The sequence below is a fragment of the Cydia amplana genome, chromosome Z (assembly GCF_948474715.1).
Source record: "Cydia amplana chromosome Z, ilCydAmpl1.1, whole genome shotgun sequence".
In the NCBI taxonomy this organism is placed as follows: domain Eukaryota; kingdom Metazoa; phylum Arthropoda; class Insecta; order Lepidoptera; family Tortricidae; genus Cydia; species Cydia amplana.
The window spans coordinates 9,504,734-9,560,576 of record NC_086096.1 but is presented as its reverse complement, the minus strand read 5'-3'; the positions used below and the strand labels follow the sequence as shown (position 1 = coordinate 9,560,576).

General features: G+C 38.4%; 2 protein-coding genes across 2 annotated transcripts; one reads left to right on the top strand and one right to left on the bottom strand.

Moving 5' to 3' along the window:
* Positions 1 to 20,882: 20,882 nt before the first annotated feature.
* On the top strand, positions 20,883 to 23,665 carry LOC134661892 (uncharacterized). Its single transcript, XM_063518119.1, has 3 exons — positions 20,883 to 21,046; positions 21,887 to 21,945; positions 22,362 to 23,665. The coding sequence occupies exons 1-3, from the start codon at positions 21,029 to 21,031 to the stop codon at positions 23,518 to 23,520; spliced, it is 1,236 nt and encodes a 411-aa protein (XP_063374189.1). The 5' UTR covers positions 20,883 to 21,028; the 3' UTR covers positions 23,521 to 23,665.
* Positions 23,666 to 41,049: 17,384 nt separating this feature from the next.
* On the bottom strand, positions 41,050 to 49,587 carry LOC134661030 (uncharacterized). Its single transcript, XM_063516930.1, has 3 exons — positions 49,322 to 49,587; positions 44,628 to 44,683; positions 41,050 to 43,498 (listed from the first exon to the last, which is right to left on the bottom strand). The coding sequence occupies exons 1-3, from the start codon at positions 49,337 to 49,339 to the stop codon at positions 41,281 to 41,283; spliced, it is 2,292 nt and encodes a 763-aa protein (XP_063373000.1). The 5' UTR covers positions 49,340 to 49,587; the 3' UTR covers positions 41,050 to 41,280.
* Positions 49,588 to 55,843: the final 6,256 nt, after the last annotated feature.

Here is a 55,843-nt window from a genome sequence, read left to right as displayed (position 1 = left end):
GAAATATATTCATATTCATATAAATATAAACAAGAAAGCTCGTTTAAAGGTATAAGATATACAACAATTGCTCGTTTAAAGGTATAAAGGTGGGTCCACACGTCACAGACTTTAGTCTGCGCAGCGTGTCTGTACAGACTTAAGTCGGTGCAAATGGGACGTGTGGACGTGAAGTCTCAAGTCTGTAACGACATCTGTGCATTTTTGTATTTGGCATCAAAAAGTCGGCGCAGACATGCGTGTTTGCGCCGACTACTGCACTGTGTGGACGCATGTTCAGACTTGTTTGGGTCAACTTACGACAACTTTGATTAATTAATTCACAGTTTGCTTTGTTTTTATTATAACTAGTAGTTCGCCCCGAACTGAGAACTCGCGTTTCGTCAAAAAGATCAATTGATAGCAGTGCTACTTAGTCCAAGATGGGCATTTCGTAATTGAATCCTGATTCCACGATTACTTGAAATTACTTTTTAATCTGATTACCGATTCCCAGATTAGGTACTTTGTAATGTAACAATACCGAATTACTAAGTACAATTCCATTTGAGGAATCAGGAATCAATTTCTCGAATATTGCAATTACTAGTAATTGGAATCAATGTCGATTCCTCATTACAGGAATGCATTACTTGATTCCTTTCAGATTACATTTCGTACTACTAATACTATCAAAAGTTCATTTCGATAGTAGATATAGATGTTGTTGACTTACTAGGATGCATCTATATCAGGGATGTTGCGAACATCCGCATCCGCATCCGCATCCGCAACCGCGGAACTTCCGCATTATTTTCAACATCCGCATCCGCATCCGCATAAAATCGATGCGGAGCTTATGCGGATGTCGAACAAGTCGGTACAGGAACGTCTTAGCGGCGGCGTAAGTGCTAGGTAATTTCATAATTACCTATAACGAAATCGTCTAGATCCAGAAAAGTCAGCCAAGTTACTGTTTATTAAATATAACGCACCTATATTCTTGTTCAAATACTAAACGTTTCGTTTTTTTTTAAATAAAAAAATACTAAAAATGTAATATTTGACGTTTTCTTGACATCCGCATCCGCGGATGTGAGCCTTTAAAAATCCGCATCCGCATCCGCATCCGCGGATGTCAAAAAATCGGCATCCGCAACATCCCTGATCTATATCTTATTTGAAACAGGTGCGCAGATTTCGAATATGATGACCATGACCTATAAAACGACATCCATGACGACTTTTATGACATAGTGCATGGCCGCCATCTTGGATTCCAAAATAGTCATCATTTTCGAAAACTGCGCCCCCTAAAACCTATAAAACGACATCCATCACGACTTTTATGACATAGTGCATGGCCGCCATCTTTGATTCCAAAATAGTCATCATTTTCGAAATCTGAGCCCCCTATAACATATAAAACGACATCCATGACGACTGTTATGACATACTGCATGGCAGCCATCTTGGAATTCAAAATGGTCATCATTTTCGAAATCTGCGCCCCCTAAAACCTATAAAACGACATCTATGACGACTTTTATGACATAGTGCATGGCCGTCATTTTGGATTGCAAAATGGTCATTATTTTCGAAATCGGGGCCCCCTAAAACCTATAAAACGACATCCATGACGACTTTTATTTCATAGTGCAAGTCCGCCATTTTGGAATCCAAAATGGTCATCATTTTCGAAATCTGCGCCCCCTATAATCTATAAAACGACATCCATGACGACTTTTATGAAATACTGCATGGCCGCCATCTTGGAATCCAAAATGGTCATGATTTTCGAAATCTGCGCCCCCTAAAACCTATAAAACGACATCCATGACGACTTTTATGACATAGTGCATGGCCGCCATTTTGGATTCCTAAATGGTCATCATTTTCGAAACTTGCGCCCCCTATAACCTATAAAACGACATCCATGACGACTGTTATGACATACTGCATGGCAGCCATCTTGGAATTCAAAATGGTCATCATTTTCGAAATCTGCGCCCCCTAAAACCTATAAAACGCCATCCATGACGACTTTTATGACATAGTGCATGGCCAATATTTTGGAATCCAAAATGGTCATAATTTTCGAAATCTGCGCCCCCCAAAATCTATAAAACGACATCCATGACGACTTTTATGACACAGTGCAAGGCCGCCATCTTGGATTCCAAAATAGTCATGATTTTCGAAATCTGCGCCCCCTATAATCTATAAAACGACATCCATGACGACTTTTATAAAATACTGGATGGCCGCCATCTTGGAATCCAAAATGGTCATCATTTTCGAAATCTGCACCCTCTAAAACCTATAAAACGACATCCATGACGACTTTTATGACGTACTGCATGGCCGTCATTTTGGATTCCAAAATGGTCATCATTTTCGAAATCGGGGCCCCCTAAAACCTATAAAACGACATCCATGACGACTTTTATGTCATAGTGCAAGTCCGCCATTTTGGAATCCAAAATGGTCGTCATTTTCGAAATCTGCGCCCCCTATAATCTATAAAACGACATCCATGACGACTTTTATGAAATACTGCATGGCCGCCATCTTGGAATCCAAAATGGTCATCATTTTCGAAATCTGCGCCCCCTAAAACCAATAAAACGACATCCATGACGACTTTTATGACATACTGCATGGCCGTCATTTTGGATTCCAAAATGGTCATCATTTTCGAAATCGGGGCCCCCTAAAACCTATAAAACGACATCCATGACGACTTTTATGGCATACTGCATGGCCGCCATTTTGGATTCCAAAATGGTCATCATTTTCGAAACCTGCGCCCCCTAAAACCTATAAAACGACATCCATGACGACTTTTATGACATACTGCATAGCCGCCATCTTGGATTCCAAAATAGTCATCATTTTCGAAATCTGAGCCCACTATAACCTATAAAACGACATCCATGACGACTTTTATGACATACTGCATGGCCGCCATTTTGGAATCCAAAATGATCATCATTTTCGAAATCTGCGCCCCCTAATACCTATAAAACGACATCCATGACGACTTTTATGACATACTGGATGGCCGCCATCTTGGAATCCAAAATGGTCATCATTTTCGAAATCTGCGCCTCCTAAAACCTATAAAACGATATCCATGACGACTTTTATGACATACTGCATGGAGTGCATGGCCGCCATTTTGGAATCCAAAATGATCATCATTTTCGAAATCTGCGCCCCCTAAAACCTATAAAATGATATCCATTACGATTTAATGACAGTGCATGGCCGCCATCTTGGATTCCAAAATTGTCATAATTTAAAAAAAAATCTTTAAAAAAACAATTTTATAAATGTGTAAACCGAGCACTTTCATTTGATACCAAACTCGACCATACTTTCTTGCAATTAACATGACCAGAATAGCAAGACCCCTCACAAATGGCTTTTTAGCATTTTAAGCTCTTCTAGCTCAATAACCTCTTGTTCAAGCCAGCTCAAAATTTAATGACTAAAATATAATGCCCTCGACTATACGTTCACCCAATTTCATTTAAATTAGAATAAATTTACTTAAGTTATTGAGTATCAAACTATCCTCTAAAAGTTCAGCTTAAAAACATTGAAATGCCGGGACGTGCCCCTAGCCAGCCGTGTGTTCAAAGTCGAATGTAAGAACTTCGCTTCGCTTCGCTTCGCTCGCTCGTTCGAAAATGAACGATTTTTAAGAAAATATTCAAGATAATTCTTAGTTGAATTTATAGATCTATATGTCGGGGCGTGACTCCAGAGGGACGTATTGCGGCGTTACAGTTCATAGTTTTAGACGCCTGTATACAATCGATTAGCAATGTTTGGCTACGTATCACTGAAGTTGTAACGAAATTCATAACGTAGATAGTAACGCCGTCTATTGGCATATTGTTGAACTATGATGACAGGTAGAAGGCTTTGGAACGTCAAGTTGTTTAACTTGGGTGAAGTTTGGTACAAGGTGGCAGTTTTGTCGTTATGTTGGTAGACCGGTCGAGCAGGTTTGCCAGCTTGACTTTGAGGCGGGAGCGATGAGGCTCCGCCGGCAGACTTGATCGGACCGCGCTAGAGATCGGACGTTAGCCATACCTAGTGCCTAACTCGCCACGTTCCTGAAGGCTTATACCTGAAGGATTATTCTGAAAGCTTATAGAATCCAACGTTCTTTATCCATTTTGCTAAGTGTTTTATTCCAAGTGTTATTTTGATTTCTTATGTGTCATTAGAAGCTTACTTTTGTGAAATAAAGAAAGAATGTGTTGTTTTGAAAAGATGTGTCCCGCTGAGTTTGTTGCCGGTCCCATATTGGGCTAAATCTTCTCAGGTCAGAGGTGTAGGGTTGGAGCCGGCCTAGCTTAACTTGAATAAAGATTTGAACGTTTCATGTGATCTGTTATTTCACAACAAATCAGTTTGCATTCGAATAGCAATTAGTTCTTTTTATCATTTAGTACTGAACTATAGTAGGCGCTAGTATGGTTAACAAGTCCGAATGCTTATTTCATGCACTAGTAGCATACTAATTTAGCTGTGAAGTAATACATTGAGGTACTACGCCCATCGCCGTCGCCCGTGCCTCCGTCATATATAAGTCCCTTCCAGCTGTATGGAAAATTAAGTCAAAAGAGTACATTAATAGGGATATGAAGACGTCCGCACACCACGAGGTTTAAGGAACAACTAACATGTCTGTATCGTGTGGACGATGTGAGTCGCACATACTTTTGTCCGTGCAAAAATCTGCGCAGCGCAAGTCTGCACCGTCTGGACCCAGCTTAAGATATAACTCAATCTACGAGCTACGGGGTGTTTTGCAACTCTTTATTATATACTAGGTTACTTACTATGTGACCAATCGCGAAATCACAAAAAAATTGTCTCTCTCATAGAAAACATCGACATCTGGTCATCCAGAATATGTCAAACAGCCAATAAAGTATAACATGTACTGTACCGACTGTACGACACTGCTCATATTACACATCGTATAGAATTGTTATCTAATTACATAGATAATTTCTTCTCTAGTTACGTAGGTTTTCACTAAGAAAGACAGGGCAAGCCGTAGTGCCGTCATCCAAGTTAATGTTCTACAATGTTTTACGACACTAGCCTGTTCCTTGAATTACGTCAGCACGTAGGTACAGTCAGCAGCAGAAGTTGCCAAGCGGGCGAGGTGTACAAAATTACCTTGACACGCTCTTATTCTCTTAACAATAAAGTCGCGTCAAGATCATTTTAAACACTTCGCCCGTGTAGGAACTTCTGCTACTGACTGTACTGATGCGATCTGTACCTCATGTCTATGCGAAAGTGTTTCGTGGACTTCTACGTATCGGACGCTGACCCTGGTGGGCACAAAACTAATATAAATCTACATAAAACTAACTGTTAGCTTTATTTTATAAGAAAAAGATCGACTAATAAGTTCTTACCAGGTTTGGACATTAAGAAACTGTTATTATTTTGTGAGTATAGGTAGTAGACCTATACGCTTGAAATATACTACTTAAATTTTGGACATTTAATCAATGCACCGGTCTGTTTATTAATAATGTTAAATCTCCATCAAATGACTCTAAGGAAAACGAATCAAAATACGTAGGTATCTGATAATTTTGGGATACCTACTATTACCCTAATAAATAAGTATTAATTTAAGTAAGTAAGTACACTATAACAAGTGTACTTTTCTTAATTGTTATAGCCATTTCAAGTTTTCTTAATTGTTTGAAAGCTTCCACTTGCGCGGTTAGCACAGACCCTTTCCTCGTCTGACTTCCATGGGTCACGAGGTCAATAGATATGAGTACCTCCAAAGTTACACTCTGTATGCGTCGGTCACATTACACTGAGGTGTTTTGGGATTATTACGATTGATGATTGGAATAAAAAACAAGTTATGATTTATTCGCCGTTATAGTTTTGAGTAAAAAGAAGTGGATTTAGGTAAGATAATAAGTAGGTAGATAAGTAGTACTTGTGACAAAAATATCACTGCGTTTTTTTTTTCGAAAACGGGATGGTTCTGAGAAACAGTAAAAATTATTTTTATACCTGGTCTAACGAGATTGTTTGAAAATTACGAATTATCCCGTTTACGAAATTACCCCATTAGACATTGCATTAAATCCAGCGATTGCAATGCTTGACCGACTTTTCAGTCTTAATAGGTACATTGTATGTAGGTAAGTACACTTACCAAAACTTATGGCGGTTACGTGAACTATTGTGCGACCGCTGCCGATAAAATTGTACTCGGATCTTCTTGATTTTTTATATAATTATTTGAATATGATGTTTGAAATTTAATGAATTAAGTAGGTTTTTATGGGATTTTTAACGAGCTTGTATATTAAATACTTATACACGTTTGACTGACTTTACTGGGTTCCTTAAGAAGCTAACTTAGTAATCAAACTAAATTGAACATTTTTACGCACGCGAGCATTAATTCCCTATGACATGATGACAGTTGACAGTTGTTTCGTCTCTTTTGGTTGCGAGCGGATTCTAGGTCTGTGGTTGGGCTTAATTATTGGGCATATTAATAATATAATTTGGCTGTGCATTAGTATTTTAGCGCCAATAAATTTATATTAGCCTCAAATATATACATATTATTAAAAAAAACTGGCAGCAAAATCAAGCCAAAAAAAATCACGAACTAAAAAAATTATAGGGAACTTGAAGTGATAGTCTCTAAAATAATAAATTGGCAACTAATATTGTAAAGCGATCATACAATTTGGTTGTCATCTAGTTGTTCACACCTAAGTAGGTAATCATAATTGAGCATATCGTTTCACCTAGATAGTATTTTAATACGAAAGCAGTTAAATCGGTTCAGGCGGAGTATGTCACTTTCTTAGGACGTCACATTCTGAGTTCGTCACTTTCTGACTTTGTCACTTTCTGAGATCGTCACATTCTGAGTTCGTCACTTTCTGATTTTGTCACTTTCTGAGATCGTCACATTCTGAGTACGACACTTTCTGAGGACGTCACTTTCTGAGTACGTCACATTCTGAGAACGCCACTTTCTGAGGACGTCACTTTCTGAGTTCGTCACTTTCTGAGTTCGTCACTTTTTTAGCATAGGTACGATTTAACAGTATAATATACCTGCACGAAAGATGTATACTGCCAGCAACCAGATTAATAGCTGTTTGACATACGGTCGCTTTTATATCCTACATACCAATACCAATCTCTGTTTGCCTTACGCCTGACTCGTAGAGAATTCCATTTGGCCATAAAGTAAGTATAGTATAGAGTAATCGGCCCATACAAGCCTCGCTTAGTTCCACAAAAATCCAAGAGATGTCACTCAGAGCACCATTGGGCCTAAATATATATTTGTGTTATTTCAAATCTTGCCAATTTTTAAATTAACATGTATAGTTCTAATTTATTTAGCATATTACAACAAAAACCTTTTAAAACATCCATTTACACATAGTAAATCGACGCAGAAAAAAATAAATAAATAATGGCATGAACTATTCTAAGCGCCATCTATCGCATTACTAGACAGTTAGTTTCTTGCCGTTGTAACACACTAAATAGCTCGATTGTTTGAGAAAGACTATCAATAGATGTCACTGTAGTAAATCCTCATACTTTATGATCATATCACAGACAACATATCAACATTATTAAGTAATAAATAATATAATTTTTCTCAAAAATGGACGGCAAAGTCGACGTTGCCGGTTAAAAAATAGGTCGCGAAGTGTGTAGTTTATGGTCATTCTAAAAATTAAAAAGTTAAAAACATTGCTGTATCGATTTCGGGACTGCAATGTTGCATACAAATTCCATTATTAAACGAGTTCCAAACTTTTTAAAACTTTAAATGGCCATATCAAATGAAGGCATAGGTCCATTAAACAGCCGAACAGATGATCAGCACTTATTATTAATATAATGTTGGTACCGCGACTATTTAGGTGTCTCAAATACGTTGGCGTATTTTCAGCAGAAAAATACACTTCTATTTTTTTTAAAGGCGGCAAGCAAATCTTTTTAATGGTTTTACTTTTCTCTGTGAAAATTAGAACGTTGCTTCTGTAAAATATCTCTTGCACCATTTTTGAGAAAAGCACTATATATGACTCGGCTGGAAGGCTACTTGCTGGCTTCGGATTCAATTAAACGGACTCCCAAGGTCGTCCGTTTAAAACGAATCCTCAGCTTGCAAGTAGCTACTTCCGAACCTCGACAATAATGTACTATTTTTCTTAGAAACGTGATAATAATTAAAATATATTAAACCTACATGGTATCATCAGCCACACTGTTAAGTGTTAACTGTACCGATGTACAGTTAGGAGTGTTGCTGTTTGTATATTAATTTACTTAACCTTACGCATTACAAAATTGTCCTCATATAGCTATACATATATTTTAGGACAGTCTTACACTAATCGACCTACTTGGTAACAAAACATTGTAAATTCTTGAGTAGTTTGAATAGCAGGGCAGGTGACAAAAACTTGCTCAAAAGCATAGAAGGTAGCATCCTATAGAAGTGGTGTACGCGTGCCTCCGTGAGGGACAAAACATGTAAATTCGACCAATCATAGCGTCGCATTGCGCCGCTATGATTGGTCGAATTTATTTGTTATGGTGGGCAACAAATGAATTCGACCAATCACGGTGGTCAATTTACGGTGGGGAATAAAACAAGATGTGAGACTGTGACAAGGACAAACAATAATAGCGCTTTCGCTGCTACTCCTACTGAAAGATACATAAGACTATCCCGTTCTGTCAGTTATCCCCTGCTTCTATTCATGCTCAAAAGAGAAGAGACATCCGACATTTAAAAAAATATCCCTATATGTATGAGAGCAATAATACAATGTGTAAATGTAAATACATACATATCTTATATTTTATGATCATATCAAAGCTGGAAGTCCTAGGTTCGGATCCCCCTAAAAGTGTATTAATATGGTGTCCCATGGTGGTGGCCCATTTGTCCCCGCCGCCATACAAGAGGTGTGGACAGATGGGAATAGATATAGACCATTAATATATACACACACAATTAAAAAACAAATAAATGTCCTATGAGGATTTGAACCCAGGACCTCCTACTTCATAGCACATAGCAGAGCAGGGTCACTATCACTACTGACTAGCTAGGAGGCCGTAGAAATAATATACAATTTATATATATTTAAATTAAGTACAGTCAGCGTCGTATAGTAGGTCGCATCCAAAGTATTCAAATAGTTCAGTACGCCATACAAATAATATGGCGTACCGAACTATTTGAATACTTTGGATGCTACCTACTATATGACGCTGACTGTACTTATATAACAATTAACAAATCAGACTGGCAGCCACAGTTTAATGGCTAATCTAGGATTAAAACTTTTTAGTGGCTTGCCATTATGTTCAAAACATTTAGCTTCATACCACATCAAATATTTAAGTTTACCGCCATTGCCCGCCAGCATTGAACAAATTGGTTGTTAGTGGGTAGACAAAATAAAGTCACTATCATGTTAAACATTGAATTTATTAATTGTATTTTATTATTTTTAAGAGAATCTTCATAGCATGTGTCTGTCCGTTGAAACAGGAATCAATCTCAACCATCTTCCACTCAAAATATTTTACTTGTGGTACAGTCGCCATCAGATATATCGGAGCGGCCAAGGCGCTCACAAATATCTGAACACGCCTCTATTGTCAGGGCGTTAGAGTGCGTGTTCAGATATTGTGAACACCTTGGCCGTTCCGATATATCTGATGGCGACTGTACAGAGATGCATTGACTATTTCATCTTCACTCTCTTGTTGCATACATTGTAACTTCTAGTGGCTAGAGGCTGGGTCCTGAAATCAGAAACATATTTTTTATATATAAAATGTAATAATATCACAATAAAGTTTAATACACATTGCCTTCACATTGGAGTCTGTTTGCAAACACTAACCATTGTATAGATTTAGACCAAGAAAAGTATGCAGCGATATTGATCGCCTGCGCAGTACATGTGTTATTTTAAATGTCAAACATCTTTGAAATTATGACGTACCTTTCTTCTTTCTTGCTCTAACTCTAAATACTTTGGAATCTTTTGCTTGCTCGGGTATCAATATTAGCATGGGGGGTTAAAATAAAACTTGACAATAGTTATTAGTGGGCAAGGGGGCAAAGCAGTTGTTTAACCGCTCATGCTAATGTTGATTCCAGGGCAAGCAGAAGATTTGAACTATGAGCGTAGCGAGTGGTTCGAGAAGTGGAATCTTGAGCGTTGTGAGAATTCAAGGCACGAGGGTTAAACAAACATTGCCACCTAATGAAACACAGAATTTATCACCATGCCAATGCAGGGAAAATACCAACTATAAAATACCAAAAAAATCAAATCCACATGAACATTATAAAGAATTTATAATTCAAAATCATCATTTAAAAGTAAATTCTACCAGCTAACATAAGGAAACTCAAAATTTAGATCTGATTACTTTGCCCCACATGTGGGATAAATGCAATTTTCTCATTAGTATTTGAACAATCAAGGGGGCCTTTACCAGTTGGTGTGGTGATAAATTATTTAATTAACCTTTGTATTCAAAACAAACTTACCTGAAGTGTTAATTTTTTATCAATTTTATCATTTATTGGCAAACAGTAGACACTGTCAGATTAATATGTAGGTTTTACCATTAGTAGTGTTCCGTTACTACATCGGCAATTCACGTCATCATCACAGGTCTTTTCGTCTATTGCAGACGATTTATGCATTGCTGTTTAGACAACGGGTTTGGTGATTGTGGAGGCCGATGCGTGAGCGGCACGACCTCCCACATTTTGGGCACATGTCACGCTTAGCACAGTCTTTAAAGCGCCACATCGGTCTTCCAACTTTCCTTTTAGCATACCTACGCAACTGCACCAAGCAAGACACGTCTAGGTATTCTATTCACGTACTTGTACTATAGTTCAAATGAAGCTATAATATGAAATTAATAAGTTTGTATAAACAGAAACAAAGCAAAGGCAACCAACAAACGCGGTGCCGCTTTGTGGCGACTTGACTATTTGACAGTTTATTTTTAGTGTTGCCGTTGAAAGTTCTTTCTTGTCCCTAAATAGAGCTTTTATGATTTATTATTATACAATATTATTAGTTCAAATAAAATATGATATTCCAAAAGACTACAAATAATATTATATAGTACTTAAATTCCAAAATAATGATAATTATGCCTCAGTGTCCATTTCTGAGGGCCTACCGCGAACCACGTTCGACGTGTTGCCTCTCTGTCGCACTTGTAAATTCGTACGTAAGTGTGACAGGGAGGCAACACGTCGAACGTGGTTCGCGGTAGGCCCTCAGCTTTTTTAAGGAACAGGCGTATAACATTACCCTGAAGTAGGGGACTAATTTTAAAATAGCAATAATCATTACTTGATGCCGTTTTTGACGTTTCTGTGCACGCTGTTGTCTGTCTATACTTATAGGTCACATAATTAGTGATACAAACACCTGCCTGGTCAATATACGCAAAATTAGATATATTTATTCTAATTATAACAGAAAAAGTTTATTAAAACAAACATTAAATGCTTTTGTATAATAATTTCAGGTTTGATAGGTACGGGTTTTGCCATGGGAGAAGTTGAAAAGGAACGTTATGAAAACATATCTTTGTATGTATAGGTACTAAGATGGTACAAATCATGTACAAATCTGTTGCTTAAAAATAAAAGCACGACGCGACGTTGCCAAACTGCTATGAGTTACTGCGAAGCGAGTCCAGTTTAACTCGACAACGTCGCATCGTATTGTTACAATAGGGTATTTTCGTACTAGTCAAATCAGTTACTTTTTTATAGTTATTGCAATGCAACTTGTATCGTAAATTTTTAGAAGGCACGATAAGAGTGAATTGAGCATGAATTGAGGTATTTTATCTCATTAGGATCGAAAGAGCTCGTGAATTTGAGTACAAATAACACAAAAGTGGCAAAAAAGATCACAATATAAAAAATGGCAAAAAATAGTAGTTTTCGATATAAGTGCGAGAAGTATGTCATTTTGCACGAGTACCGAGCTTTCGATTTTTCCGGAAATATACTGAGGGGCTACCGCCAAAACCGAAATTCGCAAATTGCGGGGATCTTTCTCTTTTACTCCAATGCAGGCGTAATTAGAGTGACAGAGAAAAATGCCCGCAATTTGCAAAATTCGATTTTCGCGGTTATAGCCCTGTCACTTACAACGGATGCCTTTGCTTTGATATCTGGTGGCGTTAAATTAACTCCAAAATCGTCTGAATCACTCATTTTTATTTAATAACTTATGCTTTCTTGGCAATTACTTACAAACATAAATCACTTTAAATGTTGAATAAAAAAGGCGGGAAGGGAATAAAAAAAGTTTTACTTTTAATTGCCATTTTTTTCAATGTGGATTCTGTTGTCACTGTTGTCAGCATTATGCCAATTGAAGAGAAATTGTATTATTAAAATTAATAAAATTAATTTTCAGAACATATAATTATACATGGTCAACCAGATCTTGACAGTAGAAAAAGGCGGCAAATTTGAAAAATGTAGGCGCGAAAGGATATCGTCCCATAGAAAATTTGAATTTCGCGCCTTTATTTTACTGACAAGATTTGGTTGACCAGCTATATGTAAAAAAACATGAATCTTTTGTTATTTCATTATATTGATATATATCTAATTAATTACATTTATATTAAGTGTATAAAGTGTATTGTACGAACGTCAGCTTCATTCTGTCGCGCGTTGTTCAAGTAATACTATTGGGTCTCGAATAATACTCCTTTATGCCCAATCGCGCGTTGTTCAGGTGGGTCATTTATAAGCGGGTCTCGCATAATACTCATTTATTTAAAATGTATCAATCAGATTACTTTTTAGCACTAGTGTAAAAAAATCAAACTTTACGCACGATTTGCAGCTACAAAAACTAAACTTTTTGAGCAATTGGATTAAAAAAATATAAAGAAACGCTCAAGTACCAGTGGCATGGTGGCATATAGACGGACTTACGCCAGTAGTAATGTCTAATCCTTTTGCCATGCACCAATGGTAGCATGCGCAAAATTATTATGACAGGTATTTATTTTCAGCCGGTTTAAATAGTTTCGGCAAGACTTATGTAGCATTCTTATAATATATAAATATTATCATCACCACAGTATCGTTTTCCGAAATTACTTTATGGTTATACCGTTTGGCTACGCTATTTCTCTGTACCCTGCCTCTCCCTTCCCTCCCTGTACTCCTTAAGTGCCCGAACTCTCTTTACTCATACTGAAAGATACATAAGACTATCCTGTTCGGTCATTTCCTTCCACCCCTCATGCTTGATCCAGTTTTAAACTAGATTCATGATTTATTCAATACGCTATAAAGCGACATCTGTTGATTACTTCTAATCGTTGGCAACGACATATGTCTACTAACTTTCAATGAAGACGTATAGATGTCGTTAGGAATTCTATGATTTGGATGTGACACAGCGCCATCTTGTATCCATGATAGGCAACAGTGCTTTTTCAGTGACGCCATCTGGTAATGGTGCGCTTTTAGGCGGTCACATTTGAATGTATGGGATAGCAGCGTCTGTATATATGTAGTCTGTGATTTGGCAAAACGTCCTATGTGTCGTGCAATAAAGTGAAAATAGAGAAATAAATAATAATAAAAAACAATCTAATTATGTTTCAATCAGAGTATTTAATTCAGAATAAGTACTTAGAAACTACAAGCACCAAAACATTTAGCCACAAATTGGAGTTAGGCCGGCAACAGCTTCAATTCAATACACATAAATGTATCGCACAGTAGGAAAGGAACCATGATTTTATCATTCTCCGCTGTGATTAGCTCGTGAAGGTATCACGGCAAGCTCGCTGACACCAGTAGAAGGTCATAATTCCAACATATTTACATTTAAACGGACTGCCGCTCCTTTCGTGACAACATATTCTTCAGCATACCGCGTCTTCTGTCATGTCTCCATAAACTCAAACGTCTTTTTTTTCTGATGATAGTGTAAATTTTGGATACCTATCTGCGTATAAAAATCAGCATTGCAGTTTTAAAAAAGATATTTTTTTGCTGTGGGCTAAAAAAGACGTTTGAGTTTATGGAGACATGACAGAAGATGCTGAAGAATATGTTGTCACGAAAGGAGCGGCAGTCCGTTTAAATGTAAATATGTTGGAATGACCTTCTACTGGTGTCAGCGAGCTTGCCGTGATACCTTCACGAGCTAATCACAGCGGCGAATGATAAAATCATGGTTCCTACTGTGCGAAACATTTATATGTATTGAATCGAAGCTGTTGCCGGCCTAACTCCAATCTGTGGCTAAATGTTTTGGTGCTTGTAGTTTCTAAGTACTTATTCTGAATTAAATACTCTGATTGAAACATAATTAGATTGTTTTATTATTATCACTTATTTCTCTATTTTCACTTTATTGCACGAAACATAGGACGTTTTGCCAAATGGAATTCTCTACGAGTCAGGCGTAAGGCAAACAGAGATTGGTATTGGTATGTAGGATATAAAAGCGACCGTATGTCAAACAGCTATTAATCTGGTTGCTGGCAGTATACATCTTTCGTGCAGGTATATTATACTGTTAAATCGTACCTATGCTAAAAAAGTGACGAACTCAGAAAGTGACGAACTCAGAAAGTGACGTCCTCAGAAAGTGGCGTTCTCAGAATGTGACGTACTCAGAAAGTGACGTCCTCAGAAAGTGTCGTACTCAGAATGTGACGATCTCAGAAAGTGACGTCCTCAGAAAGTGACGAACTCAGAATGTGACAAAGTCCGAAAGTGACGAACTCAGAATGTGACGTCCTAAGAAAGTGACATACTCCGCCTGAACCGTTAAATCTAAAGAATATTGGTCACTTTTTACAAAACACCTCAAATTAATTTACCATTAGGTACGCAATGGTCAGTATACTTATAGACAAATTCCTAATCATGAAACACCTAATGGCCATTATACCATTAGATCTTTCAATCTTTAAAAATTACCTACTCATTACAATAGTTGCCACTGTGTTCTGCCAGAGTCAACATATAGGTGCGACGACGAGCGAAGCGAAGAGGAGCGTGTTAGGTTGACCGTGTAGTGACAAAACAAAATATTTTAAAAGAACTTCATTTTTAGGGTTCCGTACCCAAAGGGTAAAAACGGGACCCTATTACTAAGACTCCGCTGTCCGTCCGTCCGTCTGTCACCAGGCTGTATCTCACGAACCGTGATAGCTAGACAGTTGAAATTTTCACAGATGATGTATTTCTGTTGCCGCTATAACAACAAATACTAAAAACAGAATAAAATAAAGATTTAAGTGGGGCTCCCATAAAACAAACGTGATTTTTGACCGAAGTTAAGCAACGTCGGGCGGGGTCAGTACTTGGATGGGTGACCGTTTTTTTGCTTGTTTTGCTCTATTTTTTTGATGGTGCGGAACCCTCCGTGCGCGAGTCCGACTCGCACTTGGCCGGTTTTTGAATTAATAGATAGCCGTTTTCTTTTTAAAATGTGCTTCATAAATGGTCTCCAATATCATAATTCAGTTGCCAAATAAATACTGCCTAAAAATAATCAAAAGCTGTAACCGCATTAAAATACAACTCATATTGATATATTTTAAGGCTGCGTTTTTGTTGCCAAACTAATAACTTTAGTACCTATACCACATTTCTATTTTTTTAAACTACCCAAATTCGATTAATTAGTTGACCGGTTAAATACGTGCCTTAATTTAACACACATAATTTGTGGTAACGTGTTATGCCAGGGAAGGCGACAAATGTCCCACGACATGTGTCGCCAGCGACGTCGGATGATGTGGCGCGACGTTGTCGCGGACTTCGCTCGACATGTCAGACGACATCTTATGTAATGTAAGGCGCGCAATGGCTTTAAAAGCTGCATATAACGTATTAACTAAGTAAATCAGGAATAGGTCTAAGAAATTAAAGATAAGAACACAGTTCTAAATGGAATCACGAACTCATTTCTCGGGGCGGTGCCCGCGGTAATGGCGGTATTTATTAGCCGTGTCAACCGTCACGAGTTCAGGCACACTAACCCACATTAGACCATTATACTGAAAAACCTACGTACTCGTAAATATATGCATACAAGAGATAATTGGCAGGTAGAGGTGGTATACCTGCAATGTAGAATGAATTTTTACTGACTAACAAAACTGATATTTGATAGCGGAAGGTCAGAAGGTCACCAGGGGAGGTAGCTGAGATGACAGTCATAATTTTTTTTATCGGGATGAAAGATGCGGCGAAATATCGCATAATTTGCATATTTACGATTGGCGTTTTGTATAAACGATCGTCACTTGGCTAATCCCTCAGTTATTCTTACTTTGTGTACCCACAGTTCAAAACTTAGATGTATAGGTTTGGTTGCAACAACTTAAAGTTTACATTCGGATGGCGGCTGCAGCATCGTTCCTACTGCAGCTTTGCAGCAGCGAGAAGTGGGCGATGATAAATTGTGTCGCTGTCTTGATTAGAACGTTCAATCCGTCGCTCCTCAAGGAAATTGACAGTGATATTTTCTATTTTCCGCTGCCGCATCGCTGTACCGGCAACGCTGCAGCAGTAACAGTAACAGTAACGTTTCGACAGTTTCAAGAATATAAGGCGGGAAGAAACACTCAGTTAGTACCTAAGTGATATTTTATACGTGGTTCTAGTAAATTGCAATTGCATGAGGTGTGCTATAACACTCTTAACTGTGACATAACATCCAGATAATACCTCGGACACGCATGTCTCTGCATAGAACTTAGATGTTACAGTAAACATTGAGATAAACTTATTTAAGTAGTTTTCTGCTGTATAACTTGTTTTATTTTTATTCGAGTAGGTACAATTAACTGCAATGAGATATCCTTCTGACTTCGAACACAGAAACACAAAACTTAAATTGAAACAAGTAGAAGCAGTGTTGCCAACTTAGTGGATTTTCCACTAGATCTGGTGGTTTAGGCATGCCTTACAGCGAGATTTTTTTGGTTTTAGTGGCTAGTGGATTTTATAGTGGATTAGATTGTTCCAGTTAGTGGTAATTTACGTAATTTAACCGCTAGTGTGATTCATAAAATGCTCTGTATACGTTATAGTTAAAAATGAGCATTTAGGCCCGGAACTTCAAACATGGTTTAAGTTTAGGATGTAGGCAACATTGCTCAAATCAAATCTGTCGGGTCATAGCAAATCAAAATCTAAGTACTCTATTTTATTATTTTTAATTATTCCTACTCTGTTTTAAATTTAAAATCTAATATTTTCCCGCTTTCCTTTACCACACCGCGAGTTGAACGCCCTACCGCGTTCCAACGGGCGAATTAAAGAACCTAGTGATTTTACTATAGCGAGTTTGCAGCTATATAACACTACGCTTACGCTACGTCTTACGTAGGCGAACAACGCGCGAACGCCGCGCGGCCGCCGCGCCGTTTCGCGTCTAAATCGCTCACGTACGAGTAGGACATACCTATACGTATCAACGGTTTGTTTCATCCTCGCCGCGCCGCGCCGCCGCCTCACCGCGCCGCGCCGCGCCGCGTTCGCGCGTTGGCCGCCTACGTAAGCCGTAGCGTTAAGCACGCGACATTTCACAAGTATCGCAGATGGTTGTCGCTCATGAATAAGTAATATTTTGTGTCGCACTGTAATTTCTAGTGGAATTCTGGTGGTTTGAGAGCCCGACAAAATTTTGTGGTTTTCTGGTGGTTAATACGGCCTTATTTGGTGGGTTGATAAAAATAAAGTTGGCAACACTGAGTAGAAGTAGAAGATTGAATAGAAGGAGGTACTAAATATTACCTCCCAGATACAAATTTTGCCCATTACGGCTTTAGGTTGGTTGTTCGTTTAGCACCACCCAGGAAGGCGGCGATAAATTTTGCGTTAGCCCGCAAAATTGTACCCTCCCTCGGGATTTATAGCTTATTTTCACAGTCCATAACTCCCGCGGGAACAATATGCTTATACTGTCCTTCAATTTACCTGCATGAAATAAGATCTTTTTCGAGCAAGTGTGATGAAAAATAAATCGCTAAATAATCTCCCAATTCGTCCATAACGGCAAAAATACGTGTACATGTTCATTTTATGTCTTTCTCTGGATTGTCAAAGTATTAGATAGTAATTGCTAATTAACAGCTTGAGATGAAGTAAATAGTTTATGACGTATACCGTGGTCAAATTAATTATTATGGTAATAATAATTAAAAAGGTAAAAGTTTTTCATTAAATCCCCACTGATTAAGTTAAGGGTATACAGATGCCTACTTACACTGCCTACCATTTAAAATGCTATTATTAAACTGTTTTTAACATCTCGAGGTTTATGATAATGAGAGTTGGGTTTGCATAATATAAGAAAAGTAAAAGTTGTGAGTAGGTACAAGTAATTAGGCATTGCTTAAGGAATGAGTGATACGAGGTAAACTATTGATTGTAGATTTTTGTATCAACTACTTTCGAGTTTAAATTATTTAGGTGCTAACTAAATACCCTAGTATTAAATGTTTAGAATTTGTGTATTGAATTGTTAGGAAAGACGATTTGCCCTTTAGAATATGCGTCACACTATGCTCTTTTACTTGTACAATCGTTATTTTTTCACAGATTACAGTTTAATCGACACAGTGACCACTGCTTTGAAAAGATCGGTAGAGACTATGCGGAAAGAGAAGAGTCTCGGAATGTAAACCGAATGGGCCCTACGGAAGACCAGCGCTGGCTTTATAGCTAGCATGCTGAGTTGGGTCCATTTCGTGATGCACACTTATTGTTCTCTTCTGTTCTTGCTGTTGTTGTCTGTACATGTTAGTACATGTTTTGTGAACGTCACGAATAAAAATCTTTTATCTTTTTTTTTTAAAGATAAAGGAGCCCATACATTCTACGACTCTTCTCATTCCGCACAGACTCTAGCAACACAAAAAGTTAATGGTAAGTAACTAGGTACTTACGTAAAGTTAGTTCCTTTATGTTCTTAAGCTTTGGGAATTGATTCTTACTGGTAACTTGTATGGAAGCTGCCTCTGAAATGCAGTGGTAAATGCCAGATCAAGGTAAAAGCTGTAGGTAGTGAATCAAAACACTCAAGAAAAATGTTTAGTATGTATGTGTTTAGTCCAACTGCCGCGGCAATTGCTGTCTTTACTGGGTATTTAATAAGCTATTCCGGGTAGGCACATATATGGCTGGAGGGCCGAGAAGTAGGTATATACTTACTTGTTTTAGTTACGTACCTAAGTACTTACGCGTATGTGTATTTTACCTACTTTATTCAATTTGGTCAAGATCGGATAATTCTCACAATCATTTATGACCACTTATATAATTTCGATAAAATGCTTGCCTATATCTGTTAAACCAGCGGTCGGCAACCTTTTAGCAGCCAAGGGCCACATAGTAGTTAACGAAGTTGACGCGGGCCGCACTTTGTTAATATTTAAAATTGAAGCACACGAGACGAGAGCGATAGGCGTTGAATGCGAATTAAATTGCTATGTACCTACAGTCACCTGTCATAATATTTTTACAACGAAGTGCGTAAAATATATGACGCGCTCTACTGATAAGATTGTATAAGAAATTTCCGCTCACATCGTTAAGATATTATTGAAGATGGATGTACTTAAGTTGATGAAGAAAAGTGCAAGTCCAGAGGTTAATTTACCTGTTATTCTTGTTAGACAGTTTTAAAACTAGCATGCAATTTTTTATAAGCAACTTTGTCGGCCACGTTCCTATCTAGCGACGTACCTACATCCTAAGTACATGTCCCCAGAAACGGGATAATTATGAGGTACCCTCATTTTAAGGTATACCTAATACATACTACCATCTATAATCTCTCAACTCATATATATACTTGGGGTTTTCCGTAACACTGACTCATACAATTACGTGCATATCTTATAGTTAAAAAATATCATTTGGTTAATTAATAATATTATCTGATATATTTCCTGAGCATTTTATCGCTCAGGAAATGTGTTATTTGTTGATGCCTGGTCATTTCTGGTTTCTCACAGGTTCTTATACCCAATGCCGGCATAATATCTATTGTATGCATAATGTGTCTATCATGAATCATGACATTAATTACCTACTTAATCAATAACATAAGTGCTTAGTAAACCTGTAAAATATATGATCATTAAATAACTTAAAAAGATATATGAAAAGGTATGCAAGACCAACCGTAATATACCTACCTATACAGGGTGCTTCCTGTAACAGGAGCAATAAATTAAACTAAAGGCTGTACTCCTCAAACTGACCAACATTTGTTCAGCAACATTTAATAATTATGAATTCTTTAGACTTCCTCTTTTTCATACAAAATAAATATTGCCTTCAATGTACGCTGACATCAGTGTGTTTGACGTTGCTTGTCACGCTTTAATCATAACAAAATTTGCAATACATTGCGTCTTAGAATAAACTTTAAAGTGTAATAAAAATCAAAACACGAGTTATTTTCAAAAGTTGCTGAACAAATGTTGGTCAGTTTGAGGAGTACAGCCTACAATTTAATTTATTGCTCCTGTTACAGGAAGTACCCTGTATAATTATCGACTTATATTATATTTAATATCGTAGGTACTACGTGGGTAATAGTACCGAATTATATTAATTGTACATTTTACGTATTCCTAAGAATTCAATTTTTTATGTTTCTAACGGGAATCAATTCCAGTACGGAACTAAAAAGTAATTTTCGTATTATTGAGATTTTATGTATAGTAGTTACTGATAAATATTAACATTATCGATGTATATTTTAGCGGTCGGAGTAGGGTGGTATACATTCACTGTAATATAAAAGGCAGCGCTGCGGAGGCAGAGTTACTAGAGATCTCGTGTTCATCAGACACAGTTAGTGATCACAGACACAGCAGTGTGAGGAGGGGGTGACCTAGCAACCCGATCATTTGTACCCCACGCACCATGGCCGCCCGCCTTGGCGTGAGTAACCATTATTTATACAAGCGGTTCTATCAAAACAATAACAACAATTAATAAATGGCTCTTAATTTATTTATTAATCCATTGATTACTAATTAGATAAACAATCCATTCCACGGCCGGTGAATAATATTCGTAATTGCGATGGACCCAGTCTCATCGAGTGATGTACCGTTCCTACAAATGTAAGGTAAAGGTCCTAGTGTTTGACAGCCTAATTCCAATAGTTGACAGCCCGTTAGTCACCTATGTTGCTTTGAATTAAGATTAAACTATTGGGGCAATGTTCAGCACTGGGACATTTCCTGCTTGGAAATGTTTCTCATGCATAAAGTATCCCGTCTGTCTAAAGTGTCAAAAAGGTCAAAGCTCATGGCTTATGAATAATATCTTCTACCTATCTAGGATACAGAATACATACAGAATATAACGTAATATGCAACCGTTTGGGAAGACAATACAGCAATTTAAGTAAGTGTTACACAACTAACAGAGCTTAGAAGTCTGATTTGGTCGAAGATTACTCGCTGACCCGATTATGTAACTTCACTAATATGTTTTATTCTCAATGGGTTCAAAATGTTAATGCCACTGAGTTGTGAACGTGAAGTAAAGCTCTCATCTTCGCGTAAAGTTCCAATTATCCAATTACGGTAACTCTTACTGAGTATTATATACATGTTATGTCATTCGGGGCAGTCGGGCGAGTAATGTCAGTAAAGTGCAGGCCTAAATACTTTCGATTGCAACCAGCGTGCTTGTACACGTGCATACCTTACGTGTAGACCTTGTGGTCTAGAGATGGAATCTTTATACTTTATATGTTTTGTTATATTTCAGCTAAGCGGCTTCCTACTGGCTAGCTTTGGCGTCTGCTTCGCGACTTTTGGACATGAACAGTTAGTATCTTCATGTTCTTAGAGCTTTTACATCAATTTCTCCATCCATTGTTCACCATAAGTGCTAGTGCCGTAGGTTTTTCGCGCGTTTAAAAGTCGATTAGTGACACTCCAGCCTATTTAGTGGCGGAACCGCAAAAACAACACTGGATGTAGCAATTTGGTTGAGATTTCTATTACCTAGCAATTCTCACGCCTCTTTTCACTGCGGTTAACGGTGAAAATCGACCTATTGTGTGCTAACGATATATTATTTACCCTTTGATGCTATCTATGTATACGCTTTGTTTTTATTGAATTGTCAAGATGCATTGCGATCTTTTACTTCTATTGTTATTAGTTCGCGGCGCCTAATAGATGCAATGCAAACTTTTGTTATCTTACATATGGTATATATAGTTTTATTTTGTCCACAGCGTTCACATTCGTATTCATATACCTGAACCGCACCACGAGTCGAAAGAAGTAATAGTTCATGAGCATCATGACGACCACGGTGGAGACGGCGGTGGCTACGGCGGCGGACACGGTGGCGGACACGGCGGCGGCCACGGCATTGACATCCAGAGTCTGCACGGAGGCTTCATCGAACATCTTAAAGGCCACGGCGGAGGTCATGGCGGAGGGCATGGTGGAGGATACGGCGGTGGCCACGACGGAGGATTTGGAGGTGGTCACGGCGGAGGATTTGACGGTGGACATGGCGGAGGATTTGGAGGTGGCCACGACCACGGTGGCAGCCACGATTTTGGAGGCGGACATGGCGGCGGAAGTTTTGATTTAGGAGGCCACGATAGCGGACACGGTGGTGATCATGGCGGTTTCGGCGGTGGTTTCGGAGGTGGCCATGGAGGCGGCATTGGAGGCGGCCATGACCATGGTGGCGGCCATGATCACGGTGGTGGAAGTGACTTCAGTGGATCTTTCGGCGGCGGTCATGGTAGTGATTTGGGAGGCTACGGAGGCGGAGGTCACGGAGGCAGTGGCGGTCACGATCATGGCGGCGGTGGCTTTGACCTTGGCGGCAGTTTCGGTGGCGGCCACGGTGGGGGACACGGAAGCAGTGGCGGTCATGATTTCGGTGGAAGCATTGGCGGCGGATTTGGAGGCGGCCACGACGACCATCACAGTGGTGGAGGCGGTGGCTTCGGAGGCCACGGCGGAGGAATATCTTTAGTAAGCTCAGACAGTTATAGCGGCAGCAGCCATGGGTCTGGTGGCCACGGATCGGGCGGACTGGGAAGTTTCGGAGGCAGCGGAGGAGGCCACGATAGTTACAGTTCAGGCGGAGGAGGTGGCCATAACAGTTATAATTCGGGTGTTACTAGCTACGATACTTATCACAGCGGTGGGCACGGGGGCGGCGGAGACAGTTATAGCTTAGGTGGAGGCTCAGGAGGCCATGGAGTTGATAGTTTTAGCGGTAGCTTTGGAGGCGGCCACGGAGGTGGCCATGGAGGTGGCCACGGAGGCGGTGGCCATGGAAGCAGCGGAGGTCACAGTAGTTTCGGAGGTGACAGCTACACAAGCGCTATATTCGCCGGACACGGGGGTGGTCCTTATCACAAAAAATAATTTAATCTGATAATATAGGCAATCAACTAAGTCATAGTCCACGGGTCTTCATGGGCCTAACAGTACAAGTATAACTGTCTTTGTAAATAGCTCCTACTTCTAAGTTATTGTTGCTATGTTATAATATAGAAACATAGAAATTGTTTATATTATTGTGTTTTATTTAAAATCGAAATTACAGATATTAATACCTTTTCTCACTAGAGCGTTTGGGCAGTGAATGGTAAATATTAATAGTAAATCTGCCGTCGCTTTACAGTATCTTTAAGATTATAATATTACCCAACCCAAGTGTCGGCATTTGGAAAATATTTTATAAATACGGACGCCGGACACAATATTTATATCAAGACAATTAGGGGATATTAAACAAACCATTAATTTTAGTCGAAATTACTTCTTGAGGCACTTTGCATAATATTACATGAGTACTTTGGCCGTAAAGTTAAGTAAACTGCGGGGAGAGTAGGTACCTACAGTATTTGCATCACTTGCCGAGCGCAAGTCACTTAACAGAGTAGGTACTGTATTGACACCTAGCCAAGCCCGACTAGTATTTAAGTACAAAATGTGAATTTTATAAAACACCCCTAAATATATCAGCCCTAGTAGCATGGTCGCATTTTTATCGTTTATCACCATGCCTGTCACGTTCTAACAAGTATGTAAGTGCGAAAGTGACGGGCATAGTGATAGTCGATAAAAATGGAACCGTGCTGAGCCCGCAGGGCCATATGTTGAGTTAAAACCTATGCCTACTTAGTTAAAGTTGGCGTCTCACAATGATGATTGATGATTCATTCTATAGAAGTATACACAAACAGTCTGTTAGCCTGAAATGCATAAGTAGGTACCTACACCGTAGGTACACTGTCACCGTTCCGTCTGAGATACAAAAATAACCAACTAAATTAAAGTGGAAGGTGATCCCGCGTAGCAGTACATTTATCGCTACAGTGGAATATACTCGTAGGTACCTGCCGGCCTAGCCAAGCTGACAATCGCTATCGCTTCGACAGCGAAACGCTTTGTGTCTCTCTATCACTCTTCCATATTAGTGCGACAGTTGCGTTTCGATCGCTACGGAGCGTTAGCGATTGGCACGTTGGCTACGCGACCTGACTAACATACATAATAAGAACTCATACATAAACAGACTCTTCCTTTTATTTAAGTTGAGTAAGGGCCTCTAAAAGACTCATGGATCGGCAGCTTTTATCTAAAATCGATGTGTTTTGTTGCAAGGATTGTTGAAGGAATTAAAAAGCTACGCTTAATAGCGATGAGAATAACTGACCGCGCGCGGCACTGCGCATGACTATCGGTATCGGAGGATCTCGATAATTACGTAATGTTCGCTCGCGCCCTTCACTTGGAAGCTTCCGCGTAAGCTCGCGTGGTGACTTGCAAGCTCGCTGCCAATACCAACAGGGGATAGGATTGTTATCATAATAAATAAAATTTAAGGTGTCAACCAATGGGCAAGCAAATAATCACTGGAGCATTTCATCAACACTTCATCAATCACTATTTTACTTTGGATACCCGCGCTCATTGCCCATAAAAGCCGGTACGTGACCTTAGGACTATTCCTTTCGCATAATAAAATTAACTTTCACTTATTCTTACTCCGACATAACTCCTAAACTAGATGTTAGGAATAAACAATAAAGTTTAATTATATTGTTAGGTATTTTTCGAAACACAAAAATCTAATTGTCAATAGGTGTAACGAGGTCATAAATCATCATCATCATCCTGGCGTCAATCCCAGCTGTGCCCCCGCGCAGGGCGCGAGGACCCGGGGTCCGCCTTCCGACTCCTTCGTGTCCACTTTGCCCGATCTTCGGCGTCCCTGGTGGCATAGAGAAAAAAATACATAGAGTGCTCACTCCATACATCAGTTTTAGTACCAAAAAGACTATTAGCATCTAGCATCGAGTAGCGGAAGTATCAGTACTGCTACTTGACAATAGATGTAGCCACCGACCGGAAAGTCTTATGCTGTTGAGATAAGACTTTCCGGTCGATGCTACACCTATTGTCAAGTAGCAGTACTGATAGTTCCGCTACTCGATGCTAGATGTAGATACTGAAATTAATAGTCTGAACTGATGTATGGAGTGAGCACTCTATGTATTTTTTTCTCTATGCTGGTGGTGAGTCCGTTGGCACGCATATCCTCCTTAACGACATCAAGCCATCGCTTCCTGGGCCGGCCTTTTCTTCCCGTACCGGGAGGAGGCGGCATGGCCAGGCATTTGTTACCCACGTAACTTGCCGGTCTGCGCGAGACGTGGCCATACCAACGAAGGCGGCACTCTTGCAGTTTGTCAGCGATGTCACGGACGCCAAGACTACCCCGGATGTGGGCGTTTCGGACGCGATCCTTGCGTGAAACTCCGCACATCCACCGCAGCATCTTCATTTCCGTGACACGCAGTTCCTGCTTGTGCCGCTCTAGTAAAGGCCAAGTCTCGCTGCCGTACAGAAGGGCAGGTCTAATAATGGTCTTATAGACCTGACCCTTCAATTTAATCGGCATTTTGGGGTCACAAATAACCCCAGTCATCTCCCGCCATTTGACCCAGGCAGCGGATATTCGGGCTTTGACGTCGCTGTCGATGTCCCCGGTAGTGCTAAGTACAGATCCTAGGTACTTAACTTGATCCGTGCGCTTGACCATGTCCCCGCCTATGCGGACGGGTAGAGGATCTGTACTATTGCAGGCCATGTACTCTGTCTTCGCCACATTTAGTTTAAGACCGCCGTTCTCTAGCGACCCCCTCCATCTGTTCACCCGCTGGACAAGTCGGCCCTTATCAGAGTCTGTCAGCGCGATATCATCAGCGTACATAAATAGCCACGGTGGCTGCTCATGGTAGTCTCGGATGCTGGCTGACAGGGCGTCTAATATCACGCTAAACAGAAACGGGCTGAGCACAGAGCCCTGATGTACTCCAACGGTGACAGAAAAGGGGTTGGTGTCACCAACAGCGGTCCTGACTATTGAATCGGAATCGCGGTACATGTCCCGGGGCCTTATTCGACATGCCAATTTTGACGTCGCATGTTGAAGTTCATTTGAATCTGAACTATCGTGGGTTGTCGAATAGGTAAAGATCATTATCTGTCAGTGAATCTCATGTAAACAAATCATTTCATCGCTAGACTTGATTGTCTATTGGTATGGCCGCCATGTTTGGATTTATGACATTTAAAAGGGGATTCTATGGCATAGAGTAAACTGCATTTCTATTTTCTATAGTTTTTTGATTCCTCTACTCGACGCAAGATGGAGTTAACAGTCAAATTTTGATCTTGGCGTTATAAAAATAAACCGCAAGAAAATGACATGCAGTTGCGTTGGTGTAGATCTATCATGAAAACGAATATATGACAATTGTCCAGAATTAAAAAAAACTTGACAATAAACATACAGCAATACATATACCACTAAATGTCAAAAAGAAAACAGATTTATTATAATTACTAGGTAACAAATTATATATAAAGTTTAAATTTTAAACCAATCGTCGTGGTTCTTAGCAATGAACTTCTTGTAACTTGTGTGAAAAATATCATTTGATATTACACCAATTACTTTATGGTGAAGTAAAATATCATGAGTCATGAGGAAGACGGAGTAGCCAGTAGCCACAATAAGCTATATTTTTGTCCTCTGGGTTAGATGGCAGTGAAATAGGGAGAGATAGTGAAGAATGCGGCAAAATAAGCATTTATTGTGTTGTTAGTAGTTAGTAGACTAGTTTTTTTTTCTAAAAATGAAAATTGACGCAACAGCAAGCTCATAGCCCCCTATGAGCCAGTCTATTAGGTGCAGGCTTAAGGGCTAATCCCGGGGGAAGTGGAGCGTCGGCGACTAGCTGATGCATCTGCTTATTAACCTCTTCTCACTTTTACCTCAGGTCCTTTGATTAATAAATTAAGGTAAAATTCGTAAGAACTAGTGCCTGTGTCATATTCTAAATTGGACGCTATGCCTAATTAGTTGTTATAAATTAAATAAAAGAATTATTTATTTAATTAAATTTATAACAACGCAACGTGGGGTTATTCATGATGAATTTTAATGGCTTATATAAGACAGCGGTCGTATATTGCCTTAGAAATTTGGATTTTGTCAGTTTGAATGAACAGCAAACTGGAGACATTGAGATTAATTTTAAACTTATTATTTTAGGTGTTCGTAAGAAATAAGGTATTGACAGACATTGACGGAAAATCGCGAAAACCCGGCCAGGTGCGTCGGACCACGCAAAACGGAGGAGGATTCCATACTTACTTCTTCTACCATGTATCCATATGCCAAAATAGCAACAAAAAAGCCGAACAAAAATACCGTTTCTTCGCAGCACTAGATTTCAGTCCTTTTTTTAGAAAAGTAATATGTTTAGGTACATAATATATATATGTAAGTAATTTTGTTATGTGAAACTTATATGTTGTGTTACGAGACTTACGAGTAGGTAACTTTAAACTTTAACAGCCTAACAGATCCCAATAAGGCCTAGTTTACCCTCTGGGTTGGAAGGTCAGATGGCAGTTGCTTTCGGAAAAACTAGTGCCTACGTCAATCCTTGGGATTAATTGTCAAGAGAACAATAGGTTCTCATGATCCGTGGCAAAATCGAGATAACGCGAGGAAGAATAACTTTGTCACAAGAATATTTGGCCAAATATAAATCCTTATTTTAATACTCTCGTGTATTTGACCTACCTACTCGTATTGAGTCGTATTTTGCCACCTAGTAGCCTCGAATTGGTTGTTATATGTGGCTTTCCATAAATTAAGGGTCCTTATGCTTCAATAAGGACGTTTTCATGGGGTCCCGTTGTTTCCCATAAAGTTTTAAGTCATAATGTATTGTTTGTCATATTATCATTACTCATAAAACTGAAACCGTTAACATTTCAAGATTTTAGTTAGGTTATCCTATAGATAGGTTAGGTTAGGTTAGATTTGTTTTATGGCAATCCTGAAAAGTGACGCGTTTCTGAACTAAATGAATTATGACTAACGAAAATTCGAGCAAACAATACATTATGGCTTAAAACTATTTGGGAAACAATAGAGACCCCGTTTTCATCTGAAGTTGCAATAGAAATTGAAAAAGCCACATTTTTTCAAGCTTTTACTTAGTTTTATCTGTCCCGTTGGTTGTCTGTCTGTTCCAATGTGGTTCCAATCAAATCATGCAAATTAAATCCCAACAAAAACATAAATGTGAAATGAGAGCCAAGTTCAATATTGAGAATACGTGTCGTTGTTGACTCGCCGACAAAAGAATTGAGATCTATATGGGTGCCAAGTTCTGTGCTGTGTAGAAAATCCTGAAATTATAAAGGATTTGTCTTGGCTAGTTTTTAACAACAAACCAAGTTTTTGAAAAACTAACAGAAAAATATATATTACCTATATGCCTATACGTAAAAACTAGCCAAGACAAATCCTTTATAATTTCAGGATTTTCTACACAGCACAGAACTTGGCTCTCATTTCACATTTATGTTTTTGTTGGGATATCATTACTTTTTGTACAGAAATTACTATAGTATTCATCATGAAAGCAGTTTGCCTAAGCTGAAAAGGAGACCCTCGCTAACGCGCGGTTAATTGTCAAAAAGTGTATACGCCTTATAGTCTACTTTCATTCCAAATATCAAGTTTCTAAGTAATCTAGAAGTGGGTTAGGTTTTTGGTCTATAAGTATGTTTTTTTCCATCGATATATCAATAATTTCCAGTTTTCAGATTTTTCCTTCTATATGCACCTAATATTCTACCTTGATGCAAAATATCAAGTTTCTAAGTCATCTAGAAGTGGGTTAGGTTTTTGGTCTATAAGTATTAATTATTCTTTTTCCATCGAAATATCAATAATTTCCAGTTTTCACATTTTTCCTTCTATATGCACCTAATAGTCTACCTTGCCAAATATCAAGTTTCTAAGTAATCTAGAAGTGGGTTAGGTTTTTGGTCTATAAGTATTAATTATTTTTTTTTCCATCAAAATATCAATCATTTCCAATTTTCACATTTTTCCTTCTATATACACCTAATAGTCTACCTTGATGCCAAATTTCAAGTTTCTAGGTCACCTGGAAGTGGGTTAGGTTTTTGATCTATATGTCAGTCAGTCACAAAAATGCCGGTTTTTAAACGTTAATTTATCAATAACTGTTTGAGCTATGTTTATGAAATAGTGTATTTTGAACAAGCTAAGGGACTTGAATACATGTGCCAAATTTCATGTGTGTAGGTTAAGTAGGTTTCAAGTTGTGAAGGGGTCAAAAGTAGCTCGAAATGGTTCGTGTAATATTACACACGGTTGCTGCGTCGCCAGTTCCTTTTTCTTTGAACTTGGCTGGACACGCTGCCGCGTGTCTAGATTTGACCCACTTCTCGGGTGTTCAATGAAGCTGAAAATTTACATAAGTACATAATATGTAATATGGGTGACAATACAATATTTTTATGGTTACCATCGAGTTGATCTGATGGTGATGATACAGACAGTGGTCTTTTAAGTCTTTTTAACTTTGTGATAAAACAACGCAACTTAATTAAAGTCCGTCAACCAAATCTTGTCAGTAGTAAAAGGCGGCAAATTTGAAAAATCGCGGGTTAGCAACACTGTGTTCAAATAATTCCAAAACGCGTGTCATCTGTGTTTTATCTGTGGAATGTGGATCGTGAATGACAGCCGTCACCTTATTTGTTTTCATTTGGTTTTCATTCTGAATCGTTTCTGTTTTAAGAGATATTTCTGCTGTTACCATTAAATACCAATACATTAAATAAGATTAAGCAAAGCTAAGGGGCCTACAATGTACAATCATGCTCGTTGATGGTAAACATTACTAAAAATTGAGGTTATGACAAGTATTGAAAGAACTCTTTCGAACTTTTAAGATTATGTTCAGTTTTTTTGTTTTAGGGTTAAAAGGCATAAATAAAATTAAAACGTATGCCTAAATCTATCCAACAAGACCATAAATTGTGTCCTGGAAACCGTCCATAGGCCCACATGTCAAATATTTTCAGCAATCAGTTGTGACTATTTACAAAGGTAAACCTTTTAAACAGTATTAAGAGCCATTATTATATCGCCGTTCTTTCACAATATCTACCTAATCTATACATGTTTGTTCCAGGATTAAATCTTGCCCAATATAAGGCGTTCGTAGTAGGTAGTATCTTTTCAGACAATACTTACCTATGGCGGGCGGTTTATGTACGTGTACAACGCAACCAAGTCGAAAAGTGACCCTTATCTTATTTACCTTTAAATTAAATAAACACCCAAATATCAGTTGTTTTATTTTTAATATGTATATTGTACAATATATACCAATCAAAAAAATTACACAGGTATGTCATATTCATCCAGAACAGTACACTAATTTACATTAACAAGTGGCATATTATATTGTAAATAACAAATATATGCACTATCTAATTATCTGCATTTTGATATGATTTTATTTTAGTAAACTTAGAAGACATAGATAGGGAACAAAGAGAATATAAGCAGTTGTTTTTGATATCTTCAAATTTGTTCATCATTTTAATTAACATCGCTTTTAAATTGCCCGTCCATGTTTCAATTTTTTTCAATAAACCGCGAGTGACAATTTGAATTGACGTACGCAGGGCGCGCTCAGCGGAAAAAAAAATCTGTTGGTTCGATGTACATTGCTGCTTTTCTTAATGCAATACTGCTCTTTGAGTGTTGCCCTACTTTAGTTTGCTTTACATTGCTACTGACAAGATTTGGTTGACGGACTATATATTTGAAAATATTTAAAGAAAAATACAGTCAGAAATTAGAAATATTGTTATCTAACCTCTCTATCACTCTTGCATATTCGAGCGATAAAGAGGCAAATAGCTGAGTTTCGATTTTCGCACTTCCCGATAGGGCCCTTTGTAAACAAACCGCCTTGATGTGTCTATGTCAAATTATTAATTGTCTGTGAAAACTTGTTAAAAAAAGTTTAAAGCAAAGGCGTAGGCAAAGAGTAGTATAATATGTATATAGCTGGTCAACCAAATCTTGTCAGTAAAAAAAGGCACGAAATTCAAATCTTCCATGGGACGATATCCCTTCGCGCCTACATTTTTCAAAATTGCCGACTTTTTCTACTGTCAAGATCTGGTTGACCAAGTATACCTATATAGCGCTGGCGGTACACCGAGAAATTCAGTAAAATGCTGCAAATGATGTTAAAGGTATGAAAATCGGTACGATTGATCTTTAGAACATTTGAAACAATTTGACCCGAAGCACCAACAAATAAAAAAAAAACGAGAGGAGTTATGACGTCATCTTTTTTTGTAAGGAATAAAAAAATATTGTTTAAAAACCTATCGTGTTTGGTATTAAACGAAAGGGCTTTCTGAGCCGATTCCAAACATATATCACATCATTACATTTCAGTATTTTTTTTTAATTATAATATAAATAATTTTCAAAACATACCAATTAAGTTTGGGATTCTCCAGATACAATACGGTAAAATTTTTTTTGTAAAATATACCTCTAATCTTATACCTAATATCCTCATATCTAACCCTAATAAAGCAATTTTGAAATTATATACATTTAGGTTTTTTTTTATTTTTCAATTTTACATAGTGTGATCTATGAATCTCTCAATTAAATATTTAAAAAGAAAGCATAAAATTAATATATAACGGTCTTTTCAGAAAGTCGCTTATATCTCGGAATCTATAAGTCGTAGTAAAAATTGTCTATGTAATAATTAAGAAAGAATTAACCGAAAAACCTCACCTTTAACGTCCCCCTTTCCCGAGTTCTCCACCCCCCACTCATCTGAACTTTTTCTTACTTAAAGCTTAGATATTACCAAAGGAACATGTAATAGTATTTTATGCAACTGTTGTTTAAGAGAGGTCAAAAAAGGCGAGTGGCGTGAGTAACAATAACAACAAACAACAACCGAAAATTGTTAATAAAGACGCTACTAGTATTTTTTGACTCGGTTAAACAACGTTGCATACAATACTTTTTCTACGACCAAGCACTTACTTTGAAATGCAATGAAATAATAATAAAAATGGATGATGATGATTGTTTCATGTCCTAATGTGATAGGTTGTTCAGTGCGTGGGTTTCTTAAGGGGAACGAAAATTTCATTATTTTTGCGCTACGACGCACGGTTTAGGAGATACAGCCCTATAAATATTTTTCTTCCTCTTTTTCTTTTTTTTTTCTTTTTTTGTGTTTTTTAAATCTTACTTAGGGGTTTCTTAAAGGGGAACGAAAATTTGATTATTTTTGCGCTACGACGCACGGTTTAGGAGATACAGCATTATAAAGTTTTTTTTGTTATTTTTAATCTCTTTTTTGTGTTTTTTTTTAAATATTAATTAGGGTTTCTTACAGAGGAATGAATATTTTAATATTTTTGCGCTACGACGCACGGTTTAGGAGATAAAACCCTATAAAAAAAAATTCTTTATTTTTTTTTGTTTTTCGTGTTTTCTAAATATTACTTAGGGGTTTCAAAGGGGAACGAAAATTTGATTATTTTTGTGCTACGACGCACGGTTTAGGAGATACAGCCCTATAAAGATGAAAATAATCGTACCATTAACCAAAACATGTCTATGGTTTACTCATCTGTCAGAAATGACAATTAAAATTAGGTTGGAAACAATGTATTCCATACAATATTTTTTAAATGGTGATTACACGAAGTATCGTAAAAGTGCCAAAAAAATACTGCGTGTATGCACAAATATTTTTTTGGGGAATAGACTAAAGACTTGTGTTGATAACTATAAGTTAGGGGTTTAAAGGTGTGTGCACGACCCTTTAAATGACAAATAAAAGTACGGGAGTAGAAAAAGCAAGTTTCAATACTCTTATTTTACCCGAATGACATTATTACTCGTATTGAGTAATTCGGCAGGGCTATTATTACACTTTGTAAAATTGAAAAATTAAAAAAAAAACCTAAATGTAAATAATTTCAAAATTGCTTTATTAGGGTTAGATATGAGGATATTAGGGATAATTTGAGGTATATTTTACAAAAAAAAAATTATGGTATTGTATCTGGAGAAGCCCAAACTTGGTATGTTTTGAAAACTATTTTTATTATAATTTAAACAAAATGACTGAAATGTAACTATGTGATATATTTTTAGCATTGGCTCAGAAAGCCCTTTCGTTTAATACCATACACGATAGGTTTCTAAACATTTTTTTTTATTTCATACAAAAAAACATGACGTCATAACTCCTCTCGTTTTTTTTTATTTGTTGGCGCTTCGGGTCAAATTGTTTCAAATGTCCTAAAGATCAATCGTACCGATTTTCAGACCTTTAACACCATTTGCAGCATTTTACTGATTTTCGCGGTGTACCGTCAGCGCTAGAAGTGGGCAGCAAAGAGTAGTATAATATATATATATATATATATATATATATATATATATATATATATATACTCTCCCGGCCGATTTCGACCACGGCGACTGTTTCAACTCCGCTGCTGAAGACAGGACAGTCGGCAGTCAACGTTTGTTCCTAATAAATATAACATTGATGAATCAAGGCGGTTTGTTTAAAGAGGGCCTGCCGCGAAACCAATTTCGTTATCTGCCACCATTAAATTTCGCTCGTATATGCAAGAGTGATAGAGAGGCAGATAACGAAATTTCCCCCACCCCCCTTTGGATGGTTCTTGTTTGAGTTATAATGTCACTGTATTGAGGACTCAACCTTTCCATTTTTAAAGTGTTTTTATATCGACATGACACTGGCTACTGTAGTAAATGCCAAAAAAGAAAAAAAAACGCTGTCATAGTAACGAAAATAATAAACACGTCAATCGAAATAAACAACGTAATATCCAAGAAAAATTTGCAAAATAGTATATGATAAATATGTAAAACATCATTAATTATCGAATTAAGATTACATACAACTTTGTGTAAAAAAAATTGAGGCAATTATACAGCCCGATTATACGGGTTACATTTTGAAAAAGATGATTATCTTGGAAAGAAGAGTAAATATACATAGGTGAACATAATGGTGAACAAAGGTATAGTAAAATAGGTAGGGACATAATTCAGGGTTTGCTTGTCTGGTCCACGCATGCTGTACCTATCACGACCACGGCACGGCCGTCTCCTGCTAACTTTTCGCTATAATAGTAAAATCATAGGTCTAATACCTATGATTTTAATATTATAGCGAACAATATTTCATGTTCATGATCTCGAATTTAAGACTTTAGCTTAGATTTATGGCGTGCGGCCTAGCGCGCGTTGCCTCTATGAGGAGCTGTCAAAGCGCTTTATATCTGTATGCTTTTGATGATGCGGATCAGCATTCTTATCCAGCGGGGCAAGCGGCCAGCCTGCAGAAGGGCACCCTACCGCACTTGGTAGGTCACTACACTCACTACCAGGATTTAGGGCTAATAATTTATTTATAAGTTTTTAATACATTTAAACGAGCAATTCTTGTATATTTATTTATTGATTTATATGTATAATATATTTCGGGGATCTCGGGAACGGCTCTAAACGGATTTAGATGAAATTTGCTATATGGAGGTTTACGGGGGCGCAAAATCGATCTAGCTAGGTTTTATCTCTGGGAAAACGCGCATTTTTGGGTTATTATATGTTTCCAGAGCAAAACTCGGTCTCCCAGACATTAAGTTTTTAATTTAAGTGTTTTTATCATGTTTCATATTTAAACTTACAGATGTGAATCACCAGCAGAGTTTTTGGAGAGGTGTGGTTTTCTTATTTCCTGTTACCAACCTGAAACACCATACCTACCTAAATATCAGAAAATAATAAAGTGAAGAAAATTAAATAAAGTTGAATGCTTAAAAACTTTAATGTTTTATTAAAATTAAACGAAAAAAAATGTGTAAACTGAAATAGATCAATTTTTTTTATTTGTAGTTGAATAACATATATGTATTTAATCTCCTTTAATTAAAAATCATCTCTGAGTAGATACATATTAAACAATAGGTACTATTAGGTCTTGGTAGTAATGTTAGGTCTTATGACCTACTGTATTTGACTATATTACTTACCAAGACCGGAGCCTGACCTGTCAGTCGCCAACTATTTTGATGCTCTTTGTAGGTAGCATCAAAATAGTTGGTGACTGACAAAGTTACCAAGTTACTAAGGTAGTAGGTACCTATATAGTAGGTAGCAGTAGCGCAATATTTAGTCAAAATATTTTTCACCTCAGCAGCTCGAACAAGGGTACTTTGCTACTTAAAAACAGTGAGCAAAATCGCATTTTGCTCACTGAGTGAGACAAAATGAGCAAAATGCGATTTTGCTCACTCAGTGAGCAAAATGCGATTTTGCTCACTGTTTTTAAGTAGCAAAGTACCAAGGGTTCGAGCTGCTGAGGTGAAAATTTAATTGTTGGTATATCTTAAGAAAACATGAGTGAATAGAGGTAAGTGATGAAGAAGGAATACATTTTTCGGGTTCTCTAATATGTTCTCACTGCTGAGGTGAAAAATGTTGTGTACTACACGAGATCAAAGTTATTTACATCTCGTGCGCTTTTGAGTCCCTTACTACGCTCAAGATTCTAAATTAGATTCACTCGCTACGCTCGTGAATCTATTATAGAATCTTTCGCTTGCACGGGACTCAAAATAAGCACTCGAAGAAATATCAAACTTTGATCTCTTGTTGTACAAATAACTATTGACTAATTTAGATTATTTTTATGCCAAAAAAGTAATACAAGCTATTCATGTTCCACTTAGTAATAAAATACGGACTTTTTCTGAATATGTGGTTTACGAAATGTGTTAAGGTACAACTTGTGGTTTATTAACGTGGTTTAGAAATAGGCAGCTTGAGTTGAGAGAGGTGATGAGTAAATTGTTTCATTTTTTTACAATTTTGAGCGTTTATAGGAGAATGTGTGGAGCAAGCATTATTTGACGTGTAGGTGTGGGTTCAACAAAAAGATCGCTTGTCAATAAGGCATTCTTGCTGTTAAAATTCAATTATTAATAGCCTTTATCGACCATCAGCAATGTAGACCCTTTTTGATTGATGGAAATTGTCACGTAAGTTCCACTACTCGCCGCCGCATCGCCTACAGCGCATTCGTTGGTCTATCGCTCACAAGATGTCATTAATTCATGTAAACTTACGTATTGAAAAAAAAAAGTTTTACTCTTTGCTATAAATTACCCTTTCGCACGTCAAAAACTCCAAGATGGTGCCGAAGGTCATAGAGAACCAAGTCTACCTTTGGAATCATTACTTGTCAAAATTTGACATTAGCAATCCACAGTTAGGTGACAACCAAACCAAACCATTATAAACCTTAAAGTAATAATAAAACAAAGTTGTTTTTTGTTAAATTATTGTTTGTACCAAATGAACTTCAGCACTTGATGAACTTCAAATGAACTTCAACAGTTGAATTTCAAATGACGCGAAATTTGACAGTTGCACATGTCGAATAGGGGCCCCGGATAGTGTCAATATAGGTCTCAGGTACAGCCTTGGACCGCAGCGCCCACCAGATCATCTCACGAGGGACACAGTCAAAGGCCTTTTCCATATCCAGAAACAGGAAATGTAGAGGCGTGTTCTTTGCTCTGCATCCCTCCATGAGGATCCTCAGAGCAAATACAGGGTCGATCGTTCCGCACCCTGGCCGAAACCCATACTGACATCCCGAGACTGTACACTCCTGTCGGAGCCGAGCATCGGTTATGCGCTCAAAGAGCTTCATGGTGTGAGACATAACCTTTATACCGCGATACTTGCTACACTCCCGCACCGAGCCCTTACCTTTGAAAACTGGAGTAATGATACTCAGCCTCCACTGGTTGGGTATCTTCCCGGTGAGGAGTATGCGGTTATAAATATCCGTGAGTATGCTCACACCCCGAGAGCCCATCGACTTCCACGCCTCTATAGCGATTCCGTCGGCTCCGACAGCTTTCCGATTCTTCATGCGGCGAAGGGCCGCCTCGACTTCCTCTGGCGTTATCAGTGGCACTAGTCCTTGATTCGGAGGGAGATCCGGAGGTTGCACCTCTTTGTGCTGGTTATTAGGAGGTTGTGGAAGTAAGAGCGCCATCTCTCCTTTACCGCGCGATCCTCGCATAGCAGGTTACCGTGAGGGTCATTTACGCAGCGGCACATGGAGATGTCCTGCGCCGCTTTGACCCTCGATCGTGCCAACTTATAAATGAACTTCTGCCCCTCAGACGACTCCAACTTATCGTACAGAGGGCGCAAGTGGTTTCGTCTGGCTCTGGCTACAGCTCGTTTAGTGGCACGTTTGGCATCCCTGTATGCCGCGTGGTCTTCTGGAGATCTGGACGCTTGCCACTTTTTAAAGAGGGCTTTTTTCTCCCTAGTCTCCCTCTGGACTGTGGCGTCCCACCACCAAGTCTCCTTGTCAAGCCTGCGACCCTCTTTAGACACCCCCAGCACCGCCTTCGCCGCCCGTGTGATGGCTGCCTGAGTTTTATCCCAGATTTGCTGTACGGAATGGCCATCCGTCACAACACTGAGGTCGTTGACAGCGGCAGCAAACTCATGGGACTTGGTTCCTTCGAGCAGCCACCACCGGGTTTGGGGACGGCATAAATAAATATAAATAAATAATAATATAAAAAATGTAGGGTAGATTCTTTGTTTAGAAAATCGTCTAAGCTAGAAATGTTTTATGTACTTACCCAGACATTTACATATAATATTTGTTTTTTTGTTTAAACAGGCTTTAATATAAAGAAAATATAGTTTGTCAAAGGACTGGCTCATTTCAAACATAGACAGAGCGAATTATGCTATCTTTGTCTTACACTAGTACTAGCGCCCAAAAGAAAAGGACGAGTATAGTTTTTTTTGTTTTTATTTACTGAAAAAATTGGTATTAACCCCTTTTAATATAGTTTGTCAAAGGTCTGTTTGATTTCAAACATAGACAGAGAGAATCATACTATCTTTGTCTTACACTAGTACCAGCACCCAAAAGAAAAGGATGAGTATAGTTTTTTTTGTTCCTATTTACTGACAAGATTTGGTTGACCCAGTATAGCTTCCTAAACTTCTTCAATCTTAAAGTAGGTAACCACATAAGGTCAAGCAAATCTTGTCAGTAAAAAGGCGCGAAATTCAAATTTTCTATTGCCATTCGGTTTACGTAAAAAAAAAGAAAGAAATTGTCAATGTGATTAGATGCTGGGGGCCGATTTTTGAATTTCGACCGCTCGATTTCGTGTATTTCATTCAATATTACCTCCACTACTAGGCATATGAATTCTACTAATAGAATTGTAAACGAGTGGTCAATACCACTCGATTCTAAATCTCTATCACTTGTATTTCAAAAATTAGCATTTCGCCGTTTGCCACCGATTTTCGAGTGACGAAATCGAACGATCGAAATTCAAAAATCGGCCGCCTGGTCGATATGTATTTGTGAGCATAGTTTGTGAGTGTGTTTGTGTGTGTTATAACGAATCACTAATGCAACATGCAACTACGAGAATTTAGCCGAAACTTATTGTAGGTACCTACCTAATTAACTGTTAAATAATAATTACATAACTAAATTATGTAGTTACTTGTGGTTGATGCTGGTGTCAGTGGTGACCCAAACAATGACGTTGACCAGGCTGACAGAATTTTTTTTAAATATGTAAACCGGTTGATTATTATGTACGGTGGTGAGTTAAGTATCTATACTTGGTCAAGCAGATCTTGCCATTAGAAAAAGGCGGCAAATTTGAAAAATGTAGGCGCGAAGGGATATCTTCCCATAGAAAATTTGAATTTCACGCCTTTTTTTACTGACAAGATTTGCTTGAACAGCTATATATATTTCGTGCATTTACACACATAATATTTATGTGTTTTAAAATTATCTTGTTATTTTGTTTTGTGAAGGAAAACATCGTGAGGAAACCTGCATACATCTGCGAAGAAATTCAAAGGTGTATGTGAAGTCCCCAATCCGCATTGGGCTAGCGTGGGGACTATAGCCCAAGCCCTCTCGCGCATGAGAGGAGGCCTGTGCCCAGCAGTGGGACGTATAAAGGCTGAATTATTATTATTATTATTATTTTGTTTTGATTGGGCAAAGTGATAAACAGGTTAAAAAATTGCGATTGAAGTGGAGTCCAGACGGGATCAGAAAAGAAATTGGCATCTCCAATTTAATCACAAATTTTAGTTTTATGGTGATATTTGAGCGTTCTAAATTAAAAAAAAGTGTCCTCAAACGCGAATACAGATAAGAAAAGAAACATGGTTTATTTATCAGCTGCGATAAACGAAAACCGAATTTTCTTTGTGGCTCCTATCGCTAGAATATGCAAGAGCGATAGAGAGGTAGATAACGAAATGTTGCTTTACGTTTTTAGGGCAGAGGCCCGTTTCTTAAAAGCTTGTAACTTGTAATGTAAGGGACTTCGTTTCTAACAAAAGCTGTCAAAAAGTGACATCCGCTTGTATTACAATTTACAAGCTTTTGAGAAAGGAGCCCTGTGCCCTATTTATCAAAAGCTTGTGACTTGTAATACAAGTGGAAGTCCCTTTTTGACAGCTTTTGTTAGAAAGGAACTTCCACTTGTATTACAAGTTGCAAGCTTTTGATAAACAGGGCACTGGTCTTTACAAATAGCCAAGATGGATGCCGGGTGTTGACAAAAAGATGGTTTTTAAACGCGTTTCAAGATTAATCAGCTGCACACTTCCACGTTATCGTGACATTAAATTTGGCGTTTATCGTGACATTCTCAAATTTGGTATTTTCAACTTTTTACCTGTAGCTTGGTTTTGATTACTGTAAGTACAAGTAAATGGTAAACATCAGTTACCTACCTTAGAACTTATTAGGTACATACTTACTGTAGGTACTTACATATACGATATTAAGCAAAAATGAAAAATGGTGTAATTATAACGGTGTTGAAACATTGTTTTGGCCAAATAGCGCTACTTTTCGGTACTCTTTGGACCTGGCTACGTCCACGGCACGTGTCGTCAGCACTCGTCACAGTGAAACGACGCGGCGCCTCAGAAATCCTCATGCAGAAAACCCCCTCTACATTTCACGGCCTGACATGTGGCCAGGCCAGGACCTTCTGTATAAGATACGATACAGCGCTATCAGCCCGAGGAAAGTGATTAATAAATCATGATGTGGCATAATAGTCGTGTAGGAAGTCTATAGTAAAATATGCAACATCATCCGGAAACCCCAACGAGATAGCTAAAAAAAACGGTCTCTGGGAAATGTGCAAAAAAAATATTGAAAAAATGTACAGTCCGCAAGAAAGCTTAAATATGATCTAAAAGTAATCAGCATAATTCAGATCATACACAATCATCTAGAGCTGATATTAGGTAATAGTGGAATAAAATTACTTGTCAAGTAGTAATTTATGAATTTTGTAATTATAAAACTTCTTCATGTGTATTAATATACGTTTTGTAATCAACGTCGTCTAAGATTCGTAAAATGCATGAATGAATTCCGTTATCGCTTCTATTTACATAAATAATAATCGAGTATGATTATTACGGCTACTTATGAAACAATTTAAAATATAAGTATTCACTTAGCAACAGTTGTGTATCAAACAACGCACTCGCGGTCTTCCCTGTGTTTTAAACGTAGACTAAGATCACGGATAATGTAATAACCTAACATTAGCACTAAAGTTCAGGATTGTTCATATTTTATCACCATATTTGAGCTTCCCTCTGACGGTGGATGAGTCCGTCGGGTGCTCGTTCGTGAATCTGTGGAGATGTCTGAGCGACGTCGGGAGCACCGACCTGCCAGAACTCTTGCCCGTTGATGTAAACTCCTTTAACACTGAAAACCTATGCGAAGGTTCAGTTTTTGTTGCTGCGACACTTTGTAGTCTTTTTTTCTCACGACTGCGTATGCTTTGCTTCGTTCCAGGATGGTGGTCTGTTGTAGGCGTGGCCGCCGTATCTGTGCTTTGTATCCTGTAAAAGCGAAGCGTAGGACCTGTGGTTGTGGCCACCGACGATGGCTGAGAAGTCGTGGACGGGGTGGGGGGCTCGGCGTACTGGAAGTTGTCGTTAGAGGCAGCCGGAGCCGACATAGCGTCACCGTGCAGCGCTTTGATAGCCATTGCCGAGTAATATTGGTGTACTGGTGAAGTTTCTTTTATAGTGTACGCCGTTGGTATATCTGTCGATTTAAAATTATCGAATGCTGCATTTATTTCCGCAGATGTAGGCGTATCGTCCTCTAGAGTTACACCCGACCCAGATGAGTTCGGATCTTCTAGATGGTCTAGGACGGATTGATGTTGAGTGTGTCCTCCAAAACTAATATTTTGGGTCGATATCGACTTGTTTTTATTTTTTTTTATGTTTCGTGCAGCCTCCCTGTCTTTGTTTTCTGTCGCTTGAGTGTTTGAAGGAGAGGCATATGTGTCGTAATCAAAGTTATTAGAGTAGCCTTTGAAATCAACAAACGGATCTTTGAAATTCGTAAAGCCAGTTTGTGTCTGCGCGGATGCTGAGGAGTCGTAGGACGTCGGCTTGTAGTCATGCACGACGGTGTTGGACAAAGAGAAAGGCGCCGGCACACTGGCCTGCTGCAGCCGGTAGTCTGCGAGCTTGTCGTCGCCGTAGTATGGGTTCGGCGTTACATAACGACTTTTCAGTTTAGACTTGTCTTTAACTTTAAAAGATGGAATCCGCCTGTAATCATCATAGTTCACTTCCGATGAAGATTCGTAATGTGACGTTGGCGTTGTCGGTGTAGGTTTCGGCGCCTTCTTTGGACGACTATGGGGCGAATAGATACCTTCATAATATGAAAAGTCAGTCGATGCGGACGGTTTAGTTGGCTTAGAGTACTTTTGTGTCCCATATTTGTGGCGTTTAGGGGCACTTCCGCTGATTCGTAAACCCTGGCTATTGTAAGAGCCCTTGGGAGGAGAACCCAGGCTGTCTTTTATTACATCAATATCTGATGTAATCTCGCCATGATCGTGAAATATGTGATCATGGGTTACGTCGCGAGGATTGTAAGCAGCGTATTCTAAATGCGATGGCGTTCCCATCGACCCGACAGCTGTTAATCCCGTGAAGGGGTCGGAAGAGAGAGCCAGCAAGGCCTGTGAGTTTTTAAGTGGAATCAGTGGGTGGTGCGCGGCCAGCGCGGACATGCTGGCGAGATGGTCGCGCGGCCCGTGTGCCCCGTGCAGGCCCACGACACCGGTCAGCTTGGGCCTGTCGTCAAATACTACCTTGTGTATGTGCTCTTCGCTATACGTGTGAATGTGTTCGGTGTCGCCGTCGATAATTTTTTCAACTCGTTGCGGTTTCCTTATCTTTTTAATAGTTCCGGATCCTGCCACGTCCGAATAGAACTGTTCATGAAAACTGGATACTGGGTGTTCTTCTTCGGGTTGAGGTCTATTTCGCACCGTTATAATACGTTTAGGCTTAACTTTTTTGACCTTCTTTCGCGGGGACTCATTAACCTTTAAAACCTTCACCCTTTTCGGGGCCGAAGCGGCTGTCGCGGCTGGAGCTGAGAAGGCGGACGGCAGGTAGGAGTCTTCCGGTTCGGGCGGAGGATCCAAGTCGTAATCCTGCTCTTCGACTTCAGAGTGGTTGGGTCCGTAGTAACCTCGGGCTCTATACAGTGGCAACAACTTGGAGGCGGCAGCCGCAACTCCGGGCAGTCTATTATGTGACTCCTCAAACAGCTCCTCTGAATCAAGTGGTACGATGCTGGCAACAGATGGCAACGCCACGTTCGTCGGGACCGCTACTGCCCCTTCTGCGTTCGGTAAGTAAGCGGGAGCATATTGGGACTGCGCAGGATGTTGCGTTATATAAATCTTCTTGTGGTGGTGTATGTGCTTCACCTTTTGTGGTAGATGTATCCGGATTTTTTTTCTGCAACAAAACAAAGTAGTGTCGGTATATCTTTGCGAGTGATCGATCGCATGCATGTTCATCGTGTTTTGCTGGTGGCGGTTCCGCTTAGTGTCAATGGCTCGCGCGTGATGCGGCAGCGGCTTTCGCTGCTACGTCGCCGCGACGTCGCTGCCGCCCCGCCGTCACACTCGCGTAATTCACACATTTTGGACCGCCAGTGTAAGTATTATCGATCGTTTAGCTTTACCTCATAGTGCGTAATGGCCCTAGAAATACTCGCACTTTCTACTGGCCAAGTACTCATTACGCCTGGTTGGCTGGTTCATTTCAAGCAATTAGCGCTTAGCGGGGAAACATAACAATTTAAGGTCGCAATCGCTGGTGCATTGACATCGAATTTTACAGCGCGTGGCTTAGGGCGATTAAAAAGAACGCTTTCGCAAACTATAATGAGAATCAATGAAGGACACAAGGTCATTTGAGGTGTTTATGTGAAACATGGTTAAATGGTAATATTGATTTTGGGAGGTAATTATATAGTTAGTGTGGATTAGCCTGCCATGGTTATCATACCATGTGTAGGTATTTTGACCATAAATATATGTTATTATAAACCATTAATAAAGCGTGTAAGATTGATAACAAGTACAAAATTAAAGTTGGTTTAATCAAAACTCTGAACGTTAGGTTTGATAATGCTGTTCTCATTTTTCCGATAGTAATAATTTGATAATTAAATTAATAAAATGTAAAATATATTTAATATGTCATAGCCTGGCAGGTTAATCGTGTCTCCGTGTGTGTAACAAATAGATTTCGCAATGCTTTTAGCTAAATGTTTTACCCTTCATCTCCATAATTAAAGTATTTAAAAATAAAACTATAACCACCACCACAAAATACCTAGTTGCAATCGGCTGGGGCCCGTTTCTCAAAAGCTTGTAATACAAGCGGATGTCACTTTTTGACAGCTTTTGTTAGAAAGGAACTTCCACTTGTATTACAAGTTACAAGATTTTGAGAAACGGGATGCCTCACCTTAATGAATTAATTCTTTGTGCGTTTCTGCAACGTATTGACAACATTCAGGGTTTGTTATCTAATAGGTACCTACTCTACTCATTTTATAGTTTGTTTGTCTACTTACTTTGGCCCATCGGCGCTAACGTGGACACACGCAACAGCTATTACCAGGACGGCGAACTAAAAAAGTAAATAATAGTTAGGTTTTAATACTTTTAATTACCAATCAGCAGTATTGTTTTTAATAGTTTTTTATTGAGGCAAAGTTGTCGATTTGCTTCAGAGGGATTAAAACTACCTCTTGTCTATGTATTCACTTAAACAGATTGAAAGACAAAAAAAACGTAAATTATGTAACAATTATGAATCTAATACGATCTTTTAAAATTATACAGGTAGGTATATGGCCTTCTGTAAATAGGTAGAATTATCAAATCAGATTCAAACTCAATTAACCAGGTATTCGTAAAATAAGTACCTAATACCTAGTATTTACAGACTTTGGATTGTTTCTTTCATTTTGATTGTATACCGAGTAGGTATATATAGGTAATCAACAAAAAAATCACACATTTGTAGTAATAAGTATAACATAGTCACTTAGTACAAATGAAAAAGTCAGTGTGTAGTGCAAGGCTATGGGATTTACATACAACCGGCGCATGCAAAAATGTAACCCATGTGCAATTTATAGCCCTCGGGATATTTTGTATGAGTTAAGGATGACTCACGTTAGAACGGGCCGGGTCCGGGCCGAGGCTTCCGACACTTCGTTTTCTATAGAAAGCATCACGTGATCGTCGGCCACAAACGACAACAAATTCGTTTATAAAGTTTATAACTCGCATACGGCTGAACCTATTTTAATAATTTTGGGTTTGTTGGATTCACCTCTGTTCCGATAAGGAGAATAGCTATAAATATCGATCAAATCACAAATATTTTTTTAGGAAAATTATGGCTGACCATGTAGGTATTTTGTAAAAGTGGATATCGTTTTCTAGGTTTTCGAGGGTGCGAATTCAACACTTTAGAATCTGAGATAACGGATACCTATGTAGGTACTTTTATATAAAAGTCGTTACGCCTATCTTTATCTAGATTCTCGGGGTTACGGATTTCCGATATTATGGCCATTTTTAGTTCCGTAGCTCAAAAAAAAACGGAACCCTTATAGGATCACCCGTGCGTCTCTGTCTATCCGTCTGTCACAGCCTATTTTCTCCGAAACTACTGGACCAATTAAGTTGAAATTTGGTACAAATATGTCAGTTTGTGGCCCAAAGACGGACATGTAACGTAAACAAATGAATTTTAAACATGGAAGCCACTTTTGGGGGGTAAATGAGAAAATTAAAAAAATAAAGTTTATTAAACTATATCGTGTTACATGTGAAATGAAAGAGCTTATTGTGAGAAACTCAATTTTATTGAAATTAGTTTAGGATGAAAAGAAAATAGCCAAAAGATTACCATTCCCCCATTCCAGTCTAAAATTATGGAAAAATACGCAAAATAGTTCTTTACCTATAGATGACAGGAAAACCTATTAGAAATCTGCAGTCAAGCGTGATCGTGAGTCGGACTTAATTACTTAGTTTTTAATATTATTAAAATTGTGTACTATACGGAACCATGGAGAAAAAAATGCATAGATTGCTCACTCCTTACATTAGTTTTGATACCAAAAAGACTATTAATTTCAGTGTCTACATATAGCATCGAGTAGCGGGACTATCAGTACTGCTACTTGACAATAGATGTAGCACCGACCGGAAAGTCTTATGCTCAACATAAGACTTTCCGATATCTTCATTACAATCTTACAATAAATCTTCATTACAATAGATGTAGCAGTATTGATAGTTCCGCTACTCGATGCTAGATGTAGACACTGAAATTAATAGTCTTTTTGGTATCAAAACTGATGTATGGAGTGAGCACTCTATGACGGAACCCTTGGAACGCGAGTCCGACTCGCACTTGGCCGGTTCTTACACTTCGCCGTAGACAGGTAAATAATCGCGGCAATAAATAATCTCTCACTTGCATCAATCATTGAAAATTCTAGTGAAAATGTAGGCAAATAAATCGTGCGAAGTATGACGGGCACATTCACTTTCTGACAAGAATATAAAGGCACAGAGCGCCTACCGCGAACCACGTTCGACGTGTTGCCTCTCTGTCGCACTTGTAAATTCGTACGTAAGTGTGACAGGGAGGTAACACGTCGAACGTGGTTCGCGGTAGGCCCTCAGGGCGGACACGCCATACATCAAAAATGATTTGCGTTTATATGTGTGCGCGGCACGTCTGTACACGCGTCATTGAGTTTCTGACGGAATCCTGACGGAATCCCAGTAGAGCGACTTACGCACACATTCATGTCGCGGCCAGTCGCGGGCGAGGTAATCCGAATCGGGGCGGTGCGTGTCCGTTCTGTATGATAATACTATTATTTATTCTGTGATAAATGTAATAATTACTTTACCCAAGAGTGAAGCACAAAGTGGTTCTATAATATGTGTAGAGTCACATTTTTGGCTTGCTGGTTTCCTGGGTTGCTACATTTGCGCGTCTTACGCTTTTCCTACCTTAAGGATGACTCGTGCTAGACCGGGCCGTGCCCGGGCCGAGGTGTCCAACGTCTCATTTTCTATGACGGCTGATCGGTGATCACGTGGTGCTTTCCATAGAATACGAAGCTTCGGAAGCTCCGGCCCGGCCCCGGCCCGGTCTAGCGTGTCATCCTTAAAAAAACCGGACAAGTGCGGGTCGGATTCGCCTACAATTCCGTACAAATTTAACTTACTTTTTTTTACAAATTTATAGTTTTCAGATTTTATCATCTACATGTAGTGTAAGACGATATTACCTACTTGCTAAATTTCATAGTTCTAGGGCAACGGGAAGTACCCTATAAATTTTGATTCCCTTGAGAGTGTCGAATATTATGTATACTTATACGTTTATTGCGGCATAGACCGCCGTATCTTTCTGTACCCAAATGGTAAAATCGGGTCCCTATTACTAAGACTCCTCTGTCCGTTTTTTCGTCTGTCTGTCAGTCTGTCTGGCCGTCACCAGGCTGTATCTCATGAACCGTGATAGCTAGAAAGTTGAAAATTTCACAGATGATGTATTTCTATTGCCGCTATACGGAACCCTCAGTGGGCGAGTCCGACTCGCACTTGTCTGGTTTTTACGTTAACTTAGAAGTTAACAGGTATGTTTGACTCACATTGTATAATTCTTTGTCTTTTGAAAGTTACCGAGTTGCATTACTATTAGAATAAAAGGTAGTCTTTATAAAAATCTTAACATTAATGTAATTTCTTCCCATTGTGTGCGCTCGAAAAAGATTGCGATTACATACGAAAATATAGGTACACCGCGGGCTCGAGTAACCCGAAGGATTTTAACCACATATTAGCGGTGTTACCCAACACGGGCATATTTTTGCTTACAGGGTAGCTCCATCCCTTGCATCATAAATATGTGTATTGTTTTTTTTGAAATAAAGAATTTTGTATTTTGTATTTGTATATTCCTGAGGTAATTAAGGAGCAAGAAATTTGATATGACTTTTGGTCCAACTACGCACTGTGACATGAGAGTTTTCTGCACACGAGACGTTATTTCCTTTTACACCTTGGCGAAAAAAAACATTACAACGATTTAGTAAAGTTTTTGTTTATTTACTGAAATATCTTGCAAGTTTCTAATGTCTATCAGTAGGTGTGTCTAAACCAAGACTTTATATGATATTTTAGTCTCTAAATGCGGTCAAGAATACACCTTTAAAATCTGTCGGGTTATTTGAGCCCACGATGTATATTTTTGTAAATATTGTAATGAAGATATTTAATATGTGTGTAAAATAAAGTTTGCATGCACTACATCAGCGGTCGGCAACCTTTTAGCAGCCAAGGGCCACATACTCGTAGTAGTTATCGAAGTTGACACGGGTCGTACTTTGTTAAGAGCCAACAGGAGTGGTCATTTCTCCATACAAACGTACTCGACTGTTTCCTCCGTGGGTTTTGAAGCTAGAGCAATGATTTTTTCAACACAGATTAATATTGTCAATATCTGTGTCGGACCGTTTTGCTTTTTTTGATATTTTTGTTTTTGAGCCCTTCAAAAATGACCAAAATGGCCTAATTGACTATGCCGCAATGAGAGGCGAGCTATTCAAAACTGATATCAATTAGTCAAAAAAGCAAAACGGTCCGACACAGATAATGTCATAATCATTTAGATTTCCAAATTTGGTTACGATTGGTTAAGTTTTGGAGGAGGAAACAGTCGAGTACGAAACCTCGATTTTTGAGATTTTTACGCAGGATTTTTCGCCTTGTCCTTATCGCACTAGTTTTAGGAGCCGCTTCCGTTAGCGAGACGGGTATATTTACCTAAAATATTTAAATCTTAGCTCCTGTTGGCTCTTAATATTTATGACTTTATCAGATATTGTCGTTTGTCAATATTACATAAAAAATCGCCAGGGCGGCTCGCGGGCCGCAAGTGACAGGTTCACAGGCCGCGCGGGCCGCAGGTTGCCGACCGCTGCACTACATTATCAACCAGTCCGGAAAAGGACTTAACCCAAAAAAAGCCGTTAGGTCCATGTAATATTTATACATTTAATTTCTAATTAAGTCCTCATTCCAATATTAAGTATTAGACTTCACTTTTTTTAAGATCATGCAATCCTCATTAGGTTCACTTGTTTCACTGTCCCAAAATGCACCTTTTGTGTCACTTTCACCAGTCACTTAACACTATTCCAAAACTACGACACTACATGATACCGACCAATTTCCACCAATCCATGTTCACTTTCCGCTGTTGCGCTGGAGGAAGGTGTTTTCACGTTTTTCTATATTTTTTTCATGGGTATGGAGCACTGGTGGAAACCGCACTGGCCTTCAAGCTCATATGATAATTATTCGCGAGCGCCTGATTATTTATAACATTCATTTTCACGCCTGAAAGGGTGCACGCCGCGTGTGTGTGTAGTGCACTTCAAGTGCAACTGGCGCCCGCGCAGCGCGCCCGCCACTTTACGATCAATTTAAGATATAAACTAAAGGCTGTCCCAAAAAGGACGCAAGATTTGAAATTGATGAAAAACACTTTTTTTTCGTTATAATATATTTGTATATAAAATCTTGAAATAAATAAAATAGGGTTATTTGTGGAATAATACATCAGGCAAATGTCCTCCTAGGCTTTGCTGGCACATACGCACTCTTTTGTCAAAATTTTCTATGACCATTTTGCATAGATGCGGCTGAATTTCTCCAATGCAGCGTCTAATTTCCTCTTTTAAAGCATGTGTGATTGTGGGCTTATTGGCATAGACTTTAGACTTTAAATAACCCCGATCCACTTTCCCTGAATTTTCCAACCACTCTGCTCACAGTTGATGAAGTCAAGTCTATTCCGACCATATTTTGCACGGAATTTTCGAACCGTACCCGCCAAACTTTCATTACTTTTGAAATATTGTTCAAAAACGCGTTGATCTTTCGTATAACCCGCCATTTTTACAAGCCCTCAACATTCAGCTGTCAAATAGTTTTTTTTAGGGTTGCCAGCACTAAAATACAAAAGCGGCCAAGTGCGAGTCGGACTCGCCCATGAAGGGTTCCGTATTTAGGCGATTTATGACGTATAAAAAAAAACTACTTACTAGATCTCGTTCAAACCAATTTTCGGTGGAAGTTTACATGGTAATGTACATCATATATTTTTTTTAGTTTTATCATTCTCTTATTTTAGAAGTTACAGGGGGGGGGACACACATTTTACCACTTTGGACGTGTCTCTCGCGCAAACTATTCAGTTTAGAAAAAAATGATATTAGAAACCTCAATATCATTTTTAAAGACCTATCCATAGATACCCCACACGTATGGGTTTGATGCAAAAAAAAATTTTGAGTTTCAGTTCGAAGTATGGGGAACCCCAAAAATTTTTTGTTTTTTTTTTATTTTTGTGTGAAAATCTTAATGCGGTTCACAGAATACATCTACTTACCAAGTTTCAACAGTATAGTTATTATAGTTTCGGAGAAAAGTGGCTGTGACATACGGACGGACAGACAGACGGACAGACGGACAGACAGACAGACAGACATGACGAATCTATAAGGGTTCCGTTTTTTGCCATTTGGCTACGGAACCCTAAAAATGGCGGCAAATTGAAATCTTGCGTCCTTTTTGGGACATCCTTTACATTGCTATAATACACGTACGAGTATAAGATACCTAAAAAACGTACCTATTACTTACGTAAATAGTAGGTCAGTTGAAGGCAAAGCTCGCAATATGCCTAGGTAATCATAGAAAATCGATTCTTAAGGTGCAGTAGGTTCAGAAAATTGAGTTTTTTTAATTGGCGCTTTTTGTATCACAATATGGCTGCCATAAATTAATTAGCAATCTTTTTCTCGAGGGACTGTATACTTATTTGAATCCTGAGTTTTTGACTTTCGCTCGATAGATAAAAAACACGAACATAATAAGTAGGTCTAAAATGCATTTTTAAAAGTTTGTAACAAATCATGCAGTAAAGCTAAAATATGAAAATTTCATCTAAAAATCAAACATGATAACGTATCGATTAGTTTTATTTTTATTTAAACGCATAATTTTATTTAAATTTAAATTATTGAAATAAACATGATATCCGCGCTCCCGGACACGCACTTCCATCTCGCTCACGCCTCAGTGAGTGACAGAAGAACACGAATATCTGGCGCATCCCCTAGCAACGGCTACATGGAAACACTTTAATTTGTTCAATGTCAACCTTCTTAACTCAACATTTAATACTTCTCTGTTCGTAGTCACTTTCCTCTACAACGCGGGAAAACGCTGCGATCAGCTACGAACGTAGCGCTACGATAACGTTGGCAGTGAATGCGTTAGCAACGGTTAATTTGCAGAGTTTTGATCTGATGTATTTTCATTTTACATTATTTGTGTTTTCTAGATAGTAATATCCAGTCGTGCGTCGTAAAAAAATGTATGAAGTAGTACTTTTTTATAGCCAAATAAAGATAGTCTAAACATATATCGATATTTTATCTAAAAAAATATTTTCATACAAGTGGGAGAACTTCTGAAAGTGCTCTGACTAGTGTTGTGAATAACGCTCATTTCGAGGCTTAAAGACTCTAACCCTTAAGACTCTCGAGGCTTAACGCCTCAAAGGTGGCAAAGCAGATTTCTTACATCCATTACGCCTAAAATAAATAAATAAAATTCTCAAATATAGTCGAGGCTTCAAGACATACGAGTCTTAAGGGCTCGAGTCTTTAAGCCTAAAAATAAGCGTTACTCACAACACTGGCTCTGACGCCTCTGACTAGACAAGAACATAAGCATCAGAACTTCATAAGTATAACTTCGTACCACCTGTTATGAGCAAGTGCGATGAAAAATATCTTAGTTTTGTGTTGTACCAAATGTTTTTTTACTTTTTGTCATGTAGACCGGTAGTTTGCCGCAGTTTGTTAAGCATATGAATGTAAGTACCTAAGTGGTAACATAGTAAGTGGAAGTCTACGAAAAATTGTATTCACGAAAAATACTTTGATAAGACACCTGTGATGTCTGTCTACGGTGAAGTACGGTGTATTCCCATTTATCTCCGCCCTACGTGACCGCCGCCATCCATGAGGCGGGGCGAATAAGAACACACCTTGTCTTTATCCAATGAAATATAATGATAGCGCGGTTAAGGATTTTTTCTACACGGAACACTGCCATAGATCTTTCAATTCGTATGTAGGTACTTGAAAACTATATGAATGTAGGAATTTTCCCATAGAGAATCGTGATAGCATTGTTCTGAATTTTCGAGATGTTCACGTTTGGCGATTTGTCTTATTTGTTAAGGACAAAAAATTGCAAGCTCCAGTTCAGATTGAATGAATCTGACGATGTAGGTATTTCATAGAATAAGAAGAATAGTTTCTGTTTTGTAAGTGTTTTTATATTTTACTTTTATATTCATATTATAAATTACCTAACTTAAGATGAAAAATAAATAAAGTTTAATAATATAACGTAGGTAACGTACCGAAATACCGATTGTACCATAATTAGCACGTACTGGCCGAGTCCACACATACGCGTGACATTTTAGTGGAAAAGTAGACCAAACTATAAGCATTCAAGTTAGTAGGATGACTCGATGATGGTCCGGGCAGCGAGCACTGCTCGCGTGAGCTCCCCTGCGCACACGCAACACATCCGCATTATAATACCGATCGCGTAACAACTACAAACAACCGTTTTTTGAGGAAATAACTCGATAACAACTAAATAATAATTGGTCGAGAAATGGTACGCCGTACTTTGTAAAGGGTTCCGTAACTATTAAATGTTATAAACAACTCGAGCCAAGACACAATGTATTTTTACTACCTAACTGTAATAAGCATAGTTCGACGGCTAAAATAGGTATAGTTTATGTCCCGTTTATGGTTTTGTAAACACAGAGTATTTTTTTTCTTCATATAGGTAGTACTTAAATAACTGTTTATTTCCTACCGCTGTCATTTTATTTATTTCTGTTTGTTTTACTAGGTAAGTACCTACTTAATTGGTATTTAAATACTTTCTATTTTATAATTTCCTTCATATTTTTTTTAACACTTGAGCAAGCAGCTAACGTGTGATTTAAAGAAATACGAGTAGGTATAAATTAATTTAACTATCCGTTACGTATCGTTGTTATTACGTCAATATTTTTGCTAATTTATTACCATTCGTGCCTAGTTAACAAAAAATCTGTCTGATATTTATTGCAAAGTTGTGTAAGTAGAATGTGGGTACATTGTCCATCAAAATCGAAAGTAAGACTGTTTTCTGTTAAGTGCTTAAATAGGAGTGAGTGGTTATTACGAGTTAACTATCATATCACAAGTTACTATTACTAGCCATGACCGTGGAAGGTCTTGAACATGCCGGCCACGGTCCACCGCATGCAACGCACACACCTACATAACTTTTTAGTCAATTATCTATTTTAATATAAAGGAAGAAAGCCCATGTGAATAGCAAAAAAGATTGTACTTTTTACAAAACAAATGAAAATGTTGTACGCTCAAAGACCATGAAAATAAGAATATAGTGGTTTGTTGCTTTGTGGTTACCACCAGTTTGGCACTGACATAAACGCTATCGAAAACGTAACTTACTTTCTATGCATCTCGCTCGTACTCGCATATTAGTGCGAGCGAGATGTATAGAAAGTGAATTACTTAGACGTTAGCGTAGTATACAGGGTGCTTCCTGTAACAGGAGCAATAAATTAAACTAAAGGCTGTACTCCTCAAACAGACCAACATTTGTTCAGCAACTTTTAAAAATTATGAATCCTTTAGACTTCCTCTTTTTCATACAAAATAAATATTGCCTTCAATGTACGCTGACATTAGTGAGTTTGACGTTGCTTGTCACGCTTTAAACATAACAAAATTTACAATACATTGCGTCTTAGAATAAACTTTAAAGTGTAATAAAAATCAAAACATGAGTTATTTTCAAAAGTTGCTGAACAAATGTTGGTCAGTTTGAGGAGTACAGCCTACAGTTTAATTTATTGCTCCTGTTACATGAAGCACCCTGTATATCAGTTTTGACACTGTCAGTGACTCATGGTCACGTGGCTCTTTATACTATGTAAGCATACGCGTGTAGCCTGAAATAGCCTCATCGGGTATTCCAGTGCCTCGTGGCACCACTCTCCCCCACTAATATCAGTTAGCACAAACTATCCTTATCTAGGCTGTCCGTATACACTCGTCTATGTTCGGGATCGGGAGTACGAACCCTCGCACATTAATCGAGTAGGTACTTCTATTCTATATACTTAACTATTGTATGTTTTGCATACAAAACTTATATTAGTTCTTTACACATTTTGTTTCTTTAAGGTGCAATAGGTTCAGACAGTTTAATAATGCCGAATTTACGCGGAATATACTTAAATTACCAATATTATAATTACCGTTAAGGATGTTCACGTAATACGAATGCAATATAAACGCATAATATGGTCATCTAGTATTTAAATCATCGGTATCTACTTTTTTTTCGGGCCATGCGATTCTGCAATCTATTGCATTTCAATAAGTACCATCAAATGCGCAGGAGATGGTTGGTTGTCGACATCCGTTATTAGAGTCTTAACGTAGCGAGTCGAGTTGACATGCGACTGTTATATCACGATTACGATTTACTGAATGAAAAAACGTTATGCTATAAGTGCTATTGACCGTCACATATAAAAGCGACCACGACATGTAATAAGGCTAATTAATAGTTTTGCTTTTTTATTTTCATTTACTTTTTCTTTATTTTATTATTATAGTTGGTGGTTGGTTGGTGGTTTGACCAGAACAAAAAAACTATACACACCCTTTTCTTTTGGGTGCTAGTACTAGTGTAAGACAAAGATAGTATCATACTGTCTCATTTCAAACATAGACAGAGAGAATCATAATGATTCTCTCTGTCTATGTTTGAAATGAGACAGTCCTTTGACAAACTATACCTGAGTTATTTGGACCGGCTAGGAAAATATCACTTTTACCTGTTTTCAAAAATCATTCTAGTTTGCTAGAGTCCATCTAAGTTAACTATAATGCACCAATTTGAATAGAACAAAGTGAGGGCGTGTACATCGTATTTGCATAAAAATTGACATGATAACAATACAGCCATTTGATATCATTAAGCTGATCTGATGATATAGCCAGGGGGAGGATATAGTGACACTCTTCGGTGCCTAAAGGATGACTCACGTTAGACCGGACCGTGTCCAGGCCGGAGCTTCCGGAGCTTCGTTTTCTATGGAAAGCATCACGTCATCACCTGTCATCTGTCATAGAAAAGTAAGCGCCGGAAGCTCCGGCCCGGACACGGCCCGGTCACGGCCCGGTCTAACGTGAGTGATCCTTAATAGTTCCTAAGTTTCCTAACTAGTAAAACTCTGTATTATTGGATCATGTGATTATTTTTGATGAAGCTTGTATTATATTACAATGTCGACATAACATTCATTCGGCAATAAACCCGTGTATGAAAGCTTATTTTCTTACGCCAATGCCAATATTTATTGAAATAAATACCAATATTTCCCTACGCAAAAATAGGTCATATCAAATTCAAAGCAAACGTAACGACGGCTAACTTTAAAGTAAGTATAATTTCATAGTCCATTAATTTACTTAAAACATGTTAGTAATGCGTACACATAGCATGTACAATAGGCCTCGCTGAAGAAAATCGCACTAGGTTTACTTACCAGTTGCGTAAT

Bases quoted from the DNA above. Each gene is read 5' to 3' on its own strand.
- LOC134661892 (XM_063518119.1), top strand. The intron at 21,946-22,361 runs GTTAGTATCTTC...TTTTGTCCACAG, and splicing joins GCGACTTTTGGACATGAACA to CGTTCACATTCGTATTCATA.
- LOC134661030 (XM_063516930.1), bottom strand. The intron at 43,499-44,627 runs GTAAGTAGACAA...GTTTTGTTGCAG, and splicing joins GTTAGCGCCGATGGGCCAAA to AAAAAAAATCCGGATACATC.